The 72,089-nt window shown below is 41.0% G+C and overlaps 2 long non-coding RNA genes across 3 annotated transcripts; one reads left to right on the forward strand and one right to left on the reverse strand.

Annotated features, from left to right (window-relative positions):
• Positions 1 to 1,894: 1,894 nt before the first annotated feature.
• On the reverse strand, positions 1,895 to 10,510 carry LOC134485813 (uncharacterized). Its single transcript, XR_010064029.1, has 2 exons — positions 5,629 to 10,510; positions 1,895 to 4,807 (listed from the first exon to the last, which is right to left on the reverse strand). It is a non-coding gene; the product is annotated as an uncharacterized LOC134485813 (long non-coding RNA).
• A 6,449-nt stretch (positions 10,511 to 16,959) lies between these two features.
• On the forward strand, positions 16,960 to 51,856 carry LOC108349914 (uncharacterized). 2 transcript variants are annotated; one of them, XR_010064028.1, is made up of 3 exons: positions 16,960 to 19,679; positions 20,105 to 37,690; positions 51,404 to 51,856. It is a non-coding gene; the product is annotated as an uncharacterized LOC108349914 (long non-coding RNA). The 2 variants fall into 2 exon arrangements; XR_005500455.2 differs by having other exon boundaries at positions 16,960 to 37,690.
• The last annotated feature ends 20,233 nt before the right edge of the window (positions 51,857 to 72,089 follow it).

Consider the following 72,089-nt stretch of genomic DNA (forward strand, 5'->3'; position numbering starts at 1 on the left):
AGCACTTTTAAAAATTCACATTTCCCACCCTCTTTATTTTACTTAGGTTTTAACAAAATTTGTATGCAGTGCTTGTAGAAACCATCTGACAGAGAACCATGAAGGGTTAAGTCATAAACATTTATTACCACAAGGGGGTGTGATTTATAAGGCAATGACAGGAGAGAGACGGGAGTTTTCTTTTTTCTTTCTCTTTCTTTTTTTCTTTTCTTTTCTTTTTGATGGGGTCTCATTACATAGCCCTAGTTGCCTCTGAGAATTCCCTATGTAGGCAGAGCTGGCCTAGAACTCATGGAGATCTGCCTGGCTCTAAGTGCAGGGATGAAAGGTGTAAGGTGTAAATGTCACATCTGGTGACACTTTATAATGTATCTATTTAAAGCTTTTGTTAAATGCAGGTTTTACTTGATTGTATTTAATAAAATATTTTTTAAAAAAAGGAAACTTAAGACAGAATCTATTTTTATAAAATGAACAGGAGTTTTTTTTCCTAAGGACCTTTTCTTTGCAGGTGACCCTTTAAGAGTTGTGGCAGGGTTTGGGAGAAGGTTCTGGAAACTGCCTTGAATGTTATCCTCAGGAATTTCTCACTCACATGACATTGGTACACTTACCCATCCAGTCTTTCATTCCATCTCAAAGTCAAGAGATAAGGCTTAGAAAAAAATTCATCTTGATTAACTATTTAAATACAGACAAAAGAGTTAATTTTCAGATGTAGCAAAGCCTACTAGAGGAAACGACTTCTTAGCATCTAAACTTCTTAATCAGGGAAAAAGAAAAGAAAGAGGTGTCCAACCAGACAACACATCCTTGCAAGAGCCCTTTACGGGACGGAAGAGGAGGCGAGTTTCTGAAACTGGAGCTTAGGCCTGCTCGATGGATGGACAGGCTTCAGCTCCAATGAGTGCACAGCATGTGAGAGAGAACGGAGAATTTGGAAATACTGTGCAAAATGGACATTCAGAAGTTTACACTTGATCTAGACGTCAAAAAAGGCCTTCTAAAGTTTCAAGCAGAGTTGTGCTCTTTTGTTGTGGGGATGACCGTGGAACGTTTCCAAACCACTTGTGGTTTTTCTTAAACATGTAAGCTATGGTATGCGTATAAAGAAGCGCTGCATCAAGTAAAGAGAGGGGCAAAGGACCGACTGTGACCTCAAGGTAGTCAGCAAACGAGGTGTAAGGAGAGTGGTGCCTTTGCAAACATCCCACCTGAGCTAGAGCCTTTCCTGAGGCCCCTGCTGTGCTGGGCTTTCCCAGTTCCATTTGAAGAGACTCAGTAGGTCTTGTGCTGCAGGTGACAGCAGGCCCGTGACATAGCTCACAGTTACATTAACAGAGCCTTTAACTTGCTTCACTAATGTCACTCTTAATTTTGAAAATTATTGCCAGGAAGTTAGAAGTTGTAAACAATTTTATTGTTCATTTCAGAAAGTTTCCAAAAAATAACTTAAATAAATATTGTATTTGACCATATTTTCTTCAACAGTTAAGGCCAGGCTGGGCATGAAGTCATGATTCTACTGCTTCTACCTCCAGAGGTCTGGAATGACAGTCTATGCCACTAGGCCTGGGTCAGATTATGCCACTGAAGGTAACATCAAATCGCTACTTATTCTTTAAAAGTTGATTTGAAATTCTTTTCCACCAGCCCCCACCTACTTCATAGCTTCAGTCAGACTCCCAATTCATAAATACTTTCCACTTTTTCCTCTTCTGAGACAGCAATTCTAGTCAAGTTGGTGGCTGCTCCTACCTTGGCAAGAGTTAATTAGGGCTTAATCAAGAAGTTGTTTTTATGGGAGCAAAATATCTATGCAGTCAATTCTCACTAAATTCTGTTATGCATTTTTTATAAGTAGTGACCCATAGTTTGAAGTCACAGGCCTAACTTTTTCTTTTTTTTCTCCATCTTTATTGGGTATTTCTTATTTATATTTAGATTGTTATTCCCTTTCCTGGTATCCAGGCCAACATACCCCTAGCCCCCTCTCCCCCCTCTATGGGTGTTCCCCTCCCCATCCTCCCCCCATTACCACCTTCCCCCCAACAGTCACGTTAACTAGGTGTTCAGTCTTGGCAGGACCAAGGGTTTCCCCTTCCACTGGTGCTCTTACTAGGATATTCATTGTTGCCTATGAGGTCAGAGTCCAGGGTCAGTCCATGCATAGTCTTTAGGTAGTGGCTTAGTCCCTGGAAGCTCTGGTTGCTTGGCATTGTTGTACATATGGGGTCTCGAGCCCCTTCAAGCTCTTCCAGTTCTTTCTCTGATTCCTTCAACGGGGGTCCTGTTCTCAGTTCAGTGGTTTGCTGGTGGCATTCGCCTCTGTATTTGCTGTATTCTGGGTGTGTCTCTCAGGAGAGATCTACATCCGGCTCCTGTCGGTCTGCACTTCTTTGCTTCATCCATCTTGTCTAATTGGGTGACTGTATATGTATGGGGCACATGTGGGGCAGGCTCTGAATGGGTGTTCCTTCAGTCTCTGTTCTAAACTTTGCCTCCCTATTCCCTGCCAAGGGTATTCTTGTTCCCCTTTTAAAGAAGGAGTGAAGCATTGCATCAGGCCTAACTTAATAACCCAAGAATCTCTCTGTGCCTACTTGGTAATTTCTTTCTTTCAGTGTAACAGATGACATTAAAGACAGAGAGGACTTTGTGACATCAGAGCTTACAAGCCTTTGCTTGCTGTTGCACCAACGGAGCCCCAGGAGTGGCCTCCGTGGATCAATCAAAATTATTGTTTTCTAATTAGTGGGCTATATTATGACTACAAGAAGAATCGAGTGAACCATGATTCCCAGCCAATCAGCCTACGTCAACCAAAAAGACTTTTGCAAAAAGCTATATAGATTTTATGTAAATTTGGTATTTCCGAGCACCAAACTTTTAGCACTGACATCTGCCTGAGAAGAAACTTCATTTACAGCAGTGGCAGAGATGAAGTTCACTGTGAACTACTTTTGAAGACCATATGCTTTAACAAGCTGAGGAAGAGGGGAAAAGAAGCTCTTTAAAAACAGCTCTTTCTTGGTCTCACTGTGGATGATGCTGCGTGACAACATTGTGACATCATAGCTTACGAGCCTTTGCTCGCTGTTGCACCAACGGAGCCCCAGGGAGTGTAACAGCACCTTGGAAGTCTATGGTGCTTCCCTTCCCTGGAATGTAAGGCATTTCACAGGCATTTTCTCTCTAAACCTCACAACATCTCTCTAAGGTATTGCCAAACTGGAGACAAATTTCACAGTTTAATCATGTGGAACATTTTGGTAAATATAGATGTGCCTTTTAGAAAGTTGCTTCGAAGTGTATTTTGCAGCTCACAAGACGCTTCTCAGGGTGTAAACCAGTGGTGTAATGTAAAGCTTTTGGCCCTCCCCCATGTGAGCAGGGAGGGTAGACAGACGTGTTTGGTGTAACACTCAAGGTGGCAAAGGAGGAAAGGCGGGGGTGCGGAGAGGGATACAGGCTATTTCTTTCTTGTCCTCCTCCCTTCTCTTCCTGTCTCCCAGGTTGCACGGGGTGCTGCCTGTGTCTCTTCATTCTTCCCTTCTCATCATCTGAATACAAGGCCAGATATACATTTAGCTTTTAATGAAGAGTCTGGTTATATTTCCAGGGTTAAACAAAAGCTGATTTAATTCACTGGACCTGTTGGCTAATTCTGGCAATCAAAGAGGTATTTATTACATAGGGCTAAGTGGAAGATTTTTTTTTTCTTTAATGACCCGGGAGGGTGGTAATAATAAGGACAGGATAGAAAAGAGAAAACTTGGGACCCCAAGGCAGCAGTTCCAAAATTGACCTTGCTGGAGGCCAGGAATGCTGGAAGAGGACTCTGGTTTTAGCTTCACCTAAAGGAGCATCTCTGGTTAGAAGTCATACCTGAGAACAATTTCGAGACACCAGCCCAGATGTTAATTTCTGCTGGTGAACAGCTTTGGAACTGCACATCTGGACTTCGATGGTGTCAGTCAGCCACAACTATTTCCACATTGCAGCCCTTCTCAATTATTTCAGGATCTCCACCCTCGATGGACCTTTATGTTCTAAAGATTGAAACATGTAGTTTGTCTCCTTTAAGATATAATTGAGCTGGGCCTGTCAATGGCTTGCTCAAGAGATGACCCCTCAAGCAGGTGACTCTGCTAAAGCCGCTCTGAAGAGATGGGAGGGATGAGTATCCGGTTATGAGATAATGCACCTACCTCCTCAGAAATGTTACCTCCTTTGGTTCACTTGCTTACAGAGATTCTACAAGCTCTTTCGACTCTGCCTGCCTATCTGAGTCCTCACTCAGAAAATCATAACTTTCCTGTTTCTCTTTTCTATTTCTTTCTTCAGATGCTGATCAGAGTCTAAGCATGTTTTCCTCTGCACTTTGGGCTTTCTCACTGGTTCTCTGAGACTACCCTCTCTCTGTTGTGTAGCAGTGTGTTGCCATGTGCTGTCTTGGTTACCCTCCCTTTACTGAGCATGCCAGTGTAACCCAGAAGACATGACTCTTTTTCTTTGCCATATACCACTCCCAACACCCTTCCGGGGGTTGAAGCTTCTTTGCCCTGTTGTCCTGGAGCTTCCTGCTGTGCCTACTTATATGAAAGTGACTACAATCCTAAAGGGAAAACCCATCGTTTCTCTGGTAACGTATGACATTCAATATGGGTCCCCCAAACTTTCTGGCAACAGTAACTTTCAGACACGCTCGTTTCTTGTCCCGTTTCTCAGTATCTTCAGTGAAAGAGAATGGCTTTCAGAATGTTTCTTGGCAGCTGGGATGCTTCCTGCATGAAATTCTGACATCCTGGATGTTGAGACAGAGGATGGGGAGTTGAAGGCCAGTGTGAGTGACATAGTTTGACCTCCTTTCAAATCAGCAAAACAAATCAGACTCTCTCTCCATCCCTAACCCCATCCTTCTCCTTTCAAGACTGCCACTTCCCCCAATTTTCCATAAAAAATGATACAGAGTAGATAGTTAGATGAGAGTTTGAATTTCTTTGGCAGTAGCTGTGGGCTCCCCAGAGGAGTCTCCCTGACTCACTGTTTCTCCATTTCTAATTTAGAGTTCTGAGTTTAGAGTCAGAGTTGTTGAGAAGATCAAGATAATGCATGTTATAACGTGTCATTGAGCTCTCTCATAGTGAAGAATAAGTCAAAGCAGAAGTGTGTGCACTGTTTAGCTTCCTGGAGAATGGCTTGGTGTGATCTTTGAGTGCCATCCAAATCATGACTTTTTAAAAAATTATTTTTCCCTTTTATTTAGTCCTCTCTCATATATTGCATCTCATCTGCAGTCCCCCCCCTCCCCTGAGTCTCTCCTCACAACTTCCCCTTTCTACTGATTCATACACTTGCCTTCTACCTCCCCTCAGAAAGGAGCAGGCCTCCCAGGGACATCAACCAAATATGGCACAACAAGCTACAATAAGACCAGGCAATATTCTCTCATCAAGGCTGGATGAGGCAACCCAGTAGGAGGAAAAGGGTCCCAAAGGCAGGCAAAAGGGCCAGAGACAGCCCCTGCCCCCACCGCTAGGCGTCCCACAAGAACATGGAGCTATGTAACCATAACATGCAGAGGACCTAAGTCAGACAAGTACGGGCTCCCTGGTCTGTACGTACCTGAGCCCTGATCAGTTGATTCTGTGGGCCATGTTCTTGTAGTGTTCTCCATCCCTCCGGCTCCTCCAATCCCTCCTCCCTCTCCTCCACAGAGCTTCCTGAGTTCTGCTCCCGTTGCTGGATGAAGTCTCTGGTCTCTCGGATGACAATTACTCTAGACTGCCCCAGCTCATAAGCAGGCAAGACAAAGTGTAGGTTGGAGATTTTATGACTGGGTTGCCTTTGCAGTCGCTCCACTGGAGGCCTTGACTAAATCAGGATACTTTTGAGAGAAAAGGAGTAAGGTGATTCTTACAGGACGGGACTAGAACTTTTCTAGGCAAATCAAATGTGCTGGGTCCACACAAAGGCTCCATGCAGTGAGCAGTGCCTTGTTTGTGATATGAGAACAAAGGACTCCCAGAGTATGTGGGGTGCTGAGTCCTCCTTAGACTCTGAGGCTTGGTTCTTGGACACTCACTCCACAGCTACAGAAGTCCCTCTGAGCCAGTGCCTTTTGGGCTCTTTGACTCATGAATTTGGAAAATAAATTTCGTGGACAATGGAAGACGAGCTTTTAGAAAGTAACATCGGTATAAGAGCACCTGTCTAGCACAATGGGTCTCAAGAATGAGCAGCCACTGATGATCCTGTCGGGGTGGGATGACCGGAGTGACCAACTCAGTCTCCAAGGGGAGATGGACCTGGGGATATGGACCTGGGGATATGGGGATTAAAAAGTCCTCACACTCTTTGGGTTTGTCTAGGACCCTGGAAATCAAATTTCTTGCTGATATCTAGTCCAGGGTCTACCATTCTTAGAGCAAAGCCTCAGCAGGGTGGTACGGAAGGGTTAGTGTCTACCTTTCCTTCCTGCCTGGGCCGGAGAGGCAGCACTGCTCTGTCAACCCCCGCCTTCCTTTGTTTAGACTGGATTCTTTCTCTTCTGTTTGTAGTTTCTTCTGCTGAAAGCATGGGCGCTTCCTATTGTTTCTGTTTGTTTGCTTTGAGTGGAGATGGTTTACATAGTATATCAAGATACTTGCTTCGAGTAATCGGAAATAAGTTATTAACAATTACTTTCGTTTTTAAAATGCATGCAAACATTTGAGAGGTGGCCACTTAGGGTGGGTGCCTGTGTGCACTAGAGCTCAGGCTCTGGAAAGGTCTACAAGTACTGTGGAGGATTTTATGTGTATTTTCAGAGTTTTTTTTTCCCCCTTGTGGAACTTTGAAAAATGGAGAGAATTAAGTTGTTTCTAAAAAGCCATAGCAGCCTGCCATCTCTTTTTCTTTTCTGGGCTACGGTCCAATTTGCACAGCAGTTGCAAAGAAAAAGCAAACGCATCACCAGATTCAGCGAGAAATATTGTAACAGTATGTAATCTCTGTCAAGATGAAATTGCTTTGTGATTTACATTACAATAAATCCTGACCTTTAAGCGCTGCAGACTAAGCTAATCTGTGAAGTACTTTATTCCAACACTGAATCAGCTAGCGCAGCTCAACCGGCGTGGCTGTGTTAGCCCCACTGTGGTGTGGTTAAGGAGCCTATATATATCGAAGCCGATTACAGCGTGTTGTTCTATGTGTTCTATAATAAGTAGAATAATTGAAATATTCAGTCTGTTTCATCATTGTGAAATAATAGAATTATTTTAACCTCTCCTTTGTTTGCCTATTATGGGAATTAGAAGTAGCTACATTTAAATCTCATTAAGGCCTGATTTAGATTGATCAGAACAAGGAAATTCAGAATAAGGTTAAAATATCACATGCCATTTCAGCCTTAATTCACTTCTGTGAGTTAAGAATTGTTATTTCTGTTCTTTTTCTTTCTCTTTTCTGGGTAAAATATTCAGATTCCATGTGAATTTTTCCGGCACCAGCTTTAAATTTTTGACTTTTAGTTTGCCCAGAATAAGGATCAGGCTTCCCCAACATTAGAGTGAATTGTTTTTTTGGAGACATTACAAACAAACAAACAAACAAACAAACAAACAAACAAACAAACAACAAATTGTCACACTTGGAAAATTTCAAGGCACTGTTTTTCAGTATCTTTTCTTTTCCTGTGGAGCTCAGGTTGGACAATGATGGACAATTTGACAGTGTCTCAAAGGCTTTCCCTACTCGTTACCCTGCCTTCCCTGGTCGGTCATCAGTGCATATCTTTAACTCAGTGATTTTTGTATGCGGTGTTTACTCTGCTTTTAGGCCTGTCTGGTAGATTTTAGGAGCTAAAATGTCTGTCTCAGCCAAGTAGCATTCTAGGCGCGCACTCTACTTCATCATGTCCACGTTGGTCCCTCCTTCATCCCTGTCCTCTGCATCTTTTAATGCCCACAACTGAAGACTGGATACTTGGCATGAATTGGGTTCTAGACTTGGATTTCTTTGAGTAAAGTTGGCTCTTGTCCCAGCTTAGGAATCACAGTTTCTGAAGCTTACCCTTCAATATTGCTGGGCAGAACAGCACCAAGGAAGTTCCTCCTTAGAGGCTTCTTAATTCTCACTTATTACCTGATCATTTCTTATCCTGACTACAGCCATGTAGGAGCTGTGGGATGGCGTGGCCTCCTCTTTTCTGCCCAGAGCTGCTCTATTCTCTTGCATGCACACCTCCCTGGGTCTGAGGGAGTTTTCACAGATTCCTGGAAATTTCTGTGTAACGTCTTCTCTTCAGTACCTTGCCCATAAATCCTAGCCTTTTTGATCTTCTTCAGTCAGCTTTTCAGTCTTTGCTATTCAGAGCCCAGTTTGGTTTCCCCGCTCTACAGCCAGCTAGTGAGCCGGGCCAATGGTGGAGGCCATATTGCTTCTCTTTTGGATCACATCTCTCTGCCATAGAATATATGAACACAGTACTTCTCAGTAGTTTGAGATTCTCATGTAACTGTAATCATGTGCACCCTATTAACAGAAGACGCCCGAGAAACCATCCTTACATGATTCCATTGTTCTGCTTGCTCTGCTGATATGTGAACGCCCCCACACAAACTAAAATGGCTTCCGCATCTAGGCACAGTCGTCTTGTAGAACTGCTATGGTGTGTGCACCCCATGTGAGCAAACAATCTCTAGGTGGTTCATGACTCTGTTCAGTACCTTTGGCAGAACATTTCTGGCAGTGCATTAAAGTTTAGTAACCAAAAATAAAAAAAAATAAATGCACACGCAACCTTGTCTACATCTATTGACATTCTCATATAATCTTTTACTTAAGCAATTACTTTCATACTCCGTCACAAAACAAGTGAATCGTGATGTGATTCCTTTGTGTGACTACTGTGTTACTATGATTCCTAAGCTGGGACAAGAGCCAGCTTTACTCAGTGAAATCCAAGTCTAGAACCCAACCCCAAAGTAGGTGATAAGAAATTTGTTAAAACGAGCGGCAGGCACACATTAAGCTGCTCAAATTGTCAGTGCTCATATCAAAAAGCCACAGTTGCCACGCACATTTAACCATAATCACTTCACCTCCTTAAAAATCGAGACTGTCAGATAGGTTTACAACAACTTTCCCATAGTTTCTTTTCCTTTTAAAAAACATTTAGCGCACATGCACATGTGTACACACGCACACATGTGCATGTACTCGTGTGCATGTGTGTGCGAACGTGCGGGCAGCCACGTGCATGTGGAGGTCAAAGGACAATGCACAGAAGTGGCTCTCGATTTTCAGCATGTGGGGTCCAGGGATAGAACTCCTGCTGTGGCCTTGGCGTCACCTTTACCAGGTGAGCCATCTCCTTGTTCTGGCAATTCTTGCTCTGCTCTGTTTAAAAGTTAAACAAGGGGAATAGATTTTAGTTTAGTAAGACAAACTTTTTTATTATGTTGTGTTATTTATTTTAGATTTTTATAATTAATTTATGGGGCACCTTGAGGGCAGTTCAATTTGCATTGTAGGGGGCCACCTGAGGAACTCACTGGGGACAAGCCACTCTGTTCTGCCTTGAGCACAATCGCCTGGAACCAGAATTGTGCATGGGATGTTTCACATTATAAATAGTGACATCCTCGGGGCACCATATCAATGTTCTTCTAATGCATTTTGAGGGGGAAAACAGCAGTTTTGATATTCCCAAGATGAGACAAACATTCCTGATGCTACAAGGGCACTTGAGAATTTCGCCGAAACACTCGTGGTTTGAAAGGTCATCTTCATGTGCCAATTTTAAAGTTATAATATAGTGATTTTCTAGATTCGCTGGTTTCTGACAGAATATGACTGTGATTGCTTAAGCAGAAGATTATATGAGAATATCAATAGACAGACGTAGACAAGGCTGCACATACACACATATTCTTTCATTTTTCTTACCAAGTTTTGCAATGCTGTCAACTTAATGGAGTTTTGTAACTTTTTGACTTACTCTTTACAGTGCTCTGTGACCCAGTCTTCAAGCTGGGGTGTGCCTCACCCATCTTTTGTGCTCTTAAGGAAGTCTGCAAAGCGCTTCAAAGCAGCACTGTATTTTCGTTGGGAAGTCTTGTGCTTTCTTCAGGTTTGACAGGCAACATCTCCCATTTACATACACAAGTGCTCGGTCCACCCAGTCTTGGGGCTGAGGAAGCTTTGTCCTTGTTTATTTAAACCGGGACCTCTGTCATTTAATTCATGGCCTCTTGCGTTTGAGACCTTGTCTGTGGGTTTTCGGGTTTGCTTACATAACTTTCTTTACTTTTTTTATGTTGGAGCTTGGCGGTGAGGTGGGGGTTCAAAACAGGCATCTGCTATCATTGTCTCCCCATAATCTCCCTATCTTGACTTCAAAACTTTTACGTTGTCATCTATTAAAGGTAACTAAGTCATTTCCAAACACTGTTTCTAAGACCAGGGCCTTCATAAGACAACTCTATTTGGATCCAATTGTATCCAAGTGGGGAGGACGGCGTTCAGGAGGTACGGCGTCACGTCACCATCATGACGTCACTATCATGCGCTCCAAGTCTGCATGTTGGTGTTGGGGCTGCCAAGACTAGGATACTTTTTTGTACCCTGAATAAACTTACATCTTTATATATTTATCTATCTACCAAAGCACTCATCCTAGCAACAAAGCAAGTGACTTCTGAGAGTTGCCTTGTTTCCTAAGGGCACCTGTCGGGCCTGCTGTGCCATTGGAAACTACGCACTCCGAGCGTCATTCTTCAGGTAGTCCCCCAAGCAGACTCTGAGAAGACATCAGCACTACCGTGCTGTTCCTTTCTGATAAACTTTCCCAGTTCTCCACAGAGGATCACAACCTGAGACACCTAGCATAAAGATATTTAAGGTCAGAAGTTTCTGGGAGGTTTAATAATCAACTAAAGAAAGCCAAGAGAGCTCACCAATTGGCTAGGAGCTGGAGTATTTATGAATTCGAATGAAATTTAAGAAAAACAAAACCAAGGGCACAGTTTCAGCAATACTTCACTCTACCTAACGATACTGGTCCATACTGGAGCCCCCCCACTTTCACCACAGACCCTGGGGTCCCATAATCTATATGCTAAGCATGTCATATGCAGGCACGTTAGGGATCATTTCTTCATATTTAAATTCTAGCATAAAATTTTCTTCTTAAAGCCTTGCTTGCATATGCTTAGGAAGTCAAACAAGACTTCAACACTCATTACACAGTAGTTGGATTTGCTTTACTCCTCTCCTATTTCCTCCTCTCTGGAGACAACTATATTTTTAGCTGTTTACTCTAGTGATTGTTTTTATCTAACGAACAACTTCTAGTACTATTTCTCGATTTGTCAGTTCTAAATATGATTCATTCCTACTTCTTATTAAAAAGAGATAGCATAGCTCTCTTCTTTCCTTGTTTTTTTAAATAAAGGAATATTAATTACCCTTTCACATCTTTCCAATAAAATCATGTAACCATTTTAACTAAAATCAGTGTTTGTTCACATTCTTAGGAACATGTACTTATTTAGCATAAGCAATGAACCACAAATTATCTTGTTTGATTTATTTTATAATAGAAATGTTTTCTCTGAAATTAAAAATTCCCTGGGGCTCAATCTCCAACACACACACACACACACACACACACACACACACACTTTATTTCTAAGTTTGTTCTTACTTTTCTACATATACATTATTAAGTCACCACAACCCTTCAGCAGGACTGCTGTGCTGTCACCAGGTCTGTGACATAATGCCCTGTGTGGTATGTGGTACAGATGCCTGCAGTCTTGTCTTCCTGCCTGGCTGCTCCTCATGCAGACACACAGTGCTCTCCTGGGCATGGTCACTCATGAGTCACACCTATCTACTCTCTTTGATGAATGTGTTTTTCGACTTTTTTCAATTTTTTATCCTCCTTATATTCAAGTACTTTTAAAAAGAACTATTTATTTTTATTTTATGTGTGTAAATGTTTTGCTGGCAAATATGTATGTGCAGCACACTTGTGCAATCACTGTTGATAGCAGAAGAAGGTTTCTGATTCTCTCAAACTCTAATTAAAGCTGGTTGTGAGCTGCCTTGTAGTTGCTGGGAACCAAACCCAGGTACTGGGCCATTTCTCCACCTTGTGTTTCAGTTGTATTTCCTCTAATGAGTCGTTTCTTTATTTATCATTCCTTCCCTACACTTATCTGATCTATCATTAATTTTTTTTTATTAACTTGAGTATTTCTCATATACATTTCAAGTGTTATTCCCTTTCCCGGATTCCGGGCAAACATCCCCCACCCCCTCCCCTTCCTTATGGGTGTTCCCCTCCCCACCCTCCCCCCATTGCTGCCCTCCCCCCAACAGTCTAGTTCACTGGGGGTTCAGTCTTAGCAGGACCAAGGGCTTCCCCTTCCACTGGTGCTCTTACAAGGATATTCATTGCTACCTATTGGGACAGAGTCCAGGGTCAGTCCATGTATAGTCTTTGGGTAGTGGCTTAGTCCCTGGAAGCTCTGGTTGCTTGGCATTGTTGTACATATGGGGTCTCGAGCCCCTTCAAGCTCTTCTAGTTCTTTCTTTGATTCCTTCAACGGGGGTCCTATTCTCAGTTCAGTGGTTAGCTGCTGGCATTCGCCTATGTATTTGCTGTATTCTGGCTGTGTCTCTCAGGAGCGATCTACATCCGGCTCCTGTCGGTCTGCATTTCTTTGCTTCATCCATCTTGTCTAATTGGGTGGCTGTATATGCATGGGCCACATGTGGGGCAGGCTCTGAATGGGTGTTCCTTCTGTCTCTGTTCTAAACTTTGCCTTTCTATTCCCTGCCAAGGGTATTCTTGTTCCCCTTTTAAAGAAGGAGTGAAGCATTCACATTTTGATCATCCATCTTGAGTTTCATTTGTTCTAGGCATCTAGGGTAATTCAAGCATTTAGGCTAATAGCCACTTATCAATGAGTGCATACCATGTATGTCTTTCTGTGATTGGGTTAGCTCACTCACGATGATATTTTCCAGTTCCAACCATTTGCCTACGAATTTCATAAAGTCATTGTTTTTGATAGCTGAGTAATATTCCATTGTGTAGATGTACCACATTTTCTGTATCCATTCCTCTGTTGAAGGGCATCTGGGTTCTTTCCACCTTTTGGCTATTATAAATACGGCTGCGATGAACGCAGTGGAGCACGTGTCTTTGTTATATGTTGGGGCATCTTTTGGGTATATGCCCAAGAGAGGGATAGCTGGATCCTCAGGCAGTTCAATGTCCAATTTTCTGAGGAACCTCCAGACTGATTTCCAGAATGGTTGTACCAGTCTGCAACCCCACCAACAATGGAGGAGTGTTCCTCTTTCTCCGCATCCTCGCTAGCATTTGTTGTCACCTGAGTTTTTGATCTTAGCCATTCTCACTGGTGTGAGGTGAAATCTCAGGGTTGTTTTGATTTGCATTTCCCTTATGACTAAAGATGTTGAACATTTCTTTAGGTGTTTCTCAGCCATTCGGCATTCCTCAGCTGTGAATTGTCTGTTTAGCTCTGAACCCCATTTTTAATAGGGTTATTTGTCTCCCTGTGGTCTAACTTCTTGAGTTCTTTGTATATTTTGGATATAAGGCCTCTATCTGTTGTAGGATTGGTGAAGAACTTTTCCCAATCTGTTGGTTGCCGTTTTGTCCTAACCACAGTGTCCTTTGCCTTACAGAAGCTTTGCAGTTTTATGAGATCCCATTTGTCGATTCTTGATCTTAGAGCATAAGCCATTGGTGTTTTGTTCAGGAAATTTTTTCCAGTGCCCATGTGTTCCAGATGCTTCCCTAGTTTTTCTTCTATTAGTTTGAGTGTGTCTGGTTTGATGTGGAGGTCCTTGATCCACTTGGACTTAAGCTTTGTACGGGGTGACAAGCATGGATCTATCTGCATTCTTCTACATGTTGACCTCCAGTTGAACCAGCACCATTTGCTGAAAATGCTATCTTTTTTCCATTGGATGGTTTTGGCTCCTTTGTCAAAAATCAAGTGACCATAGGTGTGTGGGTTCATTTCTGGGTCTTCAATTCTATTCCATTGGTCTATCTGTCTGTCTCTGTACCAATACCATGCAGTTTTTATCACTATTGCTCTGTAATACTGCTTGAGTTCAGGGATAGTGATTCCCTCTGAAGTCCTTTTATTGTTGAGGATAGTTTTAGCTATCCTGGGTTTTTTGTTATTCCAGATGAATTTGCAAATTGTTCTGTCTAACTCTTTGAAGAATTGGATTGGTATTTTGATGGGGATTGCATTGAATCTGTAGATCGCTTTTGGTAAAATGGCCATTTTTACTATATTAATCCTGCCAATCCATGAGCATGGGAGAGCTTTCCATCTTCTGAGGTCTTCTTCAATTTCTTTCTTCAGAGGCTTGAAGTTCTTATTGTAGAGATCTTTTACTTGCTTGGTTAAAGTCACTCGGAGGTACTTTATATTATTTGGGTCTATTATGAAGGGTGTCGTTTCCCTAATTTCTTTCTCGGCTTGTTTCTCTTTTGTGTAGAGGAAGGCTGCTGATTTATTTGAGTTAATTTTATACCCAGCCACGTTGCTGAAGTTGTCTATCAGCTTTAGTAGTTCTCTGGTGGAACTTTTGGGATCACTTAAATATACTATCATATCATCTGCAAATGTGATATTTTGACTTCTTCTTTTCCGATCTGTATCCCCTTGACCTCCTTTTGTTGTCTGATTGCTCTGGCTAGAACTTCAAGTATATTGAATAAGTAGGGACAGAGTGGGCAGCCTTGTCTAGTCCCTGATTTTAGTGGGATTGCTTCAAGTTTCTCTCCATTTAGTTTAATGTTAGCAACTGGTTTGCTGTATATGGCTTTTACGATGTTTAGCTATGGGCATTGAATTCCTATTCTTTCCAGGACTTTTATCATGAAGGGGTGTTGAATTTTGTCAAATGCTTTCTCAGCATCTAATGAAATGATCATGTGGTTTTGTTCTTTCAGTTTGTTTATATAATGGATCACGTTGATGGTTTTCCGTATATTAAACCATCCCTGCATGCCTGAGATGAAGCCTACTTGATCATGGTGGATGATTGTTTTGATGTGCTCTTGGATTCGGTTTGCCAAAATTTTATTGAGTATTTTTGCATCGATATTCATAAGGGAAATTGGTATGAAGTTCGCTTTCTTTGTTGGGTCTTTGTGTGGTTTAGGTATAAGAGTAATTGTGGCTTCATAGAAGGAATTCGGTAGTGCTCCATCTGTTTCAATTTTGTGGAATAGTTTGGATAATATTGGTATGAGGTCTTCTATGAAGGTCTGATAGAATTCTGCACTAAACCTGTCTGGGCCTGGGCTCTTTTTGGTTGGGAGACCTTTAATGACTGCTTCTATTTCCTTAGCAGTTATGGGGTTGTTTTACTGGTTTATCTGTTCCTGATTTAACTTCGGTACCTGGTATCTGTCTAGGAAATTGTCCATTTCCTGCAGATTTTCAAGTTTTGTTGAATATAGGCTTTTATAGTAAGATCTGATGATTTTTTGAATTTCCTCTGAATCTGTAGTTATGTCTCCCTTTTCATTTCTGATTTAGTTAATTTTGACACACTCTCTGTGTCCTCTCATTAGTCTGGCTAAGGGTTTCTCTCTCTTGTTGATTTTCTCAAAGAACCAACTTTTGGTTCTGTTGATTCTTTCTATGGTCCTTTTTGTTTCTACTTGGTTGATTTCAGCTCTGAGTTTGATTATTCCCTGCCTTCTACTCCTCCTGGGTGTATTTGCTTCTTTTTGTTCTAGAACTTTTAGGTGTGCTGTCAAGCTGCTGACATATGCTCTTTCCTGTTTCTTTCTGCAGGCACTCAGCGCTATGAGTTTTCCTCTTAGCACAGCTTTCATTGTGTCCCATGAGTTTGGGTACCTTCATTTTCATTAAATTCTAAAAAGTTTTTAATTTCTTTCTTTATTTCTTCCTTGACCAGGTTATCATTGAGTAGAGCATTGTTCAATTTCCACGTATATGTGGGCATTCTTCCCTTATTGTTATTGAAGACCAGTTTTAGGCCGTGGTGGTCTGATAGCACGCATGGGATTATTTCTATCTTTCTGTACCTGTTGAGGCCCGTTTTTTGACCAATTATATGGTCAATTTTGGAGAAAGTACCATGAGGAGCTGAGAAGAAGGTATATTCTTTTGCTTTAGGATAGAATGTTCTATAAATATCCGTTAAGTCCATTTGGCTCATGACTTCTCTTAGTCTGTCTACATCACTGTTTAATTTCTGTTTCCATGATCTGTCCATTGATGAGAGTGGGGTGTTGAAATATCCTACTATTATTGTGTGAGGTGCAATGTGTGTTTTGAGCTTTAGTAAGGTTTCTTTTACGTATGTAGGTGCCCTTGTATTTGGGGCATAGATATTTAGGATTGAGAGTTCATCTTGGTGGATTTTTCCTTTGATGAATATGAAGTGTCCTTCCTTATCTTTTTTGATGACTTTTAGTTGAAAATTGATTTTATTTGATATTAGAATGGCTACTCCAGCTTGCTTCTTCTGACCATTTGCTTGGAAATTGTTTTCCAGCCTTTCACTCTGAGGTAGTGTCTGTCTTTGTCTCTGAGGTGTGTTTCCTGTAGGCAGCAGAATGCAGGGTCCTCGTTGGGTATCCAGTTTGTTAATCTATGTCTTTTTATTGGGGATTGGAGGCCATTGATGTTGAGAGATATTAAGGAATAGTGATTATTGCTTCCTGTTATATTCATATTTGGATGTGAGGTTATGTTTGTGTGCTTTTCTTCTCTTTGTTTTTTTGCCAAGATGATTAGTTTCTTGCTTCTTCTAGGGTATAGCTTGCCTCCTTATGTTGGGCTTTACCATTTATTATCCTTTGTAGTGCTGGATTTGTAGAAAGATATTGTGTAAATTTGGTTTTGTCATGGAATATCTTGGTTTCTCCATCTATGTTAATTGAGAGTTTTGCAGGATACAGTAACCTGGGCTGGCACTTGTGTTCTCTTAGGGTCTGTATGACATCAGTCCAGGATCTTCTGGCCTTCATAGTTTCTGGCGAAAAGTCTGGTGTGATTCTGATAGGTCTGCCGTTATATGTTACTTGACCTTTATCCCTTACTGCTTTTAATATTCTTTCTTTATTTTGTGCATTTGGTGTTTTGACTATTATGTGACGGGAGGTGTTTCTTTTCTGGTCCAATCTATTTGGAGTTCTGTAGGCTTCTTGTATGCCTATGGGTATGTCTTTTTTTAGGTTAGGGAAGTTTTCTTCTATGATTTTGTTGAAGATATTTACTGGTCCTTCGAGCAGGGAGTCTTCACTCTCTTCTATACCTATTATCCTTAGGTTTGATTTTCTTATTGAGTCCTGGATTTCCTGTATGTTTTGGACCAGTAGCTTTTTCCGCTTTACATTATCTTTGACAGTTGAGTCAATGATTTCTATGGAATCTGCTGCTCCTGAGATTCTCTCTTCCATCTCTTGTATTCTGTTGGTGAAGCTCGTATCTACAGCTCCTTGTCTCTTCTTTTGGTTTTCTATATCCAGGGTTGTTTCCATGTGTTCTTTCTTGATTGCTTCTATTTCCATTTTTAATTCCTTCAACTCTTTGATTGTGTTTTCCTGGAATTCTTTCAGGGATTTTTGTGATTCCTCTCTGTAGGCTTCTACTTTTTATTAATGTTTTCCTGTGTTTCTCTAAGGGAGTTCTTCACGTCTTTCTTGAAGTCCTCCAGCATCATGATGAAATATGATTTTGAAACTAGATCTTGCTTTTCTGGTGTGTTTGGATATTCCATGTTTGTTTTGATGGGAGAATTGGGCTCTGATGGTGCCATGTAGTCTTGGTTTCTGTTGCTTGGGTTCCTGTGCTTTCCTCTCGCCATCAGATTATCTCTAGTGTTACTTTGTTCTGCTATTTCTGACAGTGGCTAGACTGTCCTATAAGCCTGTGTGTCAGGAGTGCTGTAGACCTATTTTCCTGTTTTCTTTCAGCCTGTTATGGGGACAGAGTGTTCTGCTTTATCGTGTAGTTTATCCTTTCTACAGGTCTTCAGCTGTTCCTGTGGGCCTGTTTCTTGAGTTCACCAGGCAGGTCACTTGCAGCAGAAAAGTTGGTCTTACCTGTGGTCCTGAGGCTCAAGTTTGCTTGTGGGGTGCTGCCTACGAATTCTCCGCAGCGGCAGCAACCGGGAAGGTCTGTGCCTCCGTTTCCGGGAGCCTCAGTGCACCAGGGTTCCAGATGGTGTTTGGTGTTTTCCTTTGGAATCAGTAATGTGTGCAGAGTGCAGTCTCTTCTGGTTTCCTAGGCGTGTCTGCCTCTCTGAAGGTTTAGCTCTCCCTCCCACGGGATTTGGGTGCAGAGAACTGTTTATCAGGTCTGTTTCCTTCAGGTTCCGGCGGTGTCTTAGGCACAGGGGTCCTGCTGCTCCTGGGCCCTCCCCCACAGGAACCCAGAGGCCTTATACACTTTCCTCTTGGGCCAGGGATGTGGGCAGGGGTGGGCAGTGTTGGTGGTCTCTTCTGTCTGCAGCCTTAGGAGTGCCCACCTGACCAGGCGGTGAGGTCTCTCTCCCATGGGGTCTGGGAGCAGAGAGCTGCTGCGGGCCGGGATCCAAGGGTGTGGAACTCCTGGTAAACACAGGGAGTGCCCTGTCCTAGAGGAATTCTGCCTCTGTGTGTCCTGAGTTCACCACGCAGGTCACTTGCACCAGAAAAGTTGGTCTTACCTGTGGTCCCGAGGCTCAAGTTTGCTCGAGGGGTGCTGCCCACGAGCTCTCTGCGGCGGCAGCAACCAGGAAGATCTGCACCGCCGTTTCCCTATCATTAAATTTATGTATTGATTTTTCTAAAGATTTATTTATTTTATTCCAGTACAATGTTGCTATCTTCAGACACACCAGAAGGGGGCATCGGATCCCATTACAGATGGTTGTGAGCCACCATGTGGGTGCTGGGAATTGAACTCAGGACCTCTGGAAGAGCAGTCAGTGCTCTTAACCGCTGAGCCATCTCTCCAGCTCTCTACTGATTTCTTAAATTCAGTTATTTGTCAATTCTAGAATTTTCTTTTGATGTTTGAAAATATAGATGCTAGAGTAGATGAAATTCTTCCTCTTGCCATCTTGAATATATAATTATAGATATTTAAAAACTTTTGACAACTCCAAAGAATGCATTTCTAATTTATTCACATTTCTGTTCAGGTCAGTTCATTTTATGGCTTCTCTGACAATTTTTCACTGAATGCTGGACATTGTAAGTTAAAAATAATTGAGGTTCTTGGGATTTTATATGTTCCCAGAGAGATTATCCTGTTCCCTTGAAGAAGGCATTTAGGAAGAGATTTCTTGTCTTGGTCCATTTGCTAATGGTTTAATTCCATGTTCTTCTTCCTCTTATGTGGTTCTCAGCTAAAAATACTGAGGTGTCTCTGACCCAATTTTGGCCTTCCCAAACCACAAGGTTCGGCAGAATCTCACTCCTTTCAGAGTGCTTCAGTGCACCACAGTGCAAATTTGCAAATGTTCTGAGCATACAAAATTTGGTGAAGATATAGCTTGCCTTCGAGCATTTCCCCTTCTGCTTCCCAGCAGACTGCGGCAGTGATGTGGACTGGTTGCTGTGTGCCAGCTTCCAGCGGTTTCCAGTGGAAGGCTTCTGAAGAAAGGTATGCTCACAGCGGTGGACACTACCAGTTACCTTCTCTGTGACTTCCTCCTCTCCTTGCCTTGATGGTCAGTATGCTCTTTTCAAAGCAGCAAACTTTGGCCTGATTTCTTATTCATGACATAGTTTAGAAACTTTTCTTCCCTTTCCTCTCACCTTTCCAGAATTCTTGATATTTTGATATTTGATCTCCTGCATGGATCAATATTTTTAACATTGTCTCCCCTCCCCCAACCCCCGTCCAGCTGGTTCATTTTATTCAGAGAACAGTCTTGCAATCTTTTGTCCTGGTGCCACACTATGACTGCTGATTTTTTGACAGCCAAGTGAGGAGAGGGTTTGGGGAAAGGCTGCTCAGACAGAAGCTCAACCAGAGTCTTCCGGTCTTCACCTGGTTGTGTGCTGTTCCTTCTGCTCTCACTGCAGAACCTCATGAGTTCATGGTCTCCAGCCAGTACCGTGACTGATGGAGGAATCTGTCTCAGTCCACATCATCATTCGGCAGGGCCTGGCACCGGCTGTTTGTGGAGTATCCAAGTCTATGGCATGATTGGCTGTAGATGTAAGTTTTATATTTCTCGGAGATTTCAAGGCAGCCATACACTTGCTTTTTGTGCTACGACGTCATGTCTTCTGCTCATGTCTTTAAGCATTTCTCCTTCCCAGTGCTGATGCCCTTGTGGATTTGTTATTTTTTTCTTTTGTTCTTTCTATTAAAAAAAGTCTAGAATTTTCAGGGAGGAAACATAAAGCAGGTGTGTTCAGTTTACCATTTCTCACTGGAATTTTCAGGTGCATTATGTACATCAAGAGAAACGTCCACAGCAGGTATTAATATAGATGAGGAAAATGTGGAAGTAACAAGAAATGACAGAGTTAGAATTAAAAGTCACTCTACCTGGCACAAAGGCCCACATTTTGGAAAACACTTCCCCAACCCCTTTAACTTTAAATATCAAGGTTTTGTCCCCAGGTATGAGCAACCCACTGTTTTCCAAAGCCAAGTAATTCATGAAATTAAAAACAAAAATGCAATATACATCCACTCATTCTCTGTTTAGCAGTCAATTCTTAGGTGCTTTTCCTACAAAAGTAAATTTTAATTTTCCTACTTTGTCATTGAAGTTTTTTGGTTTGTATTTGAAATTATTAAGCTTGCCCTGGGGAAGTTTTGTTCTAATTGAAACTTTTCTCTAGGTCAGGATCATATTCCCTAAAATATTGCAGCTCTTCTGTTTTATAGAAAATGAAGTTTCTGGTCCTTAATAGAGATTGAAGATGTACAGAGGTTTCTTACTGTGTTTCTCTTTGGGCTCTCTCAGAATGACTCGCTGCTTCCAGTTGGCCCTGTATCTGAACACCCTTGTTAAAACCTCTCCATACACAATGATTTAGTCTTTATTATGGGAAATAAGTAAGATCCTGGAAAGCAAGAAAGAGTTATTGCAAAAGACAACTTAGACAGTTTGCCACAAGTGGGATATTTAATGACTGGGGAGTCTCTGTAAAACATTTGTGTATCAAAACTACAGCATCTTGTCCTTAAAGAAAGGGGAAAGGCCCTTGCCTAGAGGATAGTCCACACAGGAAGGGGAGTCACAAGCATTCCCAGTCATTTCAAACATTGCTTTTTAAAAGGAACATGTTGATCTTTTGAGTGGTCATCTTTTTTTTTTTCTGGTAAGAGCATCTCTGGACCTTATTCCTACTTTCAAGTGGTAGGAGAGTTGATATTTGTTAATGGTTTCTGATGAGCCAGCCTGACTCCATTTTAGGCTTCAAAGTCATATTCTAGCAAAGACAAACTAGGTTTATTGCTGCTTATGATTAAACTTCTGTTTCTCAAGGATTGACCTGTTTCCCCACCCCTGTAACCTTAAAGGCAATGGCTCTGTATGGCCTGTTCCAGGAAACAGCAACTGTGCTTGCAACCCTACCTTTGTTTCAAAGGTTGTTAGGTCTACTGTGTTATGAGTACCTGTTAGGACTTAGTTATGAACACCTCACAATCACGTCTTTGTTTCGGGTCATTATGGCTAACCTGTTGTGCTTACATTCTGCTTTTGTAACTCCGTCTATTTTCCTGCCAAGTTCCCTATTTGGAAACACCTCCTCCCCACCCCACACCCCCCCGCCCCGCCAACTACAAAATCCTTGTCTTCTTCACATTTAATGCTGATCTCTTGAACCCAGCTTTTAGGGAGAGACAACGCATTTACACGGATAGAAAGCTTGCTTTGGTTAATTTGGCTATGATGATTTGTGTCAATGGTCTTTCTCCTCAGATCTTTAGGATTAGCATTACAAGTAAAGTACCTAGATAATCAGAGACCAATGTGGAAACATCCCATACGGTATAATGTTCAAATTGAGAATGAATTATACCCTAGCCAAATTGTTTAATTTGTCCTTAGTAGCTCATTTCTCTTAAACTTCTACATTATTGTTTACTTAAAAAGTAAAATTAATTTTACCTTGCTAGCACTGTACAAGAGTTTTGACTTACTTTCCAAAGCTCCATCCCCAGGAATTTTCTTTCACCCGTCAAATCAGAAGCATTCGTTTACTCTGTTAGCTTCTGAATAGCTTGTATATTCATTTTGCTTGATCTTTTTTACACACTTGCATGGCATTCTTTCTCTCTTCCCCTCTCTCCCCCTCTGTTTCTCTGTCTCTGTTTCTCTGTCTGTTTCTGTCTCTCTGGTGTGTGTGTGTGTGTGTGTGTGTGTGTGTGTGTGTATGTGTGTGTATACAGTGCGTATAGTTAGGGAGGGACTGCAATGCTGACATTGTGTAAAAGTACACCAAATAAATTTTTTTTCTTTCTGAAAAAAGAAAATACATGTTAATATTCTAATTTTACAGTGTGTGGTCTTTAGGGGAAGAATTGTTGAAAAAGCCCAGATGAGACCCTGGCGATTAGTCCAGAGCCTGACACAGCACGCTGTTTTGCTGTGGGTGTCTTAATGCAGGATGTGACACTTGAGAGAGGCTCTGGGAGATTCTATTGGCTATAAACACCAAAAGACAAAAGTTCTTAAAAAGGCAACCAATTCAAAGGAAGACAGTGAAATGCCATCTGAGTACGCAATTAGCAGATAGCAGCAGACTGGGGAGCTTTCTAAAAACAAGGAAGCAAGGAGAATCTTTAAACCACCAAAGAGTTCACATGAAGATCTCATGGAAACCACACTGACCTCTTCTCTAGCAAGGGGAATTTCCAACAGCCAGCTCTGGCTAAGAATTCAGACACGGCTGTTAAAAACAAAAGGAGGAAATAAAAGCTCAGGGAAGAACAGCTTCAAAATGACTTCGTTTTCAAGCTTTTTAATGACAAGAAGTAGTGATAAAGAAGACTGAAGTCTGCCTGCATCCAAAGATGGGTCCAGCAAGGATTAAAACTACAAATGTTAAAGAGAACCAAAGCTACTGACATGATTTCCCCAGACCTACAGTGGACAAGGAGACCCAGTCTGCTTGAAGGACTAAGACCCTGATGTGGATGTTACATTTCCCCTTTTAAACGCATAATTTAGTTGAAACTTATGTTCAAACTTGGGTCGGCTCTTCTTTACCTCCGGGTGTCTTTTAATGATTTTCTTGTAGCTGAGATCCTACTGGAGAGAGAGCCGTCAAACACTATAGGAACCAGAAACATGGAGGAATACAGCCGGCACCTTGTAGCTCAGAAGCTTAAATAAGACAAGGAAAGATACAGTATAAACAGGTGGCTGTGAGTACCTCCCACATAGCAGGGTCCAATAAATACTCATGAAAGAAAGGGGAAACATACAGTTATGATCTCTGGAAGAAATTGTTCCTGAGCTGATGGGAACACCCAGACAAGTCGAAAGAAGAGTGAGCCCCTATCCAACCCTTGTCACTGTTCCAATTCATAAAATACCTTTAGAAACCAGACATTTCCTCCAATTGATCCATTAGGCTCAGAGATATTAAGTGTCTTGTCCAAGACCTTTGAAAATACCTTAATATTTATTGCCTGTCAAACAATTATATTTTATATACTGGTATTAGTTTGTCCAAGTCAAATAATTAAGTCAATGGCCAGTAAGGAAAAGCCGAATTCAGATCCGTCCACAGATCTCGTTTGTCTGGTAGCTGCTGCTGCCTCTTTTCCTTGAACAAAGTGAATGAGGCTAGGGTGTCCCTCCACAGAGTTCTGTATAGGAGATGGTAAGTTCCTGCAGAGCTTAGAGTAACACTGCTGTTTTGTCTGCCTAGTGACAAGTTTATTTGCACATTCCACAGCCAGTGGTCCATGAGGAACGACCTGGACCTGGGCTCCTCTTCGTCTGTGTCCATCAGTTCTTTCTGCGGTTGCTCTGTCCTCCATTGTAACTTACAGCGCCAAGGGCTTCTCCAGAACTTCTCATTGTGTCTCGGTTTCCGTTGGTAGCTGAGTCACCAAGTTCTGGGTTTGCAGATTTACTCTGTCTGAACTTTCTCTCTGTTCCTGCGGAAAGATGCCCATGTCAGACCCTCATTTTCCCTTCTGGTACTTTCGCTTGTCTCTGTCTCCCATCACCGCCATTTCTGCAGCTCAAACTCGGCGGTGCCGCTGGAGTCATTACTGTTGACTGAAAAACTGCTGCCCTAGGGGAAAAGGAATCTCTTCGCCTCCTACAAACTCATTCACCACCTGAATGCTGATAAATTGCAAATTTCCGTCTGCAGCCGGATTCAGAGTTTCCACACTGTTTCTGGCTCAGTAAACTCCAGTAGCTTTGCAAAGGAGGTCTCTGACCTCCTCACTTTTATTGCATTGGTACAAGCTCTCCTTCCTAGACAGCTTTCACTTCCTCCCACTGCCTTTATTCTAATGGACACGAATCCGGCTGTCTCAGACTGTTGCAATAGGCTGAAAGACGGTGGGTGCCGTGAGAGTTGCCCTCTAACATTGCTGTGCACACTGTTTTGGCTTCTAATATGGTCTCTTTCTGAATACTTTCCACTGAACTTTCACGCCCATTTTTTAAAAAGCAGTTCAACATCTCTGAACTCAGAATATATTTTTACAGTTAATTTCCTATATTTTTCTCTTAAACGACCACTGGGGATTGTATTGAAGGACTCAATGTGCTGGGCTAGACATGTTACCATTGAGCTATACTTTCTCTAAAAATGATCAAAACCACCCTCTGTCTCAGTCTCAGTCGGGCTAGCTGGCCTCAAACCCTGGGAGTCTGCTAACCTAACTTGTCTCTTTGTAGGAACATCGGGATTGCTCACCGTGATACAACAGTTTACTTGGGTTTCAGAAACCCAAACTCAAATTCGTAAGCTTGCACAAGTACTATCCACTGAGTCATCTCTTACAACCTTAAAATCCATTTTAAAACACAATTTGAAAGACATTTGTTTTTAATGTTGTACTGTAAAACCCAATCAACCTGTTTTTGAAGAAACCCCCTTTTGCGTGAGACTAGGGGCTAAACTCCAATTCTGGGAAGGAAATCACACCTGAGCAATCGTCCTATGACACCCAAGCCCCTAGCAACAGCCAGACCACAATAGTAGGACCAAGGTACATTGAGGTAACCCAAGACATCCTGCAGAGAATAGGTAGCCTGGCTATTCTGTTTTCCAGTTGGTTCTGCCCTCATGTTCAGTTCCTGCAGATTCATCAGAAATGCAGTTTTAAAAATATTAGCTTGCTGACCTGTATGGAAAATCTCCAAGTTTGCTGTAACCATAATAAAATCCCTGCACCCCTAGACTCAAGGGCTCTCATGCTGACCTGCTGTCACAGTAAGAGTCTGAGAGACCTTGCTTGAGAGCTCTTAATAAGGACCCTTAATGTATTTTACATCGGAAATGGCTCCTCCATGGTCTGGTCTTTGGGTACCTGCAACTTGGGCATAGCAGTACATGTCAGTACATTTTATAGTGAGATATAAAATATGATAACAGGAAAAAAATTATCGTTCTGAATGTGTTCCTGCCATGCATTAAAACTTCAAATAATTCCCCATTGTTCTAAGAATAAAACAGAACCACCTTAACGTGTCCATAGCATCCTGCATGTTTGTTCTATTCCTTGCATCCCCTGCTATAGAAACATTTTGTGTCACTCACCTCATAAGCACATTCGTCTGATGACTAATTTCTGGGTATTTACTGTGTCCCCAAATTAGTGTAGCTTTTGTGTTCATCATACTCCCTGCTCAGTAGAAGCCCCACCCCCAACACACACGGAATGTAGTATGCTGCCCCTCAGCGTTGGAATATGCCAGGCTTCCTCCTGGGAAGGCTCTCTGTCGGGCTGCACGTTTCTTCCTACTGCTCCTTCAGAGTCTGATTTGCCCAGTACCCCCCTCCATCTCTCCCGTTACATGAACTCATGGATCCAGCACTCCTGCTCCTCAGGACAGCTCTTGTTTTCCCAGTGTCGGTCCTTCACACCATTAGGATGTGGAGCATTGGATTGTCTTTGCCTAACTCACTTTAGCCCTTACTCTAATAGGGGGCCATGCCAGCTCTTTCTAAAATTCTTGGAATGAATTATGATAAGGAATGGAATTATGCACCTGGAGTTATTCTGAGTTGTCTTCTACCTGAGTGTATTCTTTAGAAGAAACATACAGAGGTGAACCCTAGGCCGACGGGATTACATGGAAATCTTAGTTTGACAAGCTAAAAAGAAATTACACAGTCAGTTTCACATTATGATACTTCATTGCTGATATAAAACTATCATATTTTCCTCCTTAAATAATTGCAACAGTATTCTAGTTCCTAATGTTCACTATAACCAAATAAATACGCGGAACTGAGCCATCTGCTGTGTTTCTACTCTGACAGGCTAGATCTCATTCTTTCGCTGCTCTGTTCAAAGCTCTTTGTCCCTTGCCTTGAAAACGTGCTGCCTCTGTCCAGTATGGATTAGCTCGGTGGGGAATGTTTTCAGAGCAGTTGCAGATTCATCTGCTCCTGGTGAGCTTGCCCTCAGACATAGCTTACACTTCTGCTCTTCTGCAAACATAAGTCTAGTTATATTCTCAGGAAGCAATTCAGAAAGAGGCACACTTTTGTCATGTTTAAAATGCAACGTGTTTTCACTAGAATTCAAAGCCATCTTATTGTCCTTTCTTTGTTCTAGAAATGTTTTTTCCTTATTATATATACTCTACTTCATTATGCAATTGTATACTTCAAGTAATTGTCGTTATATTCATATTAGCATAATCCTCTGTGTAAGCGAAGAAAAATCTGAGAAATAGAAAAACAACAGAAAGATCCTTATTCTTAATATACTCTGCAATAAGTAAAGAAAGATTTGCAGTTCTGGGTTTTTAAGTTGTTGAATTTTCGCTCTCCTGTTTTTAGTAACATGTCCTCAAATCCCTGGACGAAAAGGCCGTAGAATTTGAAATGTTATTACGACAACCTATAGCAACACGCTACTTCAACCCAGGTATAATCAAAAGGAAAATTTCTTGTAACTACATTCATATTCAAAGATCTTGTGATATAAGCCAACCCCTGTGGGGGTATTATTTCCAAACATAACAGGTTGACATTATATAATTACACACTGCTGGATACTGAAATATCAAAGAGGAGTGCTTATAGAGGTGCACACAGCACACTGTTATGAATATTCACATTCATCCACACATTTTTAGGGAATTATTTCGAGTTATGTATTACAGACGTTAGCAAAGATTTGGTGATTTATTTAATATCAACATTAGGTTTTGACATTAACGTCTTAGCAAGCAAGCATAGAGAGGCTTGATTCAGAGACTCACCTCTACTAGCTAAAAGGACTCCAGGGGGAAGCTCTTGTTATTTCCATCTGTGCTTTTCTAAACAGAAACTCCAGCCATATGCACAGCTGAGGATTATAAACCCTATCCTATGCATACCCAACTTCCGTAATTTATAATTTCCGTCTCCGATTTTTTACTGTTCTCTCCATGCTCAGGGATGGCATTACTTACCTTTAAATCAGTTCTTCTGCTTCAGCTCCATTTTACCTCCCACTTGCACATCATACATTTTTGGCAGAAGTGGAGAGGGTTAATGACCCTTCGTCTCTCAGCTTCTTATCCAACTGTTTTCAGTGGTCTGTCTCTCCCATTTAACCTCTGGGTGGTAACCAGAATCTACCTTTCTCCCTTCAAAAGGTCAGCTTTCTAATATTTCCATGCCTTCTCCTTCGTGTGGCCTTTTTGACTTATGTGGTGCACAGTGAAATTAGCCTCACAGACATTAAGGCCCCAGGCGCTCTCTCTCTTGGGTCTTTAGTCTCACGCTCAGGTTGGGGAGCTCAGTGATCTTGAGGCTCTTTCCCATTCTGCTATGGAGGAATCATCTGGTTTCTACTTTCCCATTTCTCTTCTATCTATTGATCTTTTAAAAACATACGGATAATTGCAACTCTGGGGCATGTATTTCATGCATATTTATTTTATTTTGAGATTGGGTTTCTTTGTGTAGCTCTGGCTGTCCAGAGAATTGCTCTGTAGATCAGGCTGGCCTTGGACTCAGAGATCCACCTGTCTTTGCCTCCCCGGAGACATAATATGTATTTTAGGAGTAGTAGAACAGCAAGCTGTCTGTGTGCACCATGTGTAGGAAACAGGAAAACTACTGTTGTCCTCATCACAAAATCAGTGAGCCAATCTACTGATAGAAATACCCAGTGGCAGGACAGGCCTCCAGAGTTAAGGAAGATTTAAGTGTGTGCATACTTAATTAAGGGGCTGGTGGATGGCTCAGGGGCTAATTGCTCTTTTTTTAGAGGAATGGATTTCATTCCAAGCCCTAGAATGAGTAGCCATAATCCTTGTAACTTCCACTTCAGTGGATTTAGTGCCGTTTTCCAGCCCCCGTGGTCAATGCTCTCACCACCCCTCACACACACACACACACACACACACACACACACACACACACACACACACTCACAAAGCAACAACCAGCACTACCAAAACAACAGCATCAACAAGTCTGGAGAAATGGCTTGGTGGTTAAGAGCAAGCACTGCTCTTGCAAAGGATCCATGTTGGTTCATAGCGCCTAGGCCATGTGGCTCACAGCAGCACCCTGTAACTCCAGCTGCAGGGGATCCAACACCCCCTTAAGATCCAAAGGCATCTTACTCAGGCACATCCCCGCACATAATTAAAAACAATAGAAACACATCTTTTAAAAATTTGACCCCCAACTGTTCCTAGTAATTGGGAGAGCTGATCCTGGCTCATACTAGGTTAGTCTTAGCTACTAACTTGAGCCCTCTTTCTAGGAACTTTCTTGATCTTTCTTACTTTTGAACAAGCTAAGATCCCAGATGCTAGGATACCAGATAAAAGTGAAATTGTTGCTTCTTTGTTCCTCTACAGGGGTAGAATGATGACTAAAACAGGCTCTGTATAAACCAGAAGAGTAGTGCGCAAGATAGGCCAAGTTAAGCTGCCTTGCTTGTTACTGTAATACATTCTACCTGGAGAGCCTTTATTTAGGGGCACCTTGACTGGCCTCTAAACACTTGTGTGTTATGTTGCAATTTGTGACAGTGGTCATTATCTCTCAGCAGAAGTAAAATGAAAAAATCTTATCGCTAGACAAGTAGACTTGAGTGGAAATAAGCAGCCAGTAAAAAGCAACATGCGGACAAGCTGGATATACAGTGTAAGTTGCTTTATCTCAAGCTTCCTTTTCACACCCTCCATTGCCTCTTTGGGGTGTTGCTATTCATGAATAAAAATATTACTTTAAAAACAAAACAAAAACTTCTTTGCTTTAATTAGGCAAAATGAAAGCCTTCTGTTACAATTTATATTATTAAAATTTTGACATTTCATAATGGCATACAAGAAATTCTATTTTTAAAAAGTGCTATATTAGAGTGACGCTTTAAAATGATGATTGAATTTTTTGTGATTATTATTTGATACAGAAATTATGGTGTAATGATATTATGTTTGGTAGTCCCTTGTTCTATTTTAAATAGTCATCAACCTCTGGGGTGGTATGTAATCTGGAACAAATTAACTTTAAATGGTAATTATTATTGAAAGTTACATATATAAAAGCAATGGCTATTTCTGGGCAGTGGTGTCTTGGGCATGAAGCAGTCAGTAAGTACACCCATATCCAAACAACTGAAGAGAGCTCTCTAATTCAAGGCTCCAAACATCATAGAACTGTACATTCAATAACAACAAACTTTTAGATCCCAAAGAAACTCAGGACAAAATGCTAACTGTGGTGCCTATTAGCAGGCTAAAGAGCAGGCTGGTAGCCAAGTTCACTTAGAGATGGTTCCTCTCAGTTCTTCCTACCCAACTGTGCGCCCTAAACCTCTTCAGCCTAGCACCTTCATTTCCCCACCCCCAGCTTCTGATTCCTTTAAAAAAAAACCCACCATCTAGGCTGTCTGCTGTCTGGGTCCTCCAGGCTTGGCTTGTTTCTGTCTTGGCCCCTTCTTTGCTCTTGCTCCTGTCTGTCTGTCTGTCTGTCTGTCTGTCTGTCTGTCTGTCTGTCTGTCTGTCTCTTTGTTTTTCTCTTCCTCTTTCTCTTTCCTCTCTTTTTCCTCCTCTTTCCCTATGTCCTCTCTCTCTATCTCTCTCCTTCCAGCCTCCCCTCTCTTCCATTGCCCTCCCTTTCTCTCTTCCTTACTTCTTCCTCTCTACTCTCCCTCTCCACTCCACCCGCTTCACCCAGGTTCAGTCTAGACTCTTCCAGATGCCTCTAGCTCCTTCATGTCTACAATAAAAACTTTCTCCTCAACCATTCCTTGGAGTGGTCATGTCCCCATTTTCATTCACAAACACAAGGGTATGGTCCAAGCTTTAATCTAGCTCTCCATTGTTTCTAATAAACAGATGGATAGTAAATCTGTGGGGTAAAGAGCACCATCTCTGCTTCAAGCACACATCTCCTCACACTTTATTTTGTATTATATCTCTAAATATAGCTGATAGCATCTTCTCGTACACTTTTTCTTGCACAAGAACCTTTATTAAATATTTGAAATATTCTGTTTAAAATGCTTATTGTGGCTGGAGAGATGGTGCAGCAGTTAAGAGCACTGACGGCTCTCCGGAGGTCTTGAGTTCAGTTCCCAGCAACCACTTGGTGGCTCACAAGCATCTGTAATGGTATCCGGTGCCCTCCTCTGGTGTGTCTGAAGAGAGTGACAGTGTACTCATTAAAATAAATAGGTAAATCTTAAAAGAAATGCTCAATGTTTAGGTCAATGAATACCTTTTTCTTAAAACATTTTAAAATTTAATTTTGTAAAGGGAATATTACTTTATATTCTAGTTCTTTCTTGTCCTATAGAACGAACTGTGGGTTTGTGCCCATTCTTCACATATTCATCGAGCACTTTGTTAAGCAGATGTGGTGACGGCTATCATGAACGTAACAGGTGATAAAATACGCCCATGTTCTCAAGGAAATGCATATGCTCATGCAGAACACAAAACAAGATCATTGTCAGGTCCTAAGAACCTGAGGCTGGGATGAGTCAAGAAAGGTAAGCGAGTGTACAGGGAGGGAACGGAGCAGAGCCATCCTGGGTCAAAGGGGCTTTTGTGGAGAAGAGAAAGGGAAATTAAACCTTAAAACATGAGTGAAATTCAGAGGGATGCAGTAGAGAGGACGACTCCTCCTGGAACACAGGCAGCAAGCATACTCCTGGGAACAGCAGGCGGGTTTGAACACGTTCTGCCGCCCAGCTCTACAGCCTAGCTCAGTGGTCTCCATCTTAAACTGAGAGGAGACTTCTCAGAAAAGAAGTGCTGAAGCTGACTCTTCATGTGGAGATGCAGGAGACGTTCTCATTGTTGACAGCTTGGCTGTTAATGGTTGTCACTCACATTCAACAGGAGTGCAAATCTAACGTTGATTTGTTCGAATAGTTCTACCCAGTAGTAAGTTGTACAAAGTAAGAATTGGGGCTAATGTGGTTAACAGAGCTCAGGCATGCAGGTAGCAACAGAAAATGCCAGTAAAATCCAATAAATAGGAAGGTTCCAGGAGCAAGGAATAGCATTCATACCATAGGGCGGGCGCGAAGTGTCTCAGGACCAGGCGTTTGCAGCCTTGAGCTCTGTAACACTCAATGTCAGCTTTATCCTTGCCTGTTCCTTACAATGGTTAATTCCTGAGACCAACAGCAGTATAACATTCCAGTTTTTTCTAGTCAGTTTCTGTTGTTTCTCAGTCTTTTTAATTTTTCTTTCCTTTACTTTAATTTCAATTATTTATTACAAATGGTGTGTGTGTGTGTGTGTGTGTGTGTGTGTGTGTGTGTTTGTGTGTGTGTGTATACACACATGAGAACAACTTTCAGTAGTCAATTTTTTTTCTTCCACTATATGGATCCCAGAGATCAAAGTCAGGATATCAGACTTCCTTAGCCCTAGATTTTGTTTTACGTTTTACTTGACAAAAATTGAATACCTTTATAGGATATAATATAATGTTTTACTACATATTTACATTGTGGAATGATTAAACCCAAGATAATTTAGATAGTTATCTCTAATTAGCATTTTTTATCCTGAGAACATTTAAAATACAATCTTTATAAATTTTGAGATATCAATAGTATAATCATTTCAATGACTATTGTGTATACAGATTGATTATGAGAAATTTTTGTGTGGAGCAGAAACTTTGAATTCTTCTATCAATGTCTCTCCAATTCAATGTACCTCTCAGTGTGAGGCCCAGATAACATCAATATGTTCTCTATTTGAGTTTGACTTTTGAAGATTCCACATATGTGTTAGACAATGTGTATCCATATGAGTGGATGAGAGTCCCGTCACAGTACAAAATCAGTTCATTCCATCAACCCGATCAGTATAACGCAGGATATAACATCCCCTACCCAGGAACAAAGGCATGACCTACATACTGTTGCCTGCTGAGTGAAGGAGTTCTGTCAGAGAGTGAGATGAGCTTGGAAAGGCAGCATAGATATCTGGGGAAAAAATAGCTCGCCATAGTTCTACTGGGACAGATGGAGGGACTTGAATGTTGAGTAGGCAGACAACAGTGTGCCCAAACAATGTGTTCCCTTTTCCCCATTTGTTTTGAATGGAAAGTGGAATCTTCACCTGGAGGAGGAACCCTGCAACAGCTGAGGCATAATCTTAGTGGATTATAAGCCTTTGAACTGTGTGGATCGGTAATTACGGGGAGACAGAGTCACTGTTGAGTTGTGGAAACCATTGCTTCATAATTCCCTCTCTTCCCTTCCTGAACTGTAGTTACAAATTTCTACATTGGTTTTTGTGGCTTACATGTACCATAGAGTAGAAAGGAATTGTAGGCATTTATTTTGCTGTAAAAAGTATTTTTAGGTGTTTGTGGGCTGTGTATCAATTACTATATAACATAGAATTAGGAAGGAATGTGCAAAATATATTTAGCAACTGCTGATAATATTTTAAGAACATTTGATTCTGACACATGGTTTATAATTTATAGAGATGCAGGTTACATCATCAAAAGGTTATATATTGGGAAACCTACCAAAAAAATCCTTAACTAAAATACTTTCTTGAAACACAGACTGAGGAATGTTCTCTCACAGAAGGAAAAGAATGTGCTATGTGTGATTGCTCAGGCTTTTCCGTTCCTGACTGCTTGTCCAGCTCTGCACTTCCTACCAAGAACAGTCGAAGGCTTTTGATAGGCAAGTGACTGAACCAGGAGAGATGAATGTCAATTGGATGCTTGACCCTTATTTTTTATTCAGAACTGTTCTTTCTCTCTGGCCTCATAAGGTGCAGTGATGTCTTGCCAGAGGCTGGACAGAGATGAATATATTCATGGATGGAAATAGCAATGCACAACTGTATAAACAAATGCTAAAGATTTGTCTTGGAAGTTTGTTCAGGGCAGCCATTCATGCGCACAGAGAGGATAATACTATTACTGAAAATAGTATAAAACATCAATTTTCACTCAGTGTTTGCACACTGTTGCATTTTTCAGAATGTTTTGTGTACATTATGTCCTGTGGTTGAGTAAGTCTAGTGTGGGGGAAGACTGGTAATATAACTTTTTCACTGATTAGGAAATCACGACAGAATAAAGCTAAATGAAAACCAGGTTCAGAAGCTCAAAGTTTTTTCTTTCCCTTGTGTGGTTCCTAGTAAAACAGAAACATTTCTCTCCTCTTCCTTTCTCTCAAGGAAGAAAAAGAAAAGACAGAGTGAACAAAAATCCCAAGAAAATCCACTTGCTACACTAAACACACACTCTCAGTTTCTGAAGAACACACACTCACAGGGTCAGATTTTCCTGCAGGAGGAAACGGCAACCTGGAGATGTAATGTTCCCAGCTTTCATCTGTTGTTTCCTCATCAGGTGGCAATTCACACACCCCGTTTTATTCCGGTTAATCCCCAGTCTATTTTCCTTGTCTTTACTCTCTAACCCAATCTCACACCTCACCTGAAAGGTTTGCATCTCACTGTTCTGTGTTCTCCAGCAAGGGGCGCCACTGTGAGATTGTGCATGCTCAGTGGGCGCTTTCACGTCATTTGTGAGAGTTTCTTTAGGAAAATACAGCTAGGGAAAAGGAGGTTTCTGAGAATGTTTGATAGTATGTGTGTTACTTCATAGTTACCCATTCCTGCAATGCCCCCAGACATAATCTTAGGAAATTGATAATTGGAACAGAGTTGTCCAGAAGTAAACAGCATAAAGAACTACTAAATTTTCTATTAGAATGAATATGCTTTATGATTTTGTGGGTTCCAAATACAAAATAGAAGTCTGAGTACCATAGACCTTTTGACAGCTGCCGAGAACACTTTTTAATTTGTCTGCAACTCCAGCAGCAGAAAATAAAAGTAAGAAAAACAAGAGGATTAGTCTCCTGCTGTATTTGATGGATATCAACTTGGATAGATCACTTGAAGGAATCTGGTGACCCGTGGGCAAGTTTTCTGAGTGAGCCAACTGTGGCTGCACTGCACAGCTGTGCTCGTTGAAAGTAAGAAACACATACAAAGAAGCTCAAGAAGATGAAGAACCTCACAGTACTCTCAAGCCATCTCTGGTCTGGATGTTTAAGAGACCTGCCCTTGTTGGTGAGGAAGCAGCAATTCTGCTTCAATTCAAAGGACAATGGAAACTGGCCCAGTGGAGGGAGCCGCGCGCATCGTCTTGCTCTCAGACACAGAGGCTGTGTCTCTCAGTGGCAATGCACTGTATCCTTGCCCCAAACACTCTTTTTCTAGCTCTGTATAAATTACCTACCTGGCAAAATAAAGACTAAAGCTGCGAGCAAAAATACACTTCTGTGGGTGTAATTGTATTCGTGGCCAAGCGGAGTTTGGACTTCTTCCATTAGCAGGGATGCCTGGTGGTAGTACTAACTTTAAAACCCAGAGCTGTCAACAAACAGAAGGCGCCCGGCTGAGAGGGATCAGGAACGGAGTGGGGAGATGGGAAAAACAGGCGGGGGGCTTCAAAGAACTCAAACCAACCCAGCCCCCCAAGGGAACCGACCTAGGGAGAGAAACTTTTCTCAGGGCTGCACTCCGTTGTCCCTTTCCACCAAAACCTCCATTCTGTCCTGTTTCCTCTGGCTTTATCTGGAAAGAAGAGGCAGATTTGAGTGAGAAGGCTGGAATCCATGCCAGTATTCCTTCCTCCTCATGGGGTCACTGAGCACTTCCCAAAGTCGTTTTTTCTCATAGTCTCTAGTCACAATGGTTGGTCCTTGCTGTTCTGAACTGAAACTTTGCTCAAGGGAAACCAAACCAAGCCAAAACACTAAAAACTGGGCATAAGTTGGATATTTCACAAGGTGGACTAGAACCTCACAATTGTGAGGAGTTGGAATGGTGCAGATTAATTGCCAACATTACCTAGGATTCTGTTTAGTCCCCTCAGTAGCCACTTATTACCCACCTCTTTATCTAACATAGCATCATTCAACTATTAGTTAAAACCTTCTCAAATGTATCCATTTAGCAGGCCACTAACTTCCATCGTGCCCAAAGCTAAGTACGTCGTCCCATAGTATCGGAAACCTGTAGCAGGGATTTTGTCACTCTGCTGTACCCCAGGCATCTGCTCCCCTCGCCAGTGTGTTTGGTCAGTACACTGGTTTATGGTTTTCTTTTGTCCTGTGACCATAACACGTTCATATGTCTTCTATATTGGAGCATGCCACTCAGGATAACCTAAGGCTGTGGTCACTAACATTTAGCCCAGGAATTAGGGCCAACAACTGAATCTCATAAAAGCAAAAGGCTCCTGCATTGCAGAATGGAACACTCATTGAGATGAAGAGGAAGCCCCCAGAATGGGAGAGAATATTGTCTAGTTATACAACCGATGGAGGATTAACATCCAGATACATAAAGAACTCAAAAAAATGAAGTCGAGACAACAATCTAAATGCGGGATATGGATATGAACAGGGAGTTCCCAAAATAAGAAATAAAGATATCTAAGAAATTACTCCAAAGTGTTCATTCCCCTTAGCTATTACCGAAATGCGAATTAAAATTGCTTGGACATCCCATCTTAGCACAATCAAAAAAGCTCCGATCAACAAAACAAACCGGCGGCATTGCAGGCTGGCATAGCTGCTCTTGACATCAGTGTGGAGAAGTCTCAAAAAGCTTAAAAAGGTCTACATATGACCAGCTATCCCGTTCCCTGTGATCTGCCCACAGGTCTCAACATCCCACGCCCGTGTGTATGAGCCACCAGATGTCTAGAAGGACGAGATATCTTGAAATGTGCAACAAAGGCACACTTACCCTGGGGCCATGCGATTGGGCCTAAAGCCCATTACATAAGAGGGATTTCGTACCTGGTTCTGAAACCTAGCCCAGTGCCCGTGACTATTAAAGTCATAGGCTCTCGAGGAGAACTTATTGCTACAGTTTTCCTAAACCAGTATAACTTCTCACTGCATTCTAAACATTTTTCTTATACCCACCGGTAAGTACAGCTCTCAACCATCATCAAAGAACTTTCTTTCTGCAGCAGGAAGAGACTATCACACGGTGACCAACCAGGCAAAACCCTGAGAGTAACTCACTGTAGCATTACCAGGACATCTACAACACAGGCCCTAAAGCTGAGGGAACATTGAGGAAGAGGAGATGGAAGGATTACAAAAGCCAGAGGACTGGGAAGTCTGATGCAAGGTTGTGTCTTTTGTACATGATAGGAAAGCTGCACCCATGAAATCTCAACAGTATGGCTTCCTTAAAAAGACAGGAACAAAGACAGCGGCAGTTGTCACATCAGTGTGGATGAGGGAGATCTCATAAGGCCCTATTCCTTTACGGGGAGCAGTAGGCAAGTAATGGCTGTGGAGAGAGGAAGAATCAATCTTCTCCAGGGATGAGTTAGACACAAACACACCCATGCAAGTAACACAGAAGGGACCATGCCAGTTGAGGGCAAACATTTGTTTGTATACACACAGTGACAATAATAATTAAAGAATAAGATGCCATGAATTTAAGAGGGAATTTAATGGGAAAAGGGAGGGTGGAAATAACGTAGATACAATAGCCGCATATGAAATTCTCAAAACATTGACCATCTCATGAGAAAAGAAAATATAAAATATTAATAAAAACACCGTGCTCTAATATAATCCTCAAAACAAATGTAGCATCTCTTAATACGTGATGGCTTTCTTGGTCAATTTACATAATGTTTTTGTTCAGACTTAAAGATCAGAGTTATTTAATTCATGTTCAAATTAGGATTTTGTAAATATAGACTACTAACAGGGTACACTTTAGATATCATCTTGGTAGACCGTTTGTGTGGGTTTAGGTCAATTAATTTTGATCTACTGGGGTATATTTATAAATGGAAATGCAATTAGTCTTAATCCTTATATAAGCATCTTGTTTAATGTGAAAATTTAGGCATATGTCTAATTAACAATCAGCAGTCTTTCCTCTTAACACTCAGCCACTGACCAGATGAAGAGATGAGGAGCTTCGGAATTACAGAAGAAAATACAGAAGACACAAGGTAATATGGTCATTGTTTTGAAGATATTAGGAACTAGGGCTGTATGCTTGGTTTATAGTGTTGGGTATTGGGCTGTGTGTAGTTTTTTTTTTTTTTTTTTTTTTGAGCTGGGGACCGAACCCAGGGCTTTGCGCTTCCTAGGTAAGCGCTCTACCACTGAGCTAAATCCCCAGCCCCGGGCTGTGTGTAGTTTTAAAAATCACTATTGCCTTTACCTGGAACCACTGCCAGGATACCAGCCCCTCCTGGCGGCCTTTTGTTTCACCTGGCTTAGTTCCTTAGCTCTGGAATGGACCCGCTACCCCTAACCGAAGACCCTCGAATCCACGGATGAAAAACACACACCCAGCTTCTCACTTTACAGCTTGCCTTCCGTGGCACAATTGCTGGGTGCAGATACCGCCTGCCCGGAAAGGCGTGTCCTTACCGATTCATTACCTCCGTCTCTCCTTCTACCCTAAACTTAGTGGCTAGTTCCAACTAGCCTTTGCCAAACATCTTTGGCCACCTGCCCATAGCGGAGGCTGCAGGCCCTAGCTCTTCCTGAGGCCTTACATGATTGCTGTGTCCTTCTTCCTCCAAAGCATGGCAGAAAGGCCGCTCTCCTTCCTTGCCTTTTACTCCTAGGACCCAGAAGTCACATCTGTACCCTGAGCGAGCAATTGGCTCCCCAGCCTTCTTTATTGGCCAATTGGGGAAATGATGTTAGCGACTGAACCTCCCTTACAGGTATTGGTCTTCATCGAACTTAGACCTGTCCTAGAGAGCCGGGCAGCATCGTTTAAACGCCTTATTATCTGCAAGCCTTTCAGCCGTCTTTCACATCTCCATACTGGCTCAGGGGAGCAAATGTTCAAGTTGAGGGTAGAAACCCTTGATTCTCCTCCCTCCCTTCAGACTTAATTCCACATGGCCATCAACAGTGACTTAAAACCTCAGGACCTGCAACTCCTGGTCTGTTAAATGGGTGGTTAAGGTTCACTCACCTGACTGACTGTGTACAATACAAGGGATGCTTTGAATTTCACTAGATCTGTGTTGGAATTCTCCAAAGAAACACAGCAGTAGGTAAGCAGCTATTTTACTGTGTCTTTTCCTGGGTTAAAATCAAACACTTGTGTAGAAACAGGCCTTTCCCTTCGGATCAGCTCTTTTCCTTCCTCTTAAGACGCACTAATTGTCCATTTTCAAACTAGATTCTATCTTGATAACTCAGTGGCTAGCTATGAAGATACCAAGTGACATGATGTTTGAGGGAGGCTGTGGACCTGCCTTGTGTGGTCAGAGACTACCTCTGTTCTTTACTGGACACCAGACAAATGTCTGGTTCCTTCATAGCATGGTCTGCACAGCACATAAGGTGGCTGGTATCACGAAGATGTAGGAAGCCTCAATTCTGGGAAGTCTCATATCATGACTAATGGCCATTACTGTGTTACTTCACTGCACCTCTCTCCCTTTAGGCTAAATATCTATCATCATTCTTTTCCCTTTATCTTTTTTGTTTAGTAGGAACATGCTAAGGGGGACACTGTGTTTCATGCTTATGAATTTAATGTAAATTAAGCAACTGTAGGAACTACTATCTTGCTGTTAACCTCTCTTTTCTCTCCAGAAAACTACAAGGGATTTCTAGTATATTTTAAAATTGATTAAGAGTCAGAAGCGATTACAGTGCACACCAATTATTGCACACCTTGGTGAAGTTCCTGTTTTAAAATCCTGTTTTCTCTATTAAGAGAAAAGCCAGATTTCTATTTTGCTTATAGTTTGCTACAGTGGCTTCAGCATACAGAATTTTTGTATTAAAGCTGACAGATTCTAGGAGGAACAATTACCTCGGTGCAGCCCAAGCTGTCTAGGCCACAGCCTACCAGGCGATTTTGCATAGAAGTATGTCAAACCCCAGGTTATGTTGAGTACTTCTCCACAACTTGGGGTGAAAGGCTTTATTTCCTAGTACAGCTGTCTGTCCATCATTGAGGGAAGTCAGGGCAGGAACTCAAGCAGCAACTTAGAGGCAGATGCTAGAACTCTAGAAGGTACCAACACATGTAACTTCTTACCCTGATGCTGGGGATCTGGCCTCAGGTCTTCACACTTATTCAGCAAGCATCCATCAGTTGATCCATGTCCCCTTTTGTCAATCTTTTCTTTTCCTCCTCTTTGAGCCTTGTTTCTCAGACTGTAAAAACCTACAGATTTTTTTGTGGTAAATTGATGAGCGCTGATAAGTGTGAATAAACACAGGCTCCAGGATAATACGAAACAAGAACTACAAAGGCACTACACTAACTCGAAAACGCGCTCTAAAGGAATTCTGGGTTCCAACAGAAACAACAGAAGCAATTACAAAACCACAGCTTCCCCTAGCCTTCATTAACAAGGAGACCACTCATAATCCACAGACTCAATGAGATGCAAGCTGGGAAAGAAAGGTGTGAATGTCTGTTGCAGGGTGGCAGGTCTAGGGCTGAAGTGAGGGTGAGATTTGCTAGATAAGGTAGAACCCAAGGAAAATCAGTGCACAGTTAACCTTGTGGAGGAAGGAGCCTGAGTGTTCTGTGGGCGTGTCTGAGAACATGCGCTGGGCGGAGCTTCACCCCTGAGTGGCCTTAGCGGGTAATAAAAGTAAAACAAGTCCAGTCACAATGTGGTGAAATATATATGTATATTTGGGCTTTGTCCATTGCCCTCATGATTTCCCTGAAGTGTTTGGATTCTCTTGATTAGTAAGACTGTCTTTTGTAGCCAATGAAATGATAGGTAGCCAGCAGAAAAAGCAAGACGTAATTTGTAGTTTGGAACTTTTAGCTTCAACCACTAATACATCTCTGGGGAGGGGCAGGAGCTGGCGTGTGAGCGAACTGTTGGCGACAGCGATTAGATCACCACGGTTACCTATGAGACCACCGTATGATTTCGCAGATATCACTGCAGCGCTCCTGCTGGCAAACACGTTAAAACGCTGTGGGTTTGGGCTGATCTGAAAGGGCACAGAAGGGCTATGTGGTCCTTGCCCCTCATTTCTTGTTCCACGGATCCTTTCCACTCTGAAATCACGTCCTTTACAATGAAGCAATTCATGTGAGCAAAAGATTCGTTTTCAAGTTCTGTGAGAAATCCTAGCAAATTAATCAAGCTGACACGTGGTTATGGGAGTGCGGTGTTTTTATGTTGTGGGTCATCTTAATGACACCCAGCCCCTTCACCTGGGAGATCTATGCTAAAGTTGGTAGTTTGTGTGAGAGACCGTCTAGCTGGCGTCCTGGGAGTTGCATTTTAGTTTGTGGGAGGAAAAGCTCCGTGGGTTTGGTTCAGGAGAGTAAGTAAAAAGTAGAGACAGCACAGTCGCAGCATAAGGCAGAGCCCTGCAGCACAAGGCAGAAGAGCCCTCCAACGCAGGGAAGTCGCTGCACTGGAGTCTCTGGTCCTACCCATGTTCCTGCCTGAATACATTCCCTAACGGAAAAAATTAGAGTGTGGCCTTTGGGAACTGATTGAGTCAAACCTCACAAGTGAGGGTAAGTCTCCTTACAAAAGGCTTCAGAGTAGGGAGTCTTCCTCTGCTCTCTGATTTTGTCCACTACAGGATGTGATGCTCTCTCCTTCTGATATTCAAGACAGTCTCTTCAGAAGGAGAGCAGTCTTGCCTGAAAACCAAGCTTGCCAGCATTCTTAGTTTAGTCTGCAGAAGTGTGAAGAACACATTTTGTCTATAAATGCCAGGCTCTGGTACCCTGCTACTGCAGCACAAATAGACCGAGAACTGACTCATCTTCCCTCCCATTTACCAGACGGCCTTTATAGGAGGTGAGGCTCACGAGTGAAAGAAGTCCACTTAACTATAGACAAGTAGTAGTTGGCACTGAAGCAGGCATAGTATAAGAAGAGTTAAAAAATGGAATAAATTCCCTGGAAAGTGTGTTTCTACCACAAGAAAAACAAAGATAAAGTAACAAATAAAGGAGCAAAATCACAAGGACAGCAAAAGCAAGCAAATAGGTTTCTTTATAGAAAACTTTTGGTACCTCCACCCTTCTTGCTCCAGAATTAGGAAAAGAAATAAAGAGGAAAAATTAAACTACAATTACTTTATATTTTATACATTTTTTTACTTTTACACAAAGGCTCATGTAGCTTAGGCTGACCTCAAACAGGCTATGTGGCCCAAGGCTGTCCTGGAATCCCCGACTCTCTTGCCTTCCCTTTTCCAGTGTGGGGATCATAGGTGTGTATCACCACACCGTTCAAAAAAGTGAAATTCAAGTTTTTTTAGAAGGAGTATATGAAATACTAGATGCCATGAAAACCCAGTAAAAACATCAAGAAGAAAATAAAAAAAGAATAAAAACGGCAACTTTTGGGAAATAGTGTGAGATACACCTAAGAAAGTCAATCCAGAATCATTTTAAAACACAAGGAAAGAAAATAATAAAACAAATTCGAAGAATAACGTGAGATCATCTGATTAAACAGGCAAAACCACCATCACCACCACCAAAAACAGACCAAACAAAAATCCCGAACGAAGTAATCAGGAAAAAAAAAATACTAATGACATACTTTAAAAAATAGCCACAGTCAAAGCCTAAAAAAGCTTGGTTCTCTCAAGATTAGAGTTGAGAAGCCAAAATCTCTTGAATGGGCAGAGGTTTTTTTGTACCTGTTAAGTGTTCTCGAACCCCAAAAGATCACCAAGGACCTGATGTAATCGTACTATGATCTTTTTAAGAATTTAGCTCTAGTTTGGGCTCACAGCTGACCCTGACGCAGCAGGGCGGAAGGGTGAAGCAAGCATTTATAGCGGCAAGCAAATAAGCAAGGGGGTTTCTAGCCTACCACACATCTGATTGGTGGGGGGGCTATTGGAGTTTGTTGTCCTTTAAAATGATTGGCTAATGCTGGGATCCAAACCATAAACTTAACTTCTGCTTTCTTCCTGATTGGTGGTTGTTAGGGAGTCACTTGGAAACTAGTGTTAGGTGCAGGCTTGTTGGTTAAGTCTTGAGTTCAACCTTAGGTCAGGCTCTCTAAGACGGAGCCTGAACCCACGGTGGAGTTGTTCTGGTCTCTCAGTTTCAGATGAGAAGCATAGACTGTCTCAGATATTGAAGATGCAATGGTAACAACAGACAGTTGAAGAGGCGGTGCTAGACAAGCTAAGGGAACCAGTCCACATAAACACAGCGCCAGGGACAGTGTATAAGGACGTGGGATTTGTGCTTATTATTGAAACCCAATGAAAGATGGGGCAGAAGGAGACGGAAGATGGCGGAAAGCAAAGCAAGCTTGAGAGTTGTGTCGTCAGTAATCTTAAGGTAGCATAGTAACACTTAAGGCGGCAAATGGAGCAGTGGAAAATAAGCCTGTATATGATTCCAAATAGAAGTGCTATAAAATAGTGAGTGAGGACCTGGAGGAAGCAGGAAGACTTGAGAGGAAACAGAAAAATCTCAAAATGAGACAGCCCTTCAACTGTTGCCAGGACCTGCTTTTAAAGCTGTATGTTTATACAGAACCTATTTGATGTTATTTAAGCTTTTATAACTGTAACGAATAACAAGAATGTGTTCAAATTTATTTTATGAAGCAGGTACAATGTTACTGTCAAACAATTAAGGTTGAAAAGAAAACCCCCAGATCATCAATCTGGCTACTGAATATTGATGCAATTGTATTACATGGGATACAGCAAGGAGCATTGAACAGTATGGTGTTGTGGGGTATCGACCAGGGAGACTGCCTGGACTTGGATTTAAGTTCTTAGGAAGTCTTTATTAGCCAGCCAGCAACGACATTGGGTTGGGACTGCAGTATGGCACCAAGCTTTTCTCAGGGTGAGCTTTTAAACACACAAACCATGTTCTGGGTTAATGATACTTCAATTAACAAAAACAGTTAGCCAGAAGCATAAGATGAGAGAGAAAAAAACAAGGCTAGTACATTTAGTACAGTATACTTTCCCAGAACAATTGACTCTGATGGGTTAGGTCCTTTTGGCAGGTGGCACTGTCTGTGTGCCGAGTTTTATGACCTGAATGGCACTTCCACAGTTGGGATCAGTTGTGCTAAGGTCTGGGGTCCTACTAAAATCTGGGGCTCTGTTACATTAAAAAAGAGGAACAGCATCTAACCAAATCAAATGTTTTATTACTCAAAGATGTTCTAACATTCACAGTATAAATTTAAGATGATATGTAAAATTTTTAAGGAGAAAAATAATAGTATGTCTCTAGATACAGAAAAAGTATTTGAAAAATTAAATCCAATCTCCAGTTTTAATTGACTGAAGAGAACAGAAAGAGAGAATCAATGCATTAACTATATGCTTCTTTTGGGTACAGAAATGTCTGTGTATGTTTGAGTGTCATAATCACTGAGATGAAGGTTTTAAAAAACAAGTTTTCTGACTGAAGTTGGGAATAAATGGAAATGACAGTCGTTTTCACCACTAGCATTTGATATTGGTAGCATTAGCTAGAACAATTAGGTAAGATAAACCAAACAATTTGAAATCATAAGGCTAGGAACAGAGAAGACAAGCTAGGATCGGATGCTTAGAGAGTTCATGGCTGGAGAGATAGCCCAGTAAGTAATACTTGCCCTTCTAGCATGACAGTCAAGTTAGATGTACATAGCTCATAAAAAAGAGCCTGGCCTGGCATGGTGGGGATGATGACTAGGGAAGCAAGAGACAGGAGGAGGCCTGGGGGCTGCTGGACAGTCAGTTTGGCTTACTTGAGCTCCATTTTAGGCCAGCAAAAGATGCTCACCCACCTCCCCACTCCACCCCCAAAGAAGAAATGAAAGAATAGAAAGATTCTGAGGAATGACACACAAAGTTGTTTTCTGGCCTCCACATGTGTGCACATGCATCATGAAACACACACACACACACACACATCTTCATATACATGCACACATGCACAGAGACAGAGACACACAGAGAGGTGGGGGGTGTGCTGGGAAATTCCAAAATAATCTATTGAAAAGTAGAAAGCTCAGAAAAGTATTCAAATATGACATTAATATTCCTAAATAAATCACTTAAATCAGCTAAATGGAAGATGGAAATGAAGACTAGATCCTGTTTACTATAGTGATTCACAAGTCACTAGAATGCTTTTGTGGCTTATAGGGGAGTCCAGTGAGTTAGGAAATTCAGTTGAGATTCATCATATGGTATGAAAATGACTAAATCTTGTGAATCTGATACATCTTTCTTTGCAATGGATTGTTGTTTTCAAGTCCCCATATGTCTAAACACACACACACACACACACACACATACACTCACACATGCATGCATGAACATGTAGGCACACATGCACATTCTCACACATGCATGAACATGTAGGCACACATGCACACTCTCACACATGCATGAACATGTGGGCACACATGCACACTCTCACACATGCATGAACATGTGGGTACACATGCACACTCTCACGCATGCATGAACATGTGGGTACACATGCACACTCTCACGCATGCATGAACATGTGGGCACACATGCACACTCTCACGCATGCATGAACATGTAGACACACATGCACACTCTTACACATGCATGAACATGTAGGCACACATGCACACTCTCACGCATGCATGAACATGTGGGCACACATGCACACTCTCACGCATGCATGAACATGTAGACACACATGCACACTCGCACACATGCATGAACATGTAGGCACACATGCACACTCTCACGCATGCATGAACATGTGGGCACACATGCACACTCGCACACATGCACGGCATTGGCAGCAGTGATTCTTCCAACACACACCTGTCTATCAAGTCTGGGGCCCCATGTATTAGGCTTCTTTGTGAGCTGCTCATGGAGAAATCATGAAATGCCAAGAGATACCGTCTATCCTTCTGCTCCACTTGTTTTCTCAGGAGCAAAAGATGTTCTGAGAGGGTAGAGATATGGAGAATCTAAATTTGGAGTCATCTTTACACCACAGTTCAGAACCAAAGTCATCCACCTGTAGTCCCCCCTCTCACTCACGCATACAAGCATGCTCACACACATGCACACATGGACATAGAAGAGGGAAGCTGACAATGCAGTGCACGTTGCATGGCGTGTGCTCATTTGTTGAGAGGAGGTGAAACTCAGCTGCCCCTCTCTGCATGGCCCTGGCCATCCCATTTGCCCAACAGTCTGTCTCCTGGTCTGTTGCTGTCTGTCAATCTCTCCCACAGCCGGGAGCACCTTCTGGATGTCTGGATGCCTGAGATCCTACACTCGGAACTCTGAGACCCAAAGTGAGCAGAGAAGCTTCACTGTCTCAGGCACATAGGTACCAATTCAGTCAGTTTCTGTCCCTGTACCTTCCTCTTTCTATTTATACTTGAGGAAATGGTAGTCTTAGAATATCCTTGGAGAATTTACTACAAATGATTATATCAGAACAACCAGATTATTTTCAAAGGGGTATTTACTGTTAAATTATACCATAAGGGAGTTTATTATAACACTATAGTAAAAGCCTTTCCAAGTCTGGCTATGCTTCAGAAGCATGCACAGGACTTTCTAAAAAAATTATATATATATATATATATATATATATATATATATATATATATATATATATAAAATTTCAGGCTCCATCTCCAGACATGCTAAGCCCAGTTGCCTGGTCCATCTTTGAAGCCAGTACAGTAGCAGTAATTTTGGGGAGTTCTATCTTCTGGCTCTTCTGTGAGCTACATGTGGAAAGCAGGTACAGTAGAAATGTAGAGCTGGGAAAGGAACCTTCTTACCGGGAGGGACTGGTAGATATCACATTGTGTCACTGTACTTCTGGGGATAGTTTAGGTCTTTGGAGCTGCAGTTTCCAAGCATCACTACCTAATATTTTCATAACAAACATACTTTTGTTTTTTTCCCAAGGACAAATGAAGATGTGGTATATTACTTTAATAGCTTGGGAATAATTTAAGTGGAAATTTCTGGTTTCTTTGGAGATCCAGTGGTGTCATGTGATGGTTTTCAGGAAACTGTCTTTTGGGAGAATGTTTTGCTGAAGCAGACAATTGAGAGGAGGCATGATGTTTGGAGAGAGTGCAAGTATAATCCAATAGACGGTGACCGACACTCTTGTATTGGTTCGTCTTGTCATGTTTTGCTGGTCTTCACTGATCTTCACTTGTCATGACTTTGTTGAAAGAACCATGCCTCATGGTGTTCTGGTTGCTTCTTGCTGCTTCCATGGATTTGCACTGATTTGGCGGCAGAGCCTTGACTTTTCTTCTGGATCAACTGCTGTTACTGATTTGCATTTGGTGTTTGCTGGTTGGACTGGACTGCCATTAACTGATTTGTGTTTGATGCTTTGGCCTGGACTGCTGATATCCTGACAATAAAGATTGGAATGGTCTCAAGGATCTATTTCTAAACAGGTCCATGATGCTCATAATATTAACCTTTCTTTTCCTCTACCTCTGGGAGGTAGGCTGGAAGTTGGTTGAAGAGTTTAAGAACCTTATTGAAGTAGGTTTTGAAAAAAATCTAAGCCTACAGATTAGAGTTGCTTAAGGTATTGAAGTGGAACCCTCAAAGATCCAACAAACTCAGAGCCAGTAGCTCAAGATGCAGCTGTCATCTAGGTCTTAGTGGACTTAAAGTGTCACATTCAATTAACAGCAATGGGAGTGTTAGGACAAGAAAACAAGCATAAAACAATCCTTTTCTTGGTTGAATGTCCTATATATTTTCCCAGATGTGACTCAAAAGAGAAAGATCAATGCAATTCTATGATTGTCACAATCTTTAGTAAGAGGAAGGAGGAGACATTCAAGGTGACTATAAAAAAATCAAATAACTTTCTAAAAGTCAGGGGGGGACAATCCAAGAAAAGAAATCACAAATGGGAAGGCTCATAGAATCAGCAGGGTTTCAAAAAAACTTTTGAGTGACCCCAGTCATGAAAATTGTAGAAATTTTCATACAAGTGGATTTGCTTTGTCAAACTCAGGTCATTCTTACCTACTCAATGACATGTAAAATGACATTGTAAAATGATAATTTTTATGTATATACTTAAACACAATCCATAATTCTTGAATTGTTAAATTAACCCATTTTACTTCTATCTAGAAAAACATTCACTTCAAGTTTTATGTTAGAAAAACTACATGGGTATGCTTAATTAATTCTGTAAAATGAAGGCAGGCAAGGTTTGTACAGAAGAGGTAAGTGCTCAATTACTGAGCGAGGTATTCAGCGCCAAAATAAGTTTTATTAAGAAGTATTTGTTAGATTATTGAAGAAATAACATGAGATTCAAAATAGAGGTAATTATACGTTGGACAGCAGTGGTGTATTCCTTTAAACTCAGCCCTTAGGAGGCAGAGTTAAAGCTAACCTGGTCTACAGATCAACTTCCAGGACAGCCAGGGCTACACAAAGAAGCCCCCCCCCAATGTCTTAATGCACTTTAATATTTTATAAATGGACTCTATCTCAAAGCTCACATGAAAGATGGAGTTGATGTTGTATCAAGTTATTGGTGTGTCTCCTTCTCTGTTTCTGAACCTCTCCTGTTCCTTCACTTTCCCACAGTAAGGCCCTTGGGAGGTTAGGACTCCTTTGTCCACAGAGTTTTCCCTCATCCCTTCTCATTTCCACAGTTACCTCACTCAGTTGTCACTTTAGGTGTTACCTAACCTTCATGTGCTTTCAAAAACATGGTCTATTGGGTGTGGTGGCTCATGACTTCCATAAACCTGATTATTTAGAAGGCTGAACCATGAAGATTGTTTTGAGTCCAGGCCATCCTGCATTACAGAGTGAGTTTTGTGCTGCTCTGGGACTACTGGATTAAACCATGTCTCAAAAAGCAGTGTAAAAAGATAAGATGTGGAACTGTCAATAAATAGTTGGAATTATACATGACTGTAAAACTTAGAGAAAAATTGGTTGACGAATGTACATTGTCAATTTCCAGAATGCTAGTGGTTGTTCTACAACGTTCCATTTCCTCTGTAATTCAATATTTTTATTGTTGTAGAAACAGGACCTCACTTTATAAATATAATGTAATATAGATTTATGATTTTTTGAATATACTAAAAAATAGAATCAATGCTAATTGAAAAAAAGGACTAAAAATGATCAATTAAAAATTTCAGGTGATAATGTAAAAAGTCCAATGAAGGCAAAGTAATATTAAAAACAGAAAGAATTGCATTATGGATAATCATAAACTTAACACAAGGAAAGGTCATGTAACTGTAAGGTGTGTAATTTTAGGTTTCATTAATGCAAGCTTGGCATTATCCACACTTAAACTGTACTTGTATTGAGATCTGAATGTCGCAAACTAAGTGGCACACTGACATATGACAGTAGCAAAAAAAAAAAGCATCCAAGAAGGTACAGAGTTTGGACACTAACTATGCTGTCAGGAACCATTCCCAAGATGTAGACAAGTTTGATTTGGAACCCCAAAGACCTGCTCTACATGTTTTGGACATTTAGAAGGCAATCTTCATATTGGGAAGATTGATTCCCCCACCCTGTAGAACATTTGTTAGTGGCTTGGGCCTTACTGTGGTAAGCAGAAATCCACTGCAATCGGGATTAGTAACAGTACGGACAGAGGATGGTTGTTAAGGCCCCAACACTGACAGAGCTGTGTTCCATCGGGAAGCATTGAAAGGGAAATCCCTTCCAGACTGACTGTTGTGGACTCTGCATTGTTCGGGCCAACTATTAAGGTTGTTCTCGGACTTTTCATTTGGGTTTCTGTGCTTATAGCACCATTCAAATTGTTACAGAAATGTCTTTGGTGATGTAAAGACCATATCCCCTTTATTCTTATTGTTTTGGGTACGACTGTTTTCCCTGCACGTATGTCTGCGAACCATGTGTGTACAGTGCTGGAGGAGGCTAGAAGGGAGTTGGAGACGCAGGGACTGGAGTTACAGACAGGTGTGAGCGGCCATGTGGGCGCTGTGAATTGAACTGGGGCCCCTTGGCAGAGCTGCCAGAGCTTCTAACTGCCGAGCCATCTCTGCAGACCTTGATGGGTTCTTTTTTGATTGTTTGTAAGGTGCAACTACAAACATGAACCATAACGATGTAACAAATGAAAAATCCTCACCTGTGTCACGTTTTAGCCTGGATGTTGCAAAAGAGCACCAATTAAAGAGAAGACTAAAAGTTGTGCCTAGAAGATGAAATATTTCACAATAATTTATCAAGGGGTATTTTCTGCTTATTTTACCTTCCCACCTCACGGGCGCCGAGCTGACCCGACACCCAGCTCATTACCACAGGTTTGTGTTCCTCAGAGTTATTTGGAGAGACTCCAGTCTTCCCACTTGTATTTTGCTGATTTTTAAAAGTGACTATTTCTGAGTGAAAAAGATTTATGTGGGCCTCAGTATGGACTTTGCTGCAGAGTATGGTGCATATATTATTACACTGATTTACACTCATGACTAATATCTACTAATTAAGTAGCCAGGATGATTTTGCCAGTGTGCTTGTCATTTGTCTATTACATACATTTAATCGATATTAAAAAGCAATGTCCTTTTCTTAGTTTTTTTTTTTTTTAATAATAGGGTAAAAGAGAACAAGAACGTTTTGGAGCATTTTGTGTTACATTCTTGAGGAACTGGTTCTGTCCTTCCAGATTGCGATTTCTGTAGCTACCGCAGGAGCTCATCTTCTGAATAATTGAGAAGTATCAGAAAGCAGGGCAACAAGTGATTTTCGGGATTAGGTTAAACCTCCCCCTAAGGCCTGTAGTGTTCATTCTGTGACTGGATCAGAATTCCCAACAGTTTTATTTTAACCGGCGGCAGTTGGCAGGTTGGCCTTTCTTCCTACACTGTTGTTTTCTAGGGAAATGGGCCCTTGGGTGAAGTATCTATAAGTTCCATGCATATGACTGCTACTGACATAGATGGAGTGTAGCATATAAACCAGTCTTCCCTGCGGAGGGCTGATAGTGTTTGTCATTCCATCAGACTTCTTGTTTACAGTCTCAGTGAGCACAAGTACAGATATTTTCCCCCATCAGTTTGCCTGTATTTCTTGTTATTCCCTTGTGAATTCATTTCTCATCCTGAGGTCACAGCTTTCATTTTACATTAGCGACTCACCATTTCAAATATTTATATATTCAGGTTATTGGCTGTCCAAGGGAAAATAGCGCATTGTACATATATATTTTTAACCTGCTGTATTTTATTTATTTGTTTATTTAGAGACAGCTCAGACAATGCTGTGTTCTTTTTGTAAGACTAGGAAAAGGGCATTAAAAATCATTCTACAGGTAAAATTTGGCCTGTTTAATGAATCTCATTTTAAAAAAATACTTTAAAGGGACATAATTAAAAACACTTTACCAGTAACACAATCCAAAGCGAGAAACTGTGAAGACCTGCATTGTGAGGATCACTTTCCTAGTTCTACCCTGCACATGTAGAGACTAAGGAGATTTAAAATGTACAACTACATTTATATTTCATCGCCACGGCACCAGGATCATATTAACACTTAATCAGTCTGTAAGCGCAGTGACCCTACTCATGTTGTCTGGGGATTGTGAAGTGAACCTCTCTTTTTGTCACTGCATACTATTCTATGCCTAGATGACATTAGTCATCTGCTGGTCCCCTATGGTGACCACTTGAATTGTTTCTAGTCTTTCACTCTGACTGTTTTATTTGTTACAGCTGCTTTGCATCTGAATGACAAGAACTGTAGGATGGACGCCAAATGAGTTTTTACAAACCTGGACTTTCTTTTAATGAACCAGACTATGAGTACTTCTTAAAGACTCCAGGAGACAGCACCAACACCTCTGCCCACTTATAAACTTAGGCATATGGAACCCGAGACATTTCTGCTCCTTCTCTCCATGGCTGGCCCAACTGCACACATTTTCTACTGAATGTGCATCAGGGTTGCTTCCAATTGAGTCCCTGCATTTGGAAACCATCTTTCTTGTCCAGAAAAGTACTTTTACAAACTGGCTCACTGCTAGTACATGTCTCTTTGAATTACCATTTCATTGTTTAAGAGCAGGTCCCCTCTAAGCATGAGAGGGGGAGTTCTTTATTCTTTTGCTAAATTGGTCAGCCAAAGAACAGCTTTTGGTGAATAAAAGATATTCTCATTTTAGCAAATGAAGGGAAGTTCTATTCCCTGCCGTCCAATGCAAAATGTTGTTATTCCTTAAAAATGTTCTAAGTCCTGGAAACCGTTCAGAACACACCACAGAACCCAGTTCCTCCCCACATTCAAAATGTTTACATTCTAAAAATGACAAGAGAGGGAAGGTTGGGAAGGTAGCTAGATCCGGAGCAGATGGGTGCATATGCCCTCTCTCCTCACCAACTGCGGTCCTATGGATGGCTCAACAGTTAATGTAGATTTCTCTTCACGGAGTTTTATAAGTAACTCTGCTGAGCACAGCCAAATGACTTGAAATGTGAGGATGCACCGCCTCTTTGCTGTGCCCTGCTGCTCAAGTGTTCTCAGCTTTGACAATTTATCGTGCTGGAAAATGTCTTCAGAATGTCAGTCACTTTAGCTCCATGCTTGCCATTTGCATGTGGCACACCTGCTGCTATGGTGGCTCGTGCTCTATTGTTATTTTCCGTGGGGGCGGGGAAGGTAAAATGTTCCATTTGCAGACTTGGAGTTTAGTTCCAGCGAAGTTTAGAAGAAGTTTCTCGGAGTCCAGCTGTTCCTCCGATATCAATGTGGCATACGGATGAGCACTGGCTGGGTATCTGGAGAAAAAAGGTGGAAACAGAAGTCCTGTCCTTAAGGGATTAGCGGTACAGAGGCAAACATCATCACATCAACTCACCAAGAAGTAAGGCGGAGCTGTCCATTTAACCCCAAATAATTAAAAAGACAGGTTAATACTGGAAAACAAGAACAAGAAGGAAAACCATAAACTGTGCCCTGTATCCCTCTTTACCCTTTGTCGTTCAGTGAGCACACAATATTTTGTTTCAATGAGTATGCAGTTACTTGTTTAATTAAAAATAATAAAATAATTTTATGTAACATTGTGTTGGCGGTAACCAGCTGTAATAAACTGTCCGTGTTCAAAGTAGATGAATGAATAAAGCATTTGTTACTTGACAGGAGGGAATCCAGAGGACAGTGTTTCCCTCCCTGAGGTCATTCAGCTGTATGCTATGCGTCTCTGCAGCACCCTGAGGTGCTCACGAGGCAAAATGGGAAAAGGAAAAGTTATTTCTAACCTCGGGTGTTTTTCATGCCTTTCAAAGTCTTCTAATATCAGGAAAGGTGAAACATGTACTTTTGATCCAGCCTCAACAGTTATTACCAACCTGGCTTATTCTTTCCCTATGATTTTGTTTTGAACTAGGATCTTCAAGCGCACATCATGTTTGGTAGTCTTTAAGCCAGCTGTTTTATCATCAAAGTAAAGCCACAAGACTTTTATCACATGTCAAATGCTAGCAGCTTTGTAGACTTTCTCATGAAGAACTATGTGCTCAATTTTCCTTAACCAGCTAAATGAAAATATTTCAGTCTATGATAGAGTGAATAAAAATGGTCCACATAGGGTCATATGTTTGAGTGCTTTGTCCCTAAGTTAGCTTGGGAAGGAATAGAGATCCGGTCTTGTTGGAGGAGGTGTGTTATGCTTTGAGGTTCCAATGCCCATGTATATCCCCACCTCCCTGTCTCCCTTTCCCTGTCTCTGTCTGCTTCCTGTTGTGGATCAGGATGTGAGCTCTCAGTTACTCCAGCAGTACTATGCATGCATCCCGCTGTGCTTCCTGCCAAGATGATGAGGGGCTCATCCTCTGAAAACAATAAGCAAGCACCCAACTAAATGTTTCTTTTTAAAACTAAGTTTCTTTACATATTGTGTCTTATCATAGCAATAGGACAGTAACTAAGACACAGTTCGTGCAATATTTTTGTTTGTTATATTTCTTGAAACATCTTTTAACCTATGAAAATCCCTTCTCATTCATAATTGTTGAAGAAACTAGTTTTTATTTTTTGAACGAATTCAGATGCCTTTGCACTGAAGAAGCAGGCCTATCTCTAGAAAGTAAACAGTCAGAATCTACGTGAGATCATGACTATTAGCTTCTCAGTTTGTGACCACTAACCAGCTGACTTTATTAATATAAACTTTCTTTGATGGCACTCTGACCACTTTTTTTACAATTTATATTAAACCTGAAAATAGGAGATTAAATGTAAATAATGTAAATGACAATTAAAAAATCTGTATTTCTACATTGTGTACAAGTCCATTATGACCTATATATGACCTCAACATGTCACTGCCCTCTGCCTCAATGGCTTGTCATGACGCTGTCCCCAGGACCCATCTGTATGTGTTAAAGAACTGTTGTACAATAAAAAAAAATAATAAAAAAAAGAACTCTTGACACCAAAGTTTTTTTCAGTGTCGTAAATTTCTTTGTGGTAAGTGTATAATTATGATGTAAACATAGAAGAATACATATAAAGCAATTTTAGCATAGATAAATCTTTTTTTCAGAATAAGGAATTTAAAAAAAAAATCCCAAGTTAGTTACAAACAGCTTCAAAGAGTAGATAAATTTAGGACCAATGTAACGTGGTCCTAATGCTTTGATGTTCTTTCTGCACAGTGTAAGAGTTATGTCTTGAGAGCCTAAGGCCAGATTCCTCATTGGTTTGCTCAGTGTTTAAGCTTACAAAAGAAAATCAGAATATTATGAAGCATATATGTGGGGAAGAGAAAATTTTGGTCTAAACAAAGGGAGTGTGTTATGTGGGTTTTCTGAAAGAAGACAGCAAAATATACAACTTTGTGGAAAAGATAAGATCCAATGCCGGAGAAACTTATACATATATGCATATATTATACACATGTATATATGTCATGAGGATGAAGACTATAATTGCAAAATATATATAATTATATACTAGGGAATCTGGGAAATATATAGCTGATTTTTACTATTGTATAAATATTGTATATATTGAATATTACATGAATATTAAGTTATTTAATCATATAAATCATTTATAAACATATAGGTCATATAAATGATATAAACAGAGATAGGAACGTTATTCCCATCACCTTTTCATACAAAAATTGTCACATTTAGGATCACTAAAGAAGGAAACAGATTGGCAGACCTGAAAGGTTAGGAAACCCAACCTGTCAAGTGGTTGGATGAAACTCGTGGACACGAAGGCTTGCAATGTAGCCTACAAGGTGCATGCTCTATACGTGACTGGGAGGAGCTTGGTAACTGGTGAAAGGCATATGACCAGTGCTGTTCTACAGAAGCATCTGACCCACCTTTCAGTGCTCAAAATTGTCATCCCCACAAAGAGTAAATATCCCTGACTATTAGTGTTCACACAGTACTTTAGCTGGACAAAAACTGTAAGAGTTGTGTCTAAAGTTACCACCTCAGCACGTTCTCTCACAGGGCTTTCAAAGGAAAAGATGTGAGTTTTAAGAACATTAGTGTTCTTCCTAGTTAATTTTACTAGTAGAAACTTCTTCACCTAAACACTAGACACAAATGCGTGCTTTGGATGCTCTCTCGTTTCTGCAGCTTCGGAGGGAACGCACACTTCTTCTTCCTACTGAACCAGTCGACAGGCTCCAACATCAGATTACAGTTTTCAGGTGCAGGACCTCGCTCATATCGGTCCACGCTCAGATCAAATAGATACTTAGTCTCTTGAGTTGACAACACTGAACCTTGACTTACCTGGGCTAGTTAGACGATGTGGACTTCAAATCTCAAAGGGCAATGCAGGCTTTGCACCTCTAACGGTGCATTTTACTGCCTTTTCTGAGAGCTAACTGTCTGGATTTAAAAAATAATGATTTATAAACTGTATCTTCAAAGAAATTATTTAATTTTTGTGAGCATATGTGATTGAGATGTTCGCACCACCAATCCACCAAGTGCTGGGGGCACAGACATGGGTGTTGTGGACTTAAACTCTGCTCCATATGTTTGTACAGTGACCACTTAAACACTGAGCTGTCTCCCAAACTCCAGTAAATTATGACTTATGTTAAAGGTTATCGGAGCTATCCTCCTTGATTTCGGCTGAAGAGCTTGAATTGCATGTCCATGCATCCATTCACTTTTATAGTTCTTTTAGAAATTTCCAGACTCTTTGAACATGACTTATGAATGGTGCCAAAATGAAGTTCCAAAGCTCAAAACACTGAAAAGTTAAAAGACATGTATAACATCCTAATATAAACAGAACTGTACCTTGCATTATGTATGTGCTACACATATTTCATGTAAATATAAATGAATATGTGACTAACATGTCTGCTTCATATGGTTCATTTTGTTACACATGAAAAAGGGGAATTTTCTTATCTGCATTTTTGCTTCCTGTTTCTCAGGGGTAATGAGCATCAATGAGTGCATGAAGATGATACTAAGAAGGAGAACCTAGGCAGTAAAAACACATTGGTAAAGTAGTGACCGGATGTGGAAAATTAACCGTATCAAGGGGAAGGGTGACATGCTATATGGAGAAAAATGTGATATTGGGATTTCAGGATCCACGTGGCTCACATGTCCTTTCTTTGCTAACATACTAGTTTTGTCTGTGATGTAGCTTTTCTCTCTAAAAGTAGTTTACAAAACTGCCTACAGGGCTGGGGATATGGATTCATGGTTAAAGTACTTGCTACATAATTAGCAGGTTTGAGGACTGGAGAGTTAAAATTCCCAGCCCCCAAGTACATGTCTGGTGTGCGTAGCAGCCTGCCTGTCATTCCAGTGCCCAGAAGATGGAGGTAGGGGATGCCTGGAGCAAACTGGCTAGCTAGACAAGCCTAATCATTGAGCTCTGGGTTTAATTGAGAGATCCTGTCTCAGTGAATAAGGTAGAGCTTGATTAAGACTCCTTATGGCAGCCACTGGCCTCTATATGTGTGTATACAGATCCCTTCCTTTCACACATACATGTGCCTGCACACATGTGAGCAATTAACCATTGGGTAATCTCTCCAGCTACTTTTTCTTAAAGTGTTTGCCTATGGGTCAGTCACTATGCATTTCTGTGTGTTACCATTGTGTGTTCTTAAAGATTTAAAAAAATAATTCTTTTCAGAGGCCTGTAGGACCTGTAGCTGAAGTGCATGCTATCTTTAGCAATAGGAACTTACTCCCCATATCTTGGGGGCAACCAAGGCCTATAGCAATTGGCTATGATGTTTTGGGAGTCTCTTGGAGAACAATTCGAAATGAGATTTCTTATGTATTGATGTATTGTGTTAGGATCATTGTTACGTAGTCACTGGCTTTTGGAGAGAAAATTGTCAGCTCAAATACAAAATTTAATTGGACTATATATGTATATTTATAAGCAGAATTATGTTACAGAAACTAACCTGGAAACATCCTCCCTAAGGACCATATTTCATGGTACCAGAGGATCCATGCAAGCTTGCAAAAGAGGAAATCAACAACTAGTTCTATACAGTTATGACCTCTATGAAACATAACAATGACCACCATGGCACAATAACCTTAAAGGTACGTAGCATTTATACCTTGGCAGTAACCAAAAACTCTCTAAATTAGACTTAATACTTGCTCAACAAGAAGGAAATCCTGTGAGGTGCTAGAAACCTCTTTAGCTATCCAGGACTAGTAAAGATATGGTTAATGGAGGAGAACCTACAACCATCATTTTACTGAACCAGAATCCCTAACTACATTCTAAATATCTGTTCTTATAACTACAGATAAATGTAGTTCTCAGCTATCATCAAGAAAACATCTCCTTGCAATAGACAGGGACCATCACAGAACAACACATCCAATTACAATACAAAATGGTTGAGCCCACTCTCAATAGATACATCTCACTCCCAAGGCTCAGAGAGGACATGGAAATAGCAGGGAGTTTCCTGTGACATTGTCTTCTAGTAAAGTCAGAAGCTACACCTATAAGGCTTCAGGAACACAGAAACAGCAATAGATGTGCCAACGTAGACTGCAAAACCCTACAAAGCCTCAACCCTACACAAAGAACCACAGGCTACTAAGGACTGTTGAGTCTGGAAGCAATAGTCCTCCCCAGGGAAGAGCATACCAATTGGTGATCCAATAATGAATAGTCAGCCCTGAAAACATACACATTCTACATATGCATATATGTATATATGTAATATTATACAGAAGAAACAGGACATGTTTACATATTTAAGAATATACATGTATATACATAAAATATATATATGTAACAGTAATTAATAAAAACAAAGCCTTAAATTTGAAAGAGAACAAGGAAGGGTATATGGAAATGTTTTAATGGAGAAGAGGGAACAAGTAAATGATGCATTTATATTGTTATTTACAAAACTATCCTAATGCTTATGGTTTTATATAATGACCTAATTAATCATTTATCATATTAATTGTACCCAAATGCCTGTATTTTCTATATATTTGGATGACTTCATCATTTTTAAACTGTAAAATGATCAGTATTTGTTTATTTCCATTTTGTATCTCACGAGTTTTGTGTAATCCTGTGAAACCTTTGGGAAAGCCATTCTAAAACACACCAAATGGTCAAGTATTTATTAAACGCAAACGGTAGTATGTTCCTCCTACAATAAGGATTATATAAAAGAAGAAGTCATAAAAGAGTTGATTTTTACTTTTGTGAAACTTACAAGGTAGTTATGATTACACATGTGGAACAACTGTATTAAGAGGCATGGGCCAGTATGTGGCACATTTGATGTGTCGATTAGGAAGTGGTAATGACTTACTGCAGTGAGAGACTTATGAGACTTAGAACTGCCCACGGGGAAGTGGGGTTTTAGGCATGTCGATGAAGATGGGTGGGTGGACAGATAAGATACAGAATATTACAGATGAGGAGAATAAGGCTAAGCTTAAAACGAATAACAAAAGCAAGACTCAGACTGAAGTGACAGATGCAACTCTTCCTACTTTAATACTCAATGTAAGTTTGACCCTTGCCATCCTTTATACGTCTCCATTATGTTGTTGTCCATAACCCATAGTTATGATATTATTCATAGTGTTCATGTACTACATTCTTCTGGTTCTTAATTCTTGTTAATAAAATAATTAATAATATGTTTTTTATTAATAGTTTCATGCATCTATCTTGGCCAAGTACTGGTCATATAGCTGTTTTTTGGGAAATGCTATGGTTACATATTGATGTAAGATGTTTTAAGAATGAAAATTAATCTCTAGTCTGAATTAGGAAAACTGAAAGCATTTTCTTGAAAATTAGGAATAAGACAAGGGTGTCCACTCTCTATGATCTTATTCAGCAGAGCGCTCAGGTGGTTCTCTCCCTTTTCCTCCTCACCTTCTTCTTGTTTTCTTTCTCTTCATCTTCCTGTTCTTCTTCCTCTTCCTTCTTTTTTATGGGACAGATATTTTATTTCACTTTTGTTTTTTTCTTTTTTAAATTACATCTTTATTACTTAAACCATTTTAAAATTTTAACTATATTTTGAGCATGTTCTTCCTGTCCCTCAAGTTCTCCCAGGCCCTCTTCTCCTCCCTACCTACCCAACTTCTAGTTATTTCTCAAGAGCTCAATTCAACAGCGACCACCAATCCAAAATATTCTCTCCTAAACCAAACCAACAAAAGTCCCATCGAATAGTAAAGAGCCCAAAAGAAGTCTCAAGAATCAGAGACATACTTATTCACACACTCAGGAGTCCTGTTTAAAACACAAAGAAGTGCTCAAGTATTCAACTAAAACAGTGAGGCAGGAGAAAGAAATAAAACAAAATACAAATAAACAAGGAAGAAGTTTATATTTTTAGGTGACACCATTCTGTACTTCAAAGCCCTCCAGGACTCAGCAGAGAATTCCTCTCTGTATGCATTGTGGCTGCATACAAAAGCAGCATAGGAAAAGCTAAAGTGTTTTCATATACCACTAATAATCATGCTCAGAAAGAAATGAAGACATCGCAGCTGATTCAGAGGGCCTTGCTCTCCTTCATGTCCTCCATAGCCTGTCTTTCCCATGTTTCTGTCTCCTCTTCCTTGGGGTTCCCTGAGCTCTGAGAGGGATTTGTTAGATACAGTCTATTTAGTTCTCTATGTTTCAAGGTCTCTCTGTCTGCATAGTGTCTGGCTGTGGGTCTCTGTTTTAGTCTGCTGCAGCAGGAAGCCTCTCTGATGATGGCTGCATATAACACTGATTTACGAGTCTACTGTAATATTACCTAGAAACCATGTTACTGTTACCTGCTTTTAGAGTAGTAGTATTTGGTTTTACTCTAGGTTTCTGGGCTATGCTATCTACTCTCTGGTTCTTGGTCACCCAAGCAACATTTGTTATGGGTTACATCTTATGTGGGCCTTAAGTAAAATCCTGCATGAATTGAAACTGTGTTTTATTATTGCCCTACCACATTTTTCAGGCCAAACAGATTGTATACCAAAGGTTTTGTGGCTGGCTTTGCATTTCTCTTTTGGTAGTCTGCAGAGTACCTTCCCTCACCAAAGACACTAGCATGTGAGGTGAAAACTGTCTGTGGGCAGCAGCTTGAACCATGTGCAATGAGTTGTCCTCAGCAATGGAGCTTTGCTAGCAGTTTTCAGAGAACAATGTATTGTCTTGGCAACAGCATGGGTTGTTTGGGGATTTCCATGGGACTGCTTTGGCTAACAACTCGATCGGATGGAACCCAGTTCTGGTATCAGAAGCTTCATTCATGAACTCACAGAGACTAAGGCAAAAAGCACAGAGCCAATAGGAGTCTAGAACAGGTCTTTTGTGTATAGCCTTCAGTTTAGTGTTTTTAGGGGATTCCTGAGTGTCTGAATGAGTAGGTCTATGATTGATTCTTGTGCCTTTTCTTGGGGTTCTTTTTATTCTGTTTGTTTGCTTTGTCTAACTTCAATGTAATGATTTTTGTTTTAGTTAGAAAGAAAGAAAAAAAGGAAGGAAGGAAGGAAGGAAGAGTAAGGAAAGGATAAAAGAAAAAAACCTGTTCTCATCAGCCTCAATTTCCACCTGTTAATACTATGAAGCCATCAAAAGTATTAATTTCATATATTTATACACATACCCCCACAGAAAAATTAAGAAAATAACCTTATTTAAAATAACCCCCAAATCCATGACTCCAGATACATATGCAGCAGAGGATGGCCTTGTCTGACATCAATGGCAGGGGAGGCTCTTGGTCTCGTGGAGGTTTGATGCCCCAGTGTAAGGGGATGCTGCAGCAGTGGGCAGGAGTGGCTGGGTGGGTGAAGGAGCACCTTCACAGAGGCAAAGAGGAGGGGCAGAGGGCAGATGAGATGGGGGGTTGTGGAGGGTAACCAAGAAGGGGGATATCATTTGAGATGTAAATGAATAAAATGATTAATAAGAAAAATTAGAAAAAAAATAGCCCCCAACATGCTTAAGAACAGTCAACAATGGAGGTGAAGGACGTTTATTGCGAAAATTATTTAACACTGTATAAAGAAATAAAAAACACAAGAAGATGGAAATATTTCCCACAGTTATGGATTAAAGAAATTAATATTGTAGAAATCGCCTATTGAGTGACCTTTCTCGGGCAACCATGAATAATGTTTATTTACTCCAAAAAACAGACCTACTTAGTTTAACAAACCAGTGAGTTTATTGGGGCTTGTTAATAAAGTGTGAAGAGTTATTTAGAGGAACTCAAAGAACTTCTCAGAAATGGCTAACAACTTATGAAAGCCACATTTAGCCCTGGGGATCTCCACATGACTTTAAGGCATCTGTACCAATCTGAACATTTCCTTTATTCTCTCCAGCGTTTGTTACTGTTTATACAGCACTGGGGATGAGCCTTGTGGATCTTGTGTATTTCAGGAATCCCTGAGACTTGTGAATTGTTTACTTCTTGAATATTACGTAGTCAATTTTATTTCCCAAGTCTTAATGGGATCTCTTTCCAGGACTGAAGGTCTTGTTTGAATGGCATCTTTATCCAACATGACAATATTACTGAAAGTCATCTACAGGTCAAACAATTTGGAATAAACCAATTGTATCCCTGGGGAAACAATCTTAAAATTTACAAGGATGCACAAAAGATTCTAAAATAATCTAATTCTGAGCAGAAGCAGCAAATCTGGAGGTATCAAAATACTTGATTTCAAATTATACTTGGGTGCAATATTGACAGAAATAACACAGTATTGATACAAAAGTAAAACATGCAGACTGGTGTAATAGAACAAAAGACCCCAAAATATCCACTCCAGAGTTACAACCGCCTAATATTTTGACAAAGGTGCCACCCCTGCCACTGACTTTTTAAAATGGTTCTGAAAAAAGCAGATTTTTAGCTCTTACTTTGTGCTAAAACAATTCAAATATGTCATAGCCCTTAATCTGAGACACTCAGATTTCTACTTAATAGAGATGATGTGGGGAAAGTATGTGAAGATATTGGCACAGGCAGTAACTCAGTAAGTAAGAGCAAGAACTGACTAACAGAATCCCATCAAATGCAAGAACTACATAGTGAAGAAAGCAGCAAGGAAGAGAGGCTCATAGATGGAGACAGTTTTTACCAGCTTTTCAGCCATTGATTAGGGGATCAATGATAGGAGCATATAAGATATTAAAAAGTTGGGGAGCTGAACTTATATAGAGGTTGCTGAACTGGTCACCGTAGAAGCGTAGAGGTACTGCTAGCTTCACAGCCGGGGAGCTTTCAACATCGCCCTCCTGTGGCAGCCGATCTCCCCACAACTCCTGACCCCGTGAGAGAGAGACCCAAACTCCTGGTCAGGTGGGCACTCCTGAGGCTGCAGAGCGGAAGAGACCACCAACACTGCCCACCCCTGCCCACATCCCTGGCCCAAGAGGAAACTGTATAAGGCCTCTGGGCTCCCGTGGGGGAGGGCTCAGGAGCGGCAGGACCCCTGCCTGAGACACCACCAGAACCTGAAGGAAACAGACCTGATAAACAGTTCTCTGCACCCAAATCCCATGGGAGGGAGAGCTAAACCTTCAGAGAGGCAGACAAGCCTGGGAAACCAGAAGAGACTGCTCTCTGCACACACATCTTGGACGCCAGAGGAAAACACCAAAGGCCATCTGAAATCCTGGTGCACTGAAGCTCCCGGAAGAGGCGGCGCATATCTTCCTGGTTGCTGCCGCTGCAGAGAGCCCGTGGGCAGCACCCCACGAGCGAACTTGAGCCTCGGGACCACAGGTAAGACCAACTTTTCTGCTGCAAGACACAGGCCCACAGGAACAGCTGAAGACCTGTAGAGAGGAAAAATTACACGCCCGAAAGCAGAACACTCTGTCCCCATAACTGACTGAAAGAGAGGAAAACAGGTCTACAGCACTCCTGACACACAGGCTTATAGGACAGTCTAGCCACTGTCAGAAATAGCAGAACAAAGTAACACTAGAGATAATCTGATGGCGAGAGGCAAGCACAGGAACCTAAGCAACAGAAACCAAGACTACATGGCATCATCGGAGCCCAATTCTCCCACCAAAACAAACATGGAATATCCAAACGCACCAGAAAAGCAAGATCTAGTTTCAAAATCATATTTGATCATGATGCTGGAGGACTTCAAGAAAGACATGAACACACTTAGGGAAACACAGGAAAACATTAATAAACAAGTAGAAGCCTACAGAGAGGAATCGCAAAAATCCCTGAAAGAATTGCAAAAATCCCTGAAAGAATCGCAAATATCCCTGAAAGAATTCCAGGAAAACACAATCAAACAGTTGAAGGAATTAAAAATGGAAATAGAAGCAATCAAGAAAGAACACATGGAAACAACCCTGGATATAGAAAACCAAAAGAAGAGACAAGGAGCTGTAGATACAAGCTTCACCAACAGAATACAAGAGATGGAAGAGAGAATCTCAGGAGCAGAAGATTCCATAGAAATCATTGACTCAACTGTCAAAGATAATGTAAAGCGGAAAAAGCTACTGGTCCAAAACATACAGGAAATCCAGGACTCAATGAGAAGATCAAACCTAAGGATAATAGGTATAGAAGAGAGTGAAGACTCCCAGCTCAAACGACCAGTAAATATCTTCAACAAAATCATAGAAGAAAACTTCCCTAACCTAAAAAAAGAGATACCCATAGACATACAAGAAGCCTACAGAACTCCAAATAGATTGGACCAGAAAAGAAACACCTCCCGTCACATAATAGTCAAAACACCAAATGCACAAAATAAAGCAAGAATATTAAAAGCAGTAAGGGAAAAAGGTCAAGTAACATATAAAGGCAGACCTATCAGAATCACACCAGACTTTTCGCCAGAAACTATGAAGGCCAGAAGATCCTGGACTGATGTCATACAGACCCTAAGAGAACACAAATGCCAGTCCAGGTTACTGTATCCTGCAAAACTCTCAATTAACATAGATGGAGAAACCAAGATATTCCATGACAAAACCAAATTTACACAATATCTTTCTACAAATCCAGCACTACAAAGGATAATAAATGGTAAAGCCCAACATAAGGAGGCAAGCTATACCCTAGAAGAAGCAAGAAACTAATCGTCTTGGCAACAAAACAAAGAGAGTGAAAGCACACAAACATAACCTCACATCCAAATATGAATATAACGGGAAGCAATAATCACTATTCCTTAATATCTCTCAACATCAATGGCCTCAACTCCCCAATAAAAAGAAATAGATTAACAAACTGGATACGCAACGAGGACCCTGCATTCTGCTGCCTACAGGAAACACACCTCAGAGACAAAGACAGACACTACCTCAGAGTGAAAGGCTGGAAAACAACTTTCCAAGCAAATGGTCAGAAGAAGCAAGCTGGAGTAGCCATTCTAATATCAAATATAATCAATTTTCAACTAAAAGTCATCAAAAGAGATAAGGAAGGACACTTCATATTCATCAAAGGAAAAATCCACCAAGATGAACTCTCAATCCTAAATATCTATGCCCCAAATACAAGGGCACCTACATACGTAAAAGAAACCTTACTAAAGCTCAAAACACACATTGCACCTCACACAATAATAGTAGGAGATTTCAACACCCCACTCTCATCAATGGACAGATCATGGAAACAGAAATTAAACAGTGGTGTCGACAGACTAAGAGAAGTCATGAGCCAAATGGACTTAACGGATATTTATAGAACATTCTATCCTAAAGCAAAAGGATATACCTTCTTCTCAGCTCCTCATGGTACTTTCTCCAAAATTGACCATATAATTGGTCAAAAAACGGGCCTCAACAGGTACAGAAAGATAGAAATAATCCCATGCGTGCTATCGGACCACCACGGCCTAAAACTGGTCTTCAATAACAATAAGGGAAGAATGCCCACATATAGGTGGAAATTGAACAATGCTCTACTCAATGATAACCTGGTCAAGGAAGAAATAAAGAAAGAAATTAAAAACTTTTTAGAATTTAATGAAAATGAAGGTACAACATACCCAAACTTATGGGACACAATGAAAGCTGTGCTAAGAGGAAAACTCATAGCGCTGAGTGCCTGCAGAAAGAAACAGGAAAGAGCATATGTCAGCAGCTTGACAGCACACCTAAAAGCTCTAGAACAAAAAGAAGCAAATACACCCAGGAGGAGTAGAAGGTAGGAAATAATCAAACTCAGAGCTGAAATCAACCAAGTAGAAACAAAAAGGACCATAGAAAGAATCAACAGAACCAAAAGTTGGTTCTTTGAGAAAATCAACAAGATAGATAAACCCTTAGCCAGACTAACGAGAGGACACAGAGAGTGCGTCCAAATTAACAAAATCAGAAATGAAAAGGGAGACATAACTACAGATTCAGAGGAAATTCGAAAAATCATCAGATCTTACTATAAAAACCTATATTCAGCAAAACTTGAAAATCTGCAGGAAATGGACAATTTCCTAGACAGATACCAGGTATCGAAGTTAAATCAGGAACAGATAAACCAGTTAAACAACCCCATAACTCCTAAGGAAATAGAAGCAGTCATTAAAGGTCTCCCAACCAAAAAGAGCCCAGGTCCAGACGGGTTTAGTGCCGAATTCTATCAAACTTTCATAGAAGACCTCATACCAATATTATCCAAACTATTCCACAAAATTGAAACAGATGGATCACTACCGAATACCTTGTACGAAGCCACAATTACTCTTATACCTAAACCACACAAAGACACAACAAAGAAGAGAACTTCAGACCAATTTCCCTTATGAATATTGACGCAAAAATACTCAATAAAATTCTGGCAAACAGAATTCAAGAGCACATCAAAACAATCATCTACCATGATCAAGTAGGCTTCATCCCAGGCATGCAGGGATGGTTTAATATACGGAAAACCATCAACGTGATCCATTATATAAACAAACTGAAAGAACAGAACCACATGATCATTTCATTAGATGCTGAGAAAGCATTTGACAAAATTCAACACCCCTTCATGATAAAAGTCCTGGAAAGAATAGGAATTCAAGGCCCATACCTAAACATAGTAAAAGCCATATACAGTAAACCAGTTGCTAACATTAAACTAAATGGAGAGAAACTTGAAGCAATCCCACTAAAATCAGGGACTAGACAAGGCTGCCCACTCTGTCCCTACTTATTGAATATAGTCCTTGCAGTTCTAGCCAGAGCAATCAGACAACAAAAGGAGATCAAGGGGATACAGATCAGAAAAGAAGAGGTCAAAATATCACTATTTGCAGATGATATGATAGTATATTTAAGTGATCCCAAAATTTCCACCAGAGAACTACTAAAGCTGATAAACAACTTCAGCAAAGTGGCTGGGTATAAAATTAACTCAAATAAATCAGTTGCCTTCCTCTATACAAAAGAGAAACAAGCCGAGAAAGAAATTAGGGAAACGACACCCTTCATAATAGACCCAAATAATATAAAGTACCTCGGTGTGACTTTAACCAAGCAAGTAAAAGATCACTACAATAAGAACTTCAAGACACTGAGGAAAGAAATTAAAGAAGACCTCAGAAGATGGAAAGATCTCCCATGCTCATGGATTGGCAGGATTAATATAGTAAAAATGGCCATTTTACCAAAAGCAATCTACAGATTCAATTCAATCCCCATCAAAATACCAATCCAATTCTTCAAAGAGTTATACAGAACAATGTGCAAATTCATCTGGAATAACAAAAAACCCAGGATAGCTAAAGCTATCCTCAACAATAAAAGGACTTCAGGGGGAATCACTATCCCTGAACTCAAGCAGTATTACAGAGCAATAGTGATAAAAACTGCATGGTATTGGTACAGAGACAGACAGATAGACCAATGGAATAGAATTGAAGACCCAGAAATGAACCCACACACCTATGGGCACTTGATTTTTGACAAAGGAGCCAAAACCATCCAATGGAAAAAAGATGGCATTTTCAGCAAATGGTGCTGGTTCAACTGGAGGTCAACATGTAGAAGAATGCAGATCGATCCATGCTTATCACCCTGTACAAAGCTTAAGTCCACGTGGATCAAGGACCTCCACATCAAACCAGACACACTCAAACTAATAGAAGAAAAACCAGGGAAGCATCTGGAACACATGGGCACTGGAAAAAAATTCCTGAACAAAAAACCAATGGCTTACGCTCTAAGATCAAGAATCGACAAATGGGATCTCATAAAACTGCAAAGCTCTGTAAGGCAAAGGACACTGTGGTTAGGACACAACGGCAACCAACAGATTGGGAAAAGATCTTTACCAATCCTACAACAGATAGAGGCCTTATATCCAAAATATACAAAGAACTCAAGAAGTTAGACCGCAGGGAAACAAATAACCCTATTAAAAAATGGGGTTCAGAGCTAAACAAAGAATTCACAGCTGAGGAATGCCGAATGGCTGAGAAACACCTAAAGAAATGTTCAACATCTTTAGTCATAAGGGAAATGCAAATCAAAACAACCCTGAGATTTCACCTCACACCAGTGAGAATGGCTAAGATCAAAAACTCAGGTGACAGCAGATGCTGACGAGGATGTGGAGAAAGAGGAACACTCCTCCATTGTTGGTGGGATTGCAGACTGGTACAACCATTCTGGAAATCAGTCTGGAGGTTCCTCAGAAAATTGGACATTGAACTGCCTGAGGATCCAGCTATACCTGTCTTGGGCATATACCCAAAAGATGCCTCAACATATAAAAGAGACACGTGCTCCACTATGTTCATCGCAGCCTTATTTATAATAGCCAGAAACTGGAAAGAACCCAGATGCCCTTCAACAGAGGAATGGATACAGAAAATGTGGTACATCTACACAATGGAATATTACTCAGCTATCAAAAACAACGAGTTTATGAAATTCGTAGACAAATGGTTGGAACTGGAAAATATCATCCTGAGTGAGCTAACCCAATCACAGAAAGACATACATGGTATGCACTCATTGATAAGTGGCTATTAGCCCAAATGCTTGAATTACCCTAGATCCCTAGAACAAATGAAACTCAAGACGGATGATCAAAATGTGAATGCTTCACTCCTTCTTTAAATGAGGAAAAAGAATACCCTTGGCAGGGAAGGGAGAGGCAAAGATTAAAACAGAGACTGAAGGAACACCCTTTCAGAGCCTGCCCCACATGTGGCCCATACATATACAGCCACCCAATTAGACAAGATGGATGAAGCAAAGAAGTGCAGATCGACAGGAGCCGGATGTAGATCGATCCTGAGAGACACAGCCAGAATACAACAAATACAGAGGCGAATGCCAGCAGCAAACCACTGAATTGAGAATAGGTCCCCCGTTGAAGGAATCAGAGAAAGAACTGGAAGAGCTTGAAGGGGCTCGAGACCCCATATGTACAACAATGTCAAGCAACCAGAGCTTCCAGGGTCTAATCCACTACCTAAAGACTATACATGGACTGACCCTGGACTCTGACCCCATAGGTAGCAATGAATATCCTAGTAAGAGCACCAGTGGAAGGGGAAGCCCTGGGTCCTGCTAAGACTGAACCCCCAGTGAACTAGACTATGGGGGGAGGGCGGCAATGGGGGGAGGGTTGGGAGGGGAACACCCATAAGGAAGGGGAGGGGGGAGGGGGATGTTTGCCCGGAAACCGGGAAAGGGAATAACACTCGAAATGTATATAAGAAATACTCAAGTTAATAAAAAAAAAGATATTAAAAAGTTTACCATCAGAAAAATAAATGATCTAATAAATAAGTGACAAATAAATTAGATAATTTTCAAAACCTCAGTAGGAAATGAATGCATGAAAAACATCTAACAGCTTTAGACATGGGGATAATGGAAACCAAATCTACACTGAAATTCCGTCCGTCCCAGGTGAGAGTTACTATCTTGAGGAAAATGAACAGCAACAATCTCGATGAGGCTGTGGCATAGATGGGCATGGAAGTGGGTGGGGGGGATACAGTGTGTGGAGGTAGGGGTAGGAAGTAGGAGAGTGAAGGATGGGACAGAACTTTACACATGTTTACATTCCTGATATGGCAATGTAATTAGAGAAGCTACTTCAGAAATCAATACGGAGGTTCCTTGAAACTAAAAATTGAACTATGAAATGATCCACATATAGTGACTCTGTATATATTAGAAGAAATGAGTATTATCACACAATAAAGATGGTTGAATATCCTTGTTTACTGTGGTATTATTCACAATAGCTGTTATACAATCAGCCTAGGAGCCCAGCAATGAAAGAATGAATAAAAATTGTGTCATATATAGAGGTGCATAAATAAAATTATATATATATATATGTGTATATATATGTATACACACACACGCACACACTTGCACACACGCACACACACACATACACACACACCCCTGGCATTTTGATCAATATCATGACCAAAGGAAACTTGGGGAAGAAAAGGTTTATTTCATATTACAGCTCTCAGGTCATAAACTCTAACATTGAGGGAAGTCACAGTAGGGACTTTAAGAAAGAACATGAAGGGAAAGTGAAGCAGAGGCCATCAAGGCATGCTGCTTACTGGCTTGCTCCTTTTGCCTTGTTCAGTTTGCTTTGTTATGCAACCCAGAGCTACCTGCTCAGGGATGGCACTGTCTACAGTGGGATGGGTCCTTCCACATCAGACGTCAATCAAGAATATGCTCTGCAGGTCTAGTAAGGCTACTCTCATAGAGACATTTTCTCAACGGAGGCTCCTTCTCAGATGAACCAACTTGTGTCAAGTTAACAACAACAGAAAACTAACCAGCACAATGGATGACTGCTATTTACTGACTTGCTCCCCATGCCTTACTCACATTGGATTTTAAAGACAACGCAGCATTACCTGGCCCAGGGATGTCATTGTCTACAGTGGACTAGGTCTTCCCACATTAGATGATCCTGTCTTGTGTCAAGTTGACCGAAACTAAACAGCTCAACACACACACACACACACACACACACACACACACACACACACACACACACACAGAGGGGGGGGAGGGGAGAGGGATTAATAGAGAGAGGGAGAGAAAGACTGAGGCAGAGAGACAGAGAGAGAGACAGAGACAGAGACAGAGAGGACAAAATCATGTTATTTGTAGGGAAGTGATTGATGATGAGCACATTATGAAAATAAGCAGGGCTCAGAAAGACAAAGCCAATATGTTTTCTGTCATGAGGAAGATCTAGAGAGTGAAAAGTTAAAGAAAGCAGAAGAATGATTACTTGAGGAGTAAGAGGGCAGGGGAGAGGAGGGACCAATGGAAGATAATGATGGGATAATACAATCAGAGTATGTGAAATGCATGCATGAAAATGTTAACATGAAACTCATAACATGGTCACAAATGATATATGCTGTTGTTATAAAATATAAAAATAAAAAAAGTACGGTTGTCTTTTACCCACTAGGTCCAGCACCGTGGTGCCCCAAGATATCTGCTAGATACCTTGGCGGAAACACATCCTAGCTCCACGGCAGCCCAGACCAGTCACCCCACACTGTTACACTTAAATCTACACATTAAAGAACACACAACACAATAATCTTTGACCCAATTGATAAGATATAATTGCCCACTTAAACATACAAAGCTTGGTACCATCCATCCCTTGAACATTAATAACAACTTGTAAATATACAGAGCAGAATTTTAATATCATAGGCCATGGCTTCTCACCCTCTCCTCTGTCTTGTCTCTTCCTCTCTCCTCTAGTCTCCTCCTCTTCCTTCAAACTTCTCTCCTGCCCATCCTTCCTTCTCCTCCAATGACAGGCCTCCTTCTAATCCTGTACCTGCCCTTCACCTGTACTTTACAAATTCAATGGGGAGGTTCTGGTGAAGTCACCTGATTCCTGAGTAGTGACCAGGCAGCTGTCCTTGGGGCAGTGGAATTAGCATCAAAATACAGATAACTTCAGGGCAAACCACATCAGTATGCTAGTAAAATATTCCCTGGGTTGCTCTTTTATATAATCAGGCTGGTATGGGAAGGAAAGAACAGGTCCAGACATAATGAGGTATAGATAATGAAAAACATAATCAGCATATGTTACCATTCCAGCAATTAAAAGAAGGTGTTGAGATGATTTTTTTTCCTCTGTGAACAAGAGGCCAGAAGACATTCTGACATAGCAGACACAGTATGCCCATGAGGATCCCAGTTGGAGAGGTGGCCCTGGTGATAGGAGGCTGTGGGAACTTTCCCTGTGGCTAACTCTGAGTTTTGTGGCCAGATCCTTGATATTGTGGCAAACTGGTGGGTATCTTCACTTACAAAGCTATCCAATGCTAGCTCTCCTTGTGACAAGTCATGAAATCAAGTTTGTTTTGATTGGTTTATATGTCTTTTGGATAGTCTGTGAATCACATGGATTCATTTCCAACACAACAGCCACATGGGCCATAGCTAAGAAATTCTTCCCCTGAGACCAACTTCACTAAGTACTGGCATGGGCAAGAAGTGCTCCTGGAGTGAAGACATTTCAAAGACATTTTAATACAGTGGCACCACGCAGAGTGCATTAATCTTTCCTGTGATTTCCTCTTATTGTAACAGAGGAAAAGGCTTCTTATGTGTGAACCTCGTTAAATCAATCATCTTGGGGATTCAGACGCGCAGTGTGATAAAAGCAACAACTTCTCTACCTTTAGGTAATTTCCCATATCTTTTGGAAGTTAGAATTTGGGGAAATAAGTTCTCTGATAGATTTATGAGTTAGCTTCAAATGTAATATTTGAATTTCACTTTATTAGTCAGAAGAAATGAAAAGCCCTAAGTAGCCAATGAAAGGCTTCCCTTTCAGATTGAGTGTTTATTGTTTTCATGGCTACTTGGATGCTGTATCTTTAAGCTACGACTAAACTGATGGAACAGAACACAAAATGTATTAATTTGGAGCAAGAACTT

Source organism: Rattus norvegicus, chromosome 2 (genome assembly GCF_036323735.1).
Source record: "Rattus norvegicus strain BN/NHsdMcwi chromosome 2, GRCr8, whole genome shotgun sequence".
Lineage (NCBI taxonomy): Eukaryota > Metazoa > Chordata > Mammalia > Rodentia > Muridae > Rattus > Rattus norvegicus.